This window comes from Hemiscyllium ocellatum, chromosome 11 (assembly GCF_020745735.1).
Source record: "Hemiscyllium ocellatum isolate sHemOce1 chromosome 11, sHemOce1.pat.X.cur, whole genome shotgun sequence".
In the NCBI taxonomy this organism is placed as follows: domain Eukaryota; kingdom Metazoa; phylum Chordata; class Chondrichthyes; order Orectolobiformes; family Hemiscylliidae; genus Hemiscyllium; species Hemiscyllium ocellatum.
The window spans coordinates 87,776,775-87,837,722 of record NC_083411.1 but is presented as its reverse complement, the minus strand read 5'-3'; the positions used below and the strand labels follow the sequence as shown (position 1 = coordinate 87,837,722).

General features: G+C 39.5%; 3 protein-coding genes across 6 annotated transcripts; 1 reads left to right on the top strand and 2 right to left on the bottom strand.

Moving 5' to 3' along the window:
* Positions 1-948: 948 nt before the first annotated feature.
* On the bottom strand, positions 949-16,951 carry brcc3 (BRCA1/BRCA2-containing complex, subunit 3). 2 transcript variants are annotated; one of them, XM_060832679.1, is made up of 8 exons: positions 16,723-16,951; positions 12,685-12,804; positions 9,273-9,360; positions 7,683-7,771; positions 6,763-6,818; positions 6,256-6,387; positions 3,439-3,482; positions 949-2,093 (listed from the first exon to the last, which is right to left on the bottom strand). In XM_060832679.1, the coding sequence occupies exons 1-8, from the start codon at positions 16,825-16,827 to the stop codon at positions 1,942-1,944; spliced, it is 786 nt and encodes a 261-aa protein (XP_060688662.1). In that variant the 5' UTR covers positions 16,828-16,951; the 3' UTR covers positions 949-1,941. The 2 variants fall into 2 exon arrangements, with proteins under 2 accessions (XP_060688662.1, XP_060688663.1); XM_060832680.1 differs by having other exon boundaries at positions 16,747-16,951.
* Positions 16,737-20,281, top strand: cmc4 (C-x(9)-C motif containing 4 homolog (S. cerevisiae)). Of its 3 annotated transcripts, none has more exons than XM_060832683.1 (3): positions 16,737-17,222; positions 18,543-18,610; positions 19,922-20,281. In XM_060832683.1, exons 2-3 carry the CDS (start codon positions 18,553-18,555, stop codon positions 20,068-20,070), a joined length of 207 nt encoding a protein of 68 aa, XP_060688666.1. In that variant the 5' UTR covers positions 16,737-17,222; positions 18,543-18,552; the 3' UTR covers positions 20,071-20,281. The 3 variants fall into 3 exon arrangements, with proteins under 3 accessions (XP_060688666.1, XP_060688665.1, XP_060688667.1); XM_060832682.1 differs by lacking the exon at positions 16,737-17,222 and adding an exon at positions 17,366-17,443; XM_060832684.1 differs by lacking the exon at positions 16,737-17,222 and adding an exon at positions 17,512-17,613.
* A 14,642-nt stretch (positions 20,282-34,923) lies between these two features.
* Positions 34,924-51,409, bottom strand: fundc2 (fun14 domain containing 2). Its single transcript, XM_060832681.1, has 5 exons — positions 51,367-51,409; positions 41,976-42,132; positions 39,570-39,645; positions 36,284-36,412; positions 34,924-35,927 (listed from the first exon to the last, which is right to left on the bottom strand). The coding sequence occupies exons 1-5, from the start codon at positions 51,380-51,382 to the stop codon at positions 35,850-35,852; spliced, it is 456 nt and encodes a 151-aa protein (XP_060688664.1). The 5' UTR covers positions 51,383-51,409; the 3' UTR covers positions 34,924-35,849.
* Between the last annotated feature and the right edge of the window lie 9,539 nt (positions 51,410-60,948).

Genomic DNA, 60,948 nt, shown 5'->3' with positions numbered 1-60,948 from the left:
ATTTCACAGAATATGTAATCGTTTGTAAATTTTGTAATTTTCATCATTATCATGTTTTGTTTCCGCTGTGATGAAGTTGAAGGCATGTACTGTACCTTTAAGGGAGAATGAAAGCTGAAAAGCTTGTAAGCATTTGTCATGTAACTGACTGCAAGTACAAAGTGTACTGGACAATTTGAAGACGTAACATGTGAGCTGTAACGTTGGTAGAGTTGTTTTCACAACAATTCAAATTTAGCCAATCAGTTTAAATTATGTATATGACAAAAGAGTGACATAAATTTTGTGTGAAGTGTGCACTTTTTTTTATATATGAGAGAGATCACAATGATTCTGTTATAGGCATTATTAGCAATTAACAACAAATTAAATTTTGATGTTTATAAAACCTCCATTAGAATTTTTAGAATTCAACAAACATGTACAATTGGAAAATACTTATAATTGAAAATGTTTTCATAACTAATTTCAGATCAGTAGAAATCAGATTTTATTCTTAATTCTGTATAATGACACTTTGAATGTAAACACCCAACTCAAACCGTATCTATGCTGATGACTACGAAGCTCCTTTGGTTTATCTGCAGAGGTCAATAAACTATACCAGAAATCACAAATGGGCGTTTAGAACACCATTAGTATACAGGTAAAAAAAGTTACTATCCTTGGAAACTACAATTTGACAAGTGAAACACCAGTCATTGTGGAATATGAATCAATTAATTTTACAAAGAATGCATTCAAACCCTATTGAGAACCTCACTGCATTGCAGATTGTATGTGGCAGTACCAGCCTAACAATCACCAAATGTATATGAATAAGGAATGTATTCCTATGCAAATCCAGATACCAATGCACAAACCTGAATGAAAATAGTTGTGCCAGACAAAAAAAAATCAAAGACACAATCAAGACTGTTTAAGTACTGGAAGTGATAACAAAACAGATTGTAAAGTGATGCTGTCACATTTATTCAGCCAATCTAGGTATCTTTGCAGGTTAATGGCTTCCCTTCTCATCTGTAACAACAATGGCTTGCGCAAAATTTGTTGATCCTCTTTCCACAGCTCCTATCATTCCTCTTTGTTTAGAGATGCCGAAATAAAACTGATCCTTCTCTCACTGAGGATTCAGTTATGTTGTTTGCCTAATTTAATGATACATACAATCAAAGATGCCATTGGAATAGTCCAAACTTTTGAATTAGTTAATGAAATGCAGATTGGTGATACAATAATGTCAAACCATCATAAATATACTGAAGTAAAGAAGAAAATTGTTAACAGAACTTTTCTACTCACTATTTTACTTTCACAGGGAACATAGTAAGAAATCAACAGTCTAACCTCTTTAGATTTAGCTGATATTTTGTGGCATTGAAAAGTATTTTCCAGTATTCACTTAAATTTTCCAACAGCTGGTGAATATAAAGTAATCAGAATATCTATTGGCTAAAGGCTACCCAAAATGCAGGCCACAAATAAAATTGTTGACAAATTTATCAAATAATCAACAACTTCCCTGGTTTCAAGAAATATCAGTTGAAGTAGCTTCTATTATCACACTGTATAACTGAAATAATGATTAGTTAAAACATCAACAGAAAATGTATCTATCCAACAACTTCATGTAAATGGAGCCACAAATTTCAGTACAGGACACCTGAAATATGGAATTTTGGATCCATAAAGGACTAGAATAATTCCCCTTTGACACAAAAGCTGATCAAAGCTATAATGTGTCCATTTCCATTTGTCTGGGCATAAGACTGGATTGATAAGCAAGTAAGATGAATAGCAACAAAAGGAGTTCTTAAACATGACCTAAAAGCTTTGTTACAGATCTTTGTTGCAATCCAATAGCGTCCTTGTCCATCAGTAACAGAAGAACAACTGGAATGCAATTTCCTGTCCCTCTTCCCAGAGGTCCCATGATTCCTTTCACTTTAAGGCCGCAAGTTCTTGGAGGAGCTGTTCCTTCTCCCGCTGAAGTTCCAGGATGTGCTGTTTGTTCTGATCAAGACGATCCTCCAGCCACTGTAGCAGAGGACCACTAATGGATGACATCTGGCTACACAGATTCTTTGTGAAAACTAGAGAAATGAAAATGAATATGCAGATATTGGTCAGTCAGGGTATTTTAAAATGTTTAAAACCACATTGGATATATTCTACATAAATGAATATTGCTGCGTCCAAAACATAAATATCAAATCGTAGAAACATGTGACTAATTCAGAGCAAATAAGTGCAAATGAAAATCTTAACTAAAATTTTCACAACCCAAATGTAGCCTGTCCTTATAAAAAGATGCAGAAATTACTCAATTTGTTTACATCTAGGGCGATGTTGAGCCAGTTTGCTCACATTTCTTATCATTTATTTTTGAACAAATAAATATTAAATGGGAATACTGGATAGGATATAAATTGTCTGCTTTTGCATAAGATACCTCTTCCCCTTCCCATTGCCCCCTTTTAATTCACCTATTGCAATTTATTTAATAATAGGCCTGCAAAACAATTTGTTGGAAAGCAGACAATAACAAAGTTAGCCAGATTTTGGAATTCCTGAACAGGTTTGTCAACTCTTCTTTCTGTTTTGAGCTAACGGAAAGCTAACCTCTGTAATACTGCCCTTTAAAATCAAATAAATTTACTGAATCAATTTGTTCGTGAGGAAAAAAAATCATCTGTTTCACAACACAGATTTTGCACGTTATGGTGCACAACCTCAGAACCTTCTCACATTCCACATCCATCACAAAATGCACCTATTTCAATCCTGGTAACATTTCTTCCTCTGTTCGTATCGCTCTGCTCAAATTGCCACTGAAATTCCTAACCACGTGTTTGTTACTTTTAGGTGTACCTTTTCTAATGCTGCACAAAATGAAATTCAACAAGAGTGGTATACAAGAAAAAAAAATAGAATTTCTTTACCTGTGCTAACCTCACTATTGGCATGTGCATTTCAGGGGGTGATGAGGAGCTGAGTCAGAAAGACAACATCCTGAAAAATTTTGAACTCCTGAAATTTCCTTCCCACTAATTATTCTTCTCTTGCACCTCGAAATATAATTCCTGTATTCCACACAGAAAGCTAGCATTTTCCACCTCCCCCAATACAAAGCTCAAAGGTCACCAATGGCAAGTGTTAAATGTCACATCTCTCTGCGCTTTCTCCTGTAATTCTGTCTTTTAAATCAGTGAAACACAGTTTTTTTTTTGCAAAAACCTTTTATAAACACAGAGGAATGAAAAAAACAGTTCATCTGTGAAATGGCTATCTTTGATTTCCACAGAGTTCCCTATAGCTTGTTCTTTAACTGTTTTACCAGCACTCATTAGGATCAAAAATGTGAGCTTTCAACTATACTCTTCTGGTATAGTGTGTATATTATTTTCTCCAAAAAGGAGACAGTGAGCCATAATCTACCTGATCCATTGTGAATCTTGGTTATAGGGTCCAGATGTGTAAGGCTGAAACAAAAGATAAAAGATCACAGATTTTGTTTATTTCAACCTTCTGTTGAATACAAGCAAACATTGTTAACAAGATGTGAACTAGATTAACAAATTTTATCCATACCAAAAACAGGGAAGATCACAGATGAATCTACTAAAACACTTGACAATGGTTATTCTGTTTCCAATAATAGGATTTTGAGTCAAAATCCTGGAACTCTCTCCCTACAGCAATTTGTTGGTACCTATACCAAATAGAGGGCTCAATAAAGGAGCTGCCAAGGGGCAACTAATATCATTTTAAATTTGTTTGTGGGATGTGGGTATTGCTAGCTAGGGCAGTAGTTATAGGTCATCGCTAATAGCCTAGAGGGAAGTTAAGAGTCAACCAATTGTTTTGGGTCGGAAGTCACATTTAGGCTAGACCAGGCACCAACGGCAGATTTGTTTCCATAAAGGACATTAACGAGCCAGATGTGTTTTACAACAATCAACAGTGATTAAACCAACTCTATTATCTCAGACATTTATTGAGTTCAAATTTCAACACCTGTCTTGGTGTGATTCAAACAAATATCCCTAGGAAATTAGCCTGGACTTCGAGGTTACTAGCCCAGTGACATTACCATAACGCCACTGCCTCCCATAAAAGGCTGAGCAATAAAGGCTGGCCAGGCAGTGAGACCCACACCCCATGAATGAATAAAAACACTGCAAAGTAAATTTAAATTGGGAATTTGAATAAGGAACAATAAATTAATTGAATTTTCTGCTCTCATGTGGAGGAATGACTCATACTTGTATGCATAAGAGATGATAAATAAAACTGTTGCTTGTGCCTGTTACAGCACTGTTACTGTATTTAAATCAGAGATATGTAGGTTCTTTATTAGTAAGGGGATTGAAGGTTACAGGGAGAAGGCAGGAGAATGATGGTCAGAAACATATCAGTCATGATCAAATGGCAGAGCAGACTTGAGAGTTGAATGACCCAATTCTACTCCTTTATCTCAAGGTCAAATGCCACTGTATGAGATCAAGAACACCATCCAAGTAATGGCTTCAACTAAAATATTCTGAGAAAAGCATAGGAATTTCATTATGAAAAATCCTTTGTTGATGTGGACAACAATGTGTTAGTTACAGCCTTGTAGTATTTCTTTGAAGTGTAGTGGTTTTGATTATATCATTTAAAATTAAAATGCTGCAAATAAACAAGAAGCGCAACATTGGTCATCATGAAGAACGAAAAGATTGGATGTAAAACTGGACTGTTGGCTGCTCTTTCACCTCTCCAAGGGATTCAAAGTTTAACCAGTCTGAGGTTCTTCAAAAGTCTTAAATAAATTGGGTTTGGCAAATTCAAGTTCATATGTGAGCATGAAGTTTGAGAAAAAATATTTACTTAGGTTCAGTCAAACAAATACAAAATCTGATGCAGATTTAGATTCAACTCCAGACTAATTTCAGTTTAAGGTAAATTATATAGATGAGTAGTCTGCGAAGATCGTTCTCTTTTAAGCCTTGGTTTGGCACACTGTTGGGGAAAAATATCTGACACATATTGTGCATATTTTTAAGTTCTTGATAGTGATGTCAGGTGCCAAAGGGAGTATTATTATTCTGGCATTATATTGTTTGCCTGTCAAATACAGTACTGTAAAAAGGAAAACAAAGAATTTTAAGTACAAATGTTTAGATTTTTTTAAAAATCAAATCAGCAGAACCAATTGATTAACAAAACCACTATACAAATCAATTTTACAGGGGTGGAAATACATTGATATCCTTCAGTCTACACTGTAATGGAGATTCTTTTACAGCTACGACCTCAGTATTTTCTCTCTATAATGATCATGTGTTCAAAGGATAAAATGGTAGCAACAAAATTACATGACTTCATTGACAACAGCACATGGATTTTACACCATATCCTTTAATGTTTCTGGCTAACAAAAATTGATCATACCCAGATTTACAATTAATATTCAATCGACCTGTGAGAATTGGTTGGCATAGTTAGCTAAATGTCAATGGTGCAGATTCATTTCCTCTAAGAGCTGTGGAAATTCATGACTCTGCCTCTTCACTTTACCCCATGTTTGATGCAGAGAGGTATCTTCAAGCTATATGATCAATTGTGTCTCTCTACCATAAAGAGATGGCTATGGTCCCCTGTGGACTACAGACAACTATTTTGATCTACCATTAATAGTAGTTGTATAATAGCATTTAGCAAATTTCTGTCACCCTTTGCATGAAGAAATGTTTGTTAATTTCAGACCTGACAGTTTTGATTCTAATTTTTGATTAATGCCCAGCTCAACATTCTCCAACTACCAGAATTTGTTTCTCTCAACTTACTCAATCTGGCCCTCTTACTATCTTGTAAAGTTCCATCAAATCAACATTTAACCTTCTAAATTCTGGAAACACAACCAGATTGTATAACATACCCTCATGATTTAACTTCTGCAGTTCCAGATATCATTCTAATAAGTTTATGTTGCAGTCCCTCCAAGGCTATTATATGTTCTTCCTAATGTGTTATGCTTAGAAATGTTTACAGTACTCCAAGTTCGATCCAACCAGAGCTTAGTTCCTTCATCCTCTTGATATAAAGACCTACATTTCAATAGCCTTTTTGATTACTTTCTGTATATGTTCATGACATTCTGATTTTGTGTACAGTTTGAAACCAAAGTTTCTTTGGACCTCCACTATTTCTACCAATTCACTAATTAATTAATGCCTCAAACACAAAAATGCATATCATTTCTTACTTTACCTGTGAATTCTTCTATAAGCATCCTGCTCCTCTTGACAAAGGATTTTTGGAAGTTCCACAGCAGACTCCAGACACACTTTACCAATAGTTTCATGGGGCACTACATGGATAGGGATTTCTATTCGTTCATACCTGGAACCAAGTTACCAAAAGGTTAATGACATTCAGATGACCTCCTAACCTATTATCTTAGTTTATGGTGTTTGTATGATCCCAGATTAAATTATAGGCCTATCCACTATTGATTAATTTTGAGCATAAATCTCTATCTTGAAGTTTTCTCCAATTAATTAACTCATACAAAGTTCAAACCATGGCAGAGATTGATAGCCATCAGATCCCAACCTATCATAAAAGTAATCAAACATGTGTAAGGATATATGCATGGATGGGGAAACTTTGCAAGCTTTCCATTCACTATTTCCCCATAATAACAAAATTCATCACTTCATATTAAAAAACCCTTTATATTGTTTTCACCAGAATAACAGGCTGCATTATACTTACTCAGAACCTTTCTGTGCCTGAATTGACTGAAAACAGGTATAGAGAACTCGGCCAGTCTGAAGAAAACATATAAAAAGGTAAAATGTATTTGTTTAATGGTGTCACCTAATTTTCTATTGATCTCTTAATATAACCAGCAAGCCCTTGAAACTGGGCTTTTATGATAGGAGCTACTGTGAAATCTGGGTGTAATTTATTAATTAACTATTCAAATAAGCATACTGTTTCTTAAAATTCTAATAGGTCTGCCAAGGAGCACTGAGACCTCAATTAGCCTTGCTCTGGAACTTTCCATAATATGAGTTAGAAAATCTCTCTCTCATTTTTTGGTTATGTAATTAAATCTAAGCCAGACTGAAGGGATAAATGTGATGTTTCCCTCTGACAGCTGTAAAATTGCAGGAACAAAATTAGCTTGGAGTGGTTTCAATCAATGTTCACAGCACAAAATTATTGATAAGTCATAGCAAATTGGCATTTACACACATCAAGGCAAAAAGGCAGCACTGTCTGGGAATTGAAAACATATCACTGGTGCAACAGATAGTAGTCTCTCTAGTTTGGATTTTTAAAAATTCATTCAAAGTATGTGGATAACCATGGCAAGGTCTGTATTTTGGCCGTTACTATATACCTAGACAATATGCTGGTGATTTGCCTTTTTAAAACAACCACAGTCAGGGCTGTTAGGTAGATGTTTTTAGTAATAGTGAAGGAATGGTAATATACTTCCATTTCAGGATGTCATTGACTCAGATTTATCAATTTGGCCTGTCCCACAAAAGTTGCACATAATTGTTAACTACTAATGGGGAAAATCAGCCCCAGAGATTTTCCCTCACCCCACTATGAGGAAGTATTAAACCACCATGAAATGCCATCAAAAGAATGAACACACAATAAAATAGAGAGGTACAGACCTTTGTGTTTTTGTCCTCAATGAAACAGGAGAAGATCAACCCTACAAAGCCTTGGTCCATCATCTGATACATGGCCTGAGTACGGACATCTGACAGACAAAAAAGCAGGTTTAGAATGGTATTGATCAAGCTTTGCTTCTTTGACAAACTACTCCATATTAACTGCACTAGCAAGGAAACTAAAATGGACTCTAAATTATTTCAATGAAGAGAGCTTAACATTGATGATCTGAAGTGGCACATTTGGACATAACTCAAATTTTAATGGCAAGGTGCATTCTTATTTTGTCCAAAAACCTAAGATCCCATCAGCCACCATAACAGGGAGGTGTATCTCCCATAGAAAATCATTGGAAAAGCCCAAGTAAAAATGTCTATCATACACACAGTGAACAGCAAACAATCTTGTTCCTTTTTAAACAGAATTAAACTAAACAACAGGTCACAGGTAGGTATGTTGCATGAAAATGCTCTCTTATGGCTTAGGGGTAGATGTAAATCATCCAAAATACTAAATACAAATGTGAAAGGCCTCTCAGTTTACAGAGCTCATAGCTCCCCTATTAAAATATCCAAATGTCTCTTTAATAATTTGACTCCTTTCTTCAGAGAGAATCTCTACAGTACGGAAATAGGCTATTTGGTCCAACAAATTCACACCGACCCTCCGAAGAGCAACCTGCCCAACCTATTCCCTTACCACTCTAAATTTACCCGACTAATGCACCGAACCCACACATCCCTGAACACGATGGGCAATTTAGCATGGCCAACTAACCTAGCCTGTACATCTTTGGATTGTGGGAGGAAACTGGAGCACCCAAAGGACACCTATGCAGACACAGGGAGAATGTGCCAACTCCACACAGACAGTGTAGAAAACGGACTCCAAAAGAATTTGAAATCACAAAACCAGGGAGGAAGGGTAATGTTAACAGCTCCAATCAGGGAACTCATTTTTTATGAGGTCCACCTGGCTGACCATGTTATAGTCACTACAACACCTGCCATGATCAACCAGTGAAAATACAACTGAGGTCAGGCATGATGCCTTCAACAGTCAAATGGCGGGCGGCATGGTGGCACAGTGGTTAGCACTGCTGCCTTAAGCGCCAGAGACCCGGGTTCAATTCCCACCTCAGGCAACTGTCTGTGTGGAGTTTGCACATTCTCCCTGTGTCTGCGTGGGTTTCCTCCGGGTGCTCTGGTTTCCTACCACAGTCCAAAAAGGTGAACTGGCCATGCTAAATTGTCCGTAGTGTTAGGTGAAGGGGTAAATGTAGGGGAATGAGTCTGGGTGGGTCCCTCTTCAGAGGGTCGATGTGGACTTATTGGGCTGAAGGGCCTGTTTCCACACTGTTAGTAATCTAATCATTAAAAAAAATGGTCTGAAAACACATGGGATAGTGTTAATAAAGTTAGCATTTTAAATTCATTACACACTGTTGATTTTTTTATCTTGTTTACTATCAGGAGCAAACAGGACAAAAGTCACTGCTCACAAGGGATTTCTACTCTTTTAAACTGCTCACATATGTTACATTAACTCCACTATTACTTGACACGCACCCAGTTCAGTCACACACTTACCTACATGTGAAGGCCATACAGTGATATGAGGGTGAGAATGATACCATCCTACCACTCTCATTGGGCGACCCGTTATTTCAGCTAACCTGTGCAAGTCGTCAAAGATTGTATGTAATTGAAATCTCTAGTACATAACCTTCAGGTGATGCATTTTTCCCAGAACACTGCAAACCCACAAAGCCAATGAATTGCAATCCTCACCAGAAACTTCTGACATCAAACCAACAAAATATGTGAACTTCTCCTAATCTAAATAATACAGAAAAATAACGTTGTGAAAGTATATTATGATTGTTTAAAAAAAAAATTCTTATCTTGTCCATGTACCTTTCAGTTGAATGGGCAAAGAAATGTTTAAATTTGCCTGTATCATATTTTGATACAGCAGCACAGAGGGAAATTTTACTTTTTGCCTCCTAGCAAATTTTATTTTGCATCTAACTTAAAAACGCATGTACAGAGTGAACATTGTTATGAGCTTATCTAGAACCATGAATTTCGGGGTCACAGTTAGATGGAGATGGAGTGGGATGTCAATTTGGAAGTAGATCACCTTCTTTGGTTTCCTGTTTATGAAGCAAATTCTCTAAAGACAATGTTTTTTATTTTCTAAAACAAAAACTAGTTCATGGGATGTGGGCATTGCTGGTTGAGCAAGCATTACTTGCCTATCCCTAATTACTCTTGTACTGAGTGGCCAGCTAGTGGACAGTTAAGAGCCAAGAACATTGCCAAGAATTGGAGTCATGTATAGGCCAGACCAGGTGGGGATGACAGTTGTCCCTCCCAAAAGGGCATTACTGAACGAAATGGGTATTTCTGATGCTTACATGCTTGCTAGCTTTTTAATTCCAGATTTGTTGTGAATTCAGATCGAACCATTGTTGCAGTGGGACTCAAACCGATGTAATTTTTATTTTATTCATTCACAAAATGGTCATATCTGGCAAGGGCAGCATTTATTGATCATGCCTAATTGCTCAGAGGGCAGTTAAGAGTCAATCACGTTGCTGTGGATCTGGAGTTGCATGTAGGCCAGACCATGGAAGGATGGCAGATTTCCATCCCTAAAGGACATTAGTGTACCAGATGTATTTTTCTTGACAATCAACATGGTCATCATGAGACTCTTGTTTCCAGATTTTTTTTATTGAATTCAAAATTCACCATCTGCTATGGTCAGATTCAAACTTGGGTCCCCAAAACATTACCTCAGTCCATGGATTAACAATCCAGCAATAGAACACTAGGCCATCACCTCCCCATAATCAGTATGTTAGGGTGTAGGCTATAGATTACTAGGAGAAAGTGAGGACTGCAGATGCTGAAGATCAGAGTCAAAAAGTGTGGCGCTGGAAAGCACAGCAGGTCAGGCAGCATCAGAGGAACAGGAGAGTTGACATTTCAGGCATAAGCCCTTCATCAGAAACGTGGGGGTAGCTGAGAGATGAATGGGGCTTGGGGGGGGGGGGGGGGGGGGGGATGGTAGCTGAGAAGGCGATAGGTAGATGGAGGTGGGGGGTGACAGTGATAGGTCGGAGGGGAGGGTGGACGGAATAGGTGGGAAGGAAGATGGATAGATAGGACAGTTCAAGAGGGCAGTGCCAAGTTGGTGGCTTGGATCTGGGATGAGGTGGGGGAACAGGAAATAAGGAAACTAGTGAAGTTGACTTTGATGCCGTGTGGTTGGGAGGTCCAGGCAGAAGATGAGGCGTTCTTCATCTAGTTGTCAGTGGCTTGGATTTGGCGGAGGAGGCCCGGATCTTGCATGTCCTTGGTGGAGTGGGAGGGGAAGTTGAAGTGGTCAGCCATAGGGCATTGGGGCTGTTTGGTGCATGTCCCAGAGATGTTCCCTGAAATGTAGAAGAGACATCGAGAGCAACGGACGCAGTAGATGAGGTGTTTGGATGTGCAAAAAAATCTCTGCCAGATCTGAAAAAATCCTTTGGGGTCTTGGATGGAAGTGAGGGGGATGTACGGACGCAGGTTTTACACCTCTTGTAGTGGCAAGGGAAGACGCCAGGATCAGAAGGTGTGTTGATGGAGAGCATGGATCTAATGAGGGAGTCATGGAGGGAATGGTCTCTGCAGAACACAGACAGGGATGGGAAGGGAATATATATCTCTGGTTGGGGGGGTCTGATTGTAGGTGGCGGAAATGGTGGAGGGTAATGATCTGTATACAGAGATTAGTGGAGTGGAAGGTGAGGATCAGGAGGCTTCTATTCTTGTTGTGGTTGGACGGCTGGGGTTCAAGGGCGGAAGTGCAGGAAGTGGAGATGTGCTGAAAGGCATTCTTGATCATGTAGGAGGGGAAATTGCAGTCCTTGAAATAGAAGGCCATCGGGGATGTCCTGGAGTGGAATTGTTCCTCCTTGGAGCAGATACAGCAGAGGCAGAGGAATTGGGAGTAAAGGATAGGGTTTTTTTACAGATAGCTGTGGGAATTCGTGGGTTTGAAGTAAGTGTCCGTGTTGAGTTGGTTGCCGGAGATGGGAAACGGAGAGGCCCAGAAGGGAAGAGAGGTGTCCGCGATGGTTCAAGTGAACTTAAGGTCAGGGTGGAAGGTGTTTGTGATGTTGATGAACAACATCACTCTCAGTTCAACAGTATGATTATACATCAGTGTCAGTTGGCAGGATGGCCAAATGACGATGCAGAGTGACGCCACTGTGGCTTCAATACCCATATCAGCTGAGGTTGCCATGGGTGGAGGTCCTGCCTGAGTTATGGTGACCTTCTGGTTAAACTCACCACCAGCTTTCTATCTCTGAAGTATAGACTATTGCAATTTTTTTTAAACAACATATTTTCAGCGACTACAATCATTATTGCACTGTTTCTCCCGCACTGGGATATTTAAATGACAATCTTCCTTGTCCAGACTTTTGATTCTGATAGTCTGAAATTCAGCAGAATAGATGCAGAAAAAAAAGTTTAACAACAGGAGTCAACACCAAAATCAAGTCACTGCATTATCACAACAATAATGGAGGTGAGTAATAAAATAATGAAAATGCACTATATGAAATGAAAATGAGGGACAATGTACTTGTGGATGTGTGAACCTACATGAAAGGGCAAATTTAGATCATTAGAAGCTTTGACATTTTAGCATTGAATTTGTGCAGAAGCCATGGATTTTTTTGGGTGGAAGTTGTCTGCTTTGTCACGAGCAGGTACAATGACACATGCTATTAAGTGGAATTGTATCACAAGCTGATGAGGGAGGGAGCTTTACTCTCCACTTAATATCCACTTTACTTTCCCATACATGGAAGCCTCATCTTGATAAAAGATGGAAACAATTATCTGCTAATTGTAACTAATGCAGCAGTTGTTTGCTAACAATAACATGATAGTTTATGGAAATCATATACAATCTCAATAAAAATCTCAACTGAAAGGATATCTCAGCTTCAGTTGATGCTGCAGAAAGTTGCTCTGGAGAAATTTCCACTCGATCCTTCCGCTTATCTGAACGGCGAAGAATGATGACAGAATGAATGTGAACAATTCTGCTTGTGTCAACCTAAAAAAAAATGAGAGGTTAATTGACTTTATTTCCTTCCTACAATGTCAAAATGAACTGATGGCATACTGAATTAGGTCATTAACCTTTATCCCTGGAGCCTGACAACATGGTGGCTCAATGGTTGGCACTCTGCCTCACAGTGTGAGGGACATGGGTTCAATTCCACACTAGGGAGATGCCTGTGTGGAGTTTACACTTTCTCCCTGTCTGCATGGGTTTCCTCCAGGTGCTTTGGTTTCCTCCCTTCGTCCAAGAATGTGTAGGTTAGGTGGATTAGCCATGGGGAATGCAAGATGGAGGAGGGGTTTGAGGTGGGATGCTCTTTGGAGAGTCATTATGGACTCAGTGGGCCAAATGGCCTGCTTCCACACTGTAAGGATTCTATACTCTCACATCCAGCTGGAGGGAACAGACGAATATCTCTCTTTACTGACTCTAGTGGGTCTTTAAAGTGAGCATCAAACAGAGTATAACTGTTTGGTAGTACAAAAGTTGTGTATTGTTGAAAAAAAATGTTGCTGAAGCTTTTCATCTTGTACTCACCAGGACAATATTTAAATGGAATTTGAGGAAGTGGCTGATTAGCTGGCTAGAGCACTCTGGTAACTTCTCTTCCAATCAGAGAAATCATCTTGGGAGTTAACTGCAGTAACTACACTAGAGCTTATGAGGACATACAAGGAAATTGCATTAAGGTCGGGCATAAATGGATATCACCTGAGGTCCTAAGCAGGCCATAAATGTGTGTTTGCAGTGAACTGTAAGGATCAAATCAACAAAATAGGTGACTGCCATTCCCTTGTTTATTTCTCAGGATAATGCGTTGATTAATCCAAGTTAACCTTCCGGGTCTAAACATTTAAACAAAGCTTGGCAATTATGTTCAATCATTAATAGGTGCCCTCTCCAAGGCAGTGTCTCTACCAGAGGCAATTTGTCAACCAAACAGTACTCTACATTTATACGATATAAATGTTGATTTCCCTTTACTTTGATCCTTCTTGTAAAATGCCCTGATGAGTACAAGATGAAATGCTCCAACACAACGTCCTTGCTCAGCAATACTCAAAAGGAGACCAATATGGAAATAAAAAAATTAGAGTGGGGCAATACAGTACGAGGTATATAGAGGTCAATTAATTGCAGGATAGAGAGACCTCTGTATCACATGCATTTTATACATGTTCTATCACAAAATGCTGACACTGAATAGCAAAATGGAAAGTGTTCAGTTTCCCTGCTGATAACACGATTCACCTTACTAAAAAAAATTTAATAGAAACATTATCAGATGGAAGGCATTTTGGTGTGTCTCCAGAAACCATTGTGCTTTAACCAACTTAATTAGTTTTTGTTTTAAAAACTGATGAGCAACTGTCTTGGAGCCTAAATATGAATAGAATTGCTAATGCAACCTAAAAAAAATAAAAACACTCATTAATTTTCTTCTTCTTCCAACAACCTCCAACCAACCCTAATCCTAAACTGTTTTTTTTTGTCATTAACACCGGAACTCATTTACTGCTGTACTGCAACAAATAACTGAGAATCCATTTCTCATCTTTAAAAGACACAGTTTTCACAGTCAGCTCTATATTTTCTTGTGAAATATCTGAATGCTGTCAAAACATGAAGCTATCAACACAAGTACAAAATTGCAAACTACCAAGGAAAAGCTGAGTCATTCCAGGTGATTCAAGAAGCAAAGAAGAGAACAGTGTGGTGGCTATTAGGTGACTGAGCTTGTTCTCCCTTCTCTCAGTTATGAACAATGATGGCTAACAGCTAGTTTCTGCAGTGAGTTACTCATTTGTTGAGTTCAGTCAGTAGTGAGGAAAAAACACACCCTGACATGTTGTTGAAATAATGGTAGCTCAAATCCGTTTGCTGGAAGTAATGCGAGACAAAATATTTGCTGGAACTATAATACTGAAGATCTACGCTATTTGCTTCAATATGCCTTGAGGTATATGAAGAAATTTCTTCTGAATTATTCAGGGGTTACTTTGGATTACACGTTTGGAGTTGGCAGCCTATTGTATTTTATTTGTACATTATTTCTGACAGTCATTAATGATGTTGTGATGTTGTCAATTAACTCACAATATGAAAGGGTCAGTAACAACATAGATGCAGAGTAATTTGAAACAAACAGTATTGGTTCATGGATGATTTTCAAACTGGAGAAAGGTTTAGAGGCAGAGTTTCATAGAACCCCAACATCATGGAATCAGGCCAGTCAGCCCAACAAGTCCTCACCAACTCTCCAAGAGCATCCCAACTGACTCATCCTCTTACCCTATCCCTGTAACCTTGCATTTCCCATAGCTCACCTACACATACGTAGACATAATGAGCAATTGAGCATGGCCAACCCACCTAATCTACACACCTTTGGACTGTGGGAGGAACCTGGAGTTCTCCAGGAGTTGATGTTAAGTGATTTAAAAATTTGTTGATGATACAAAACTTGAACATTTGTGAGGAGATTATAGAACTTCAACAGGACAAAACAAGTAGGTTGATGGTATAGGCAAACAATGACATTTCATGCAAAGGACTCTGATGTCATTCAGTGTGGTAGGAAGAAGTCAAAGAGACAATATAAAATGATGGATACAATTCTGAAATTATTGCTGGACCATGAAAAGAAGGTGGGATTTGGGGCTCATAAAATTGTTCCACTGGAGACCCAGCACTGTCACAGTGGGTTAAATCATCCTTCTGCACTGTAGCAACTCTGTGAATTACTTCATAGCATGATGTAAACAAAACCCAAGTGGTGCAGAGCTGGGGGATGCATAGATTCAATGATACTTTGTCTTCCAAAGCAACCTGCACTTGGCACATTCAGATAACCCATACACTGTATACCAACATTTCCTGAAAGTAACACTAATAAAATCCTATCTTCATGCTCGGGTACCCTATTGGAACTGAAGCAATAATTCTGCAGGGATTGGATTTATATCGAATTTTGAGATTTGCTCTATTGAGAGAACAATCGGCCCAGTGAGTAATCCGTGCACATTAACTGGACAGGACTAATTTGATGAGTTCTGTCAACGCCCCAGCAAAGGAAGGGGTAAGGCAAAGGGATAAAAAGTGAGGTCTGCAGATGCTGGAGATCACAGTTGAAAATGTGTTGCTGGTTAAAGCACAGAAGGTCAGGCAGCATCCAAGGAATAGGAAATTCGACGTTTCGGGCACAAGCCCTTCATCAGGAATAAGGAGAGGGTGCCAGGCATGCTAAGATAAAAGGTAGGGAGGAGGGACTTGGGGGAGGGGCGATGGAGATGTGATAGGTGGAAGGAGGTCAAGGTGAGGGTGATAGGCCGGAGTGGGGTGGGGGCGGAGAGGTCAGGAAGAAGATTGCAGGTTAGGAGGGCAGTGCTGAGTTGAGGGAACCGACTGAGACGAGGTGGGGGGAGGGGAAATGAGGAAACTGGAGAAATCTGAGTTCATCCCTTGTGGTTGGAGAGTTCCCAGGCGGAAGATGAGGCGTTCTTCCTCCAACCGTCGTGTTGTTATGTTTTGCCGGTGGAGGAGTCCAAGGACCTGCATGTCCTCGGTGGAGTGGGAGGGAGAGTTAAAGTGTTAAGGCAAAGGGACCTTTGCTGCGCTCCAGCAGCTTGTAGAGAGCATCGCCTTGCAGAAGTGATGAGTTAGTTCCAGTGGAACAGCAGACAGTACCAGCTGGGCCTGTGCTGGTGATAGGATTGACAGACCCAGACCCGAATCCTGAGGCAGTGCACCAATTCAGAGAAACAGAAGCTGAGGCTTCCTCATCAGGGGGGGGATGCTGAGACCTGGTTGCCGGGGGTAACGATGCCCAGCCCGTTGCTAAGGGGGGGGGGCGGGTTGTCAGGGTGACAGTCTCCCGCCCGGTTGCTAAGGGAAGGTTCGAGTGGGTACCTCTCCGATACACAGTCCCATCACCTCCTCCTTCTCGGTGGACAAGGCGTGGTTTAAACACACGAGGAACGCATCCGAGTCCAGGTGAACCCCGCACACCGCCATCGTCCGCCCAACGCTCGGGGGGAAGGCAAACCCTCAGCTCGCTTTAAACCGAACCGGATCCTCTCCCCCCCCCCTTTCCCGACAAACACGGGGGAGGGGACCGACCCGACAACCGGCGCCGGGCGGCAAGCGCGAGCCTCGCAACTCGGTTCCGGGAACATTCCCTCCCCCCCCCGAGTTAACGTGGGGGGGAGATAGATAGAGAGAAATAAAATCACGAGTGATCAACGCCAGTTTAAAATTTGAGGCAGAGGGAGTTGGCATTGTGCACACCGATTGTAACAGCGCCAGGCCGAAAAGATGTTGATATTTGATTTTCACTTGGGGGCTGAACACGAGCAATTTATGAGGTGACACTGGCTCTCCACAGCAGTTACAGGCCTGAGGCCAGACAGGTCAGTTGGATGAGAAAGTACACCCACATGGTTATTGTTATTATAGTTAGTGTTACAGCACTTTGGTCAGATTCCTGAAAAGGACGGATTAAGTTTGTCCCTTGAGCTTTCAGGAAGCTGCGTCTAAATAAGTCCCTCCTCCTCCCCTTACTAATGAAACAGAAACAAAGTACTCCTCTTGATTATTGCTGATCTGCAGCCTGTAGGATGCAGCAAAATGGGTATCTTTAAACCAAATGTTTTAGGAGTAGAATTTCATAGATGGAAGGGATTGACAAAACATTGAGAATTCAGGCCTATTATAGATATCCTTGCTTGTTCTTGGAAACTGCATTCAAGACAGAGTTGAAACTTTTTGGTACATTCAAAACTAATGGCGAGCAGGGAAAAGGTCACTATTTAGGATTTAATATTTTTGTATCTGAATTTTTTTCAATGTTTGAAGAATTGATGTCTGAATCGGCACATGACTCATACAAGTATTTTAAGAAATAAATTTGGGATACATTTGCATGTTTAGAATGTCTTCAAATTTTTTAGACAAGCTCTCAAAAAGAAGTTAAAAATCACACAACACAAGGAACTTATACTCCACAACTACCTAATGAAGCAGCAGCGCTCTGACATCTAGTGCTTCCAATTAAACCTGTTGAACTATAAGTGTTGCAAATGTGTTGCTGGTCAAAGCACAGCAGGTTAGGCAGCATCTCAGGAATAGATTGTCTGACTTTTAACTTTGTGCACCCCAGTCCAACACGGTATCTCTATATTTCAAAAAAGTTTTCCCAGCTTGAAAATGTAAGGTTATAATTAGCAGTTCTGTTTACACTGCTCAGCATGTTTGTTCCCACTTTGTCAGTACTAGTTAAAGTATTTAAATTAACTGCAGATAACTTTTTAAAAATGCCCCACAGCTTTGACTCTAGAGTTCTACTCCCATATAGCGTCAAAGTGCCTATTCTTCCCATGTAATTTCAGAATCAATTCATGTTTCACTTCTGAAATGATGTAAAGGCTTCCACATGACTGAAACAGACACTGAGAAGTTGCAGTATAAACGCACTTAGTTCCTTTTTAAATAGAAAATGGAAATTACTGAAACAACTGTTACATGAAACTCTGTTGTTTATAGTGTAAACAAGAAATCTGGCTTCAGTGCTGACAACCTTGTGACATTGAACAGTTAGAATGGAAATAAACTAATTTCTTCTCATCTCTTATATAGTTATTGTATCCCATGTCTTTTATTTTACATTTAGCCATTGAAAGAACTGTGTAAAAGTGCAAACAAAAATGCCAATCTACCAATTTCTTTTTCAGGTGCTTTGCTATGTCTACTAAAGACCCCTGTCAGAAACAAGCCTGTGAAATACAGAAGTGCTTACAAGGTGAAATTTAAGTTTTCATTTTCTCCTTCAGTGTGCTTAGTTTGAAGTGTCTGATACTCATCATTCGCCCTTTATCATTTATCCCAAATTAGTTAAATTTTATTGAGACACTAAAGTCATGCAAATTTATTTGTAATATTATTGAACAGCTTCATATGGTGTTTGACATTTTGTTATTACAATACATACATACATACATACATACATACATACATAGAAACAAGAAACAGTTATTTGGCCATTTGAACCTGCTCTGCCATTTGTTATGTTCATGGTTGATCCTTTATCTCATTGCCTTATTCCCACTTTCTCTTCATACCCCTCGACACCTTCAATATCTAAAAATACAAATGCCGGTTTAGCTTGTCCAACCCTTCCTCATAAGTTAACCCACCAATTCTAGATATTAGGAGAAATTGAGGACTGCAGATGCTGGAGATCAGTCGAGAGTGTGGTACTGGAAATGCACATCCAGTCAGGCAACATCCGAGGAGCAGGAGAATTGACATTTCGGGCAAGAGCCCTTTATCAGGAATCATGATCCTGATGAAGGCTCCTGCCCGAAACATCAGTTCTCCTGCTTCTTGGATGCAGTCTGACCTGCTGTGCTTTTCCAGCACCACACTCTCAATTCCAGATACTTGTCTAGCAACTCTGAACTATATCTTTTTTGCAATTACCTTCATTAAAAAAAAGAAGCAAAAAAGTTGACTGTCAGCTTCCAAAAAGGTTAACAGCATAACATACTTTTATACTTAACAATATAATTTTCTGTTTTTGAAAAAAAGAAGTTGCTAATGTGAATATTTGGAGTTGCTGATGTGAATAGCTAAATGTCATGTTTTCTAGGATTTTATCTGAATATTCCTTCATATTTTGGCCAATTCTTTTCTCTCTCTCTCTCTCTCTCACTCTCTCTCTCACTCTCTCTCTCACTCTCTCTCTCACTCTCTCTCTCACTCTCTCTCTCTCTCTCTCTCTCTCTTTCTGTCTCCCTTCTCTCCTATCCCTCCAAATCATGGCAGCAGCCTGTCACATAGTATCGAGACTGGCCACTTACACTTCTAAAACCTGAAGTCAGTAATTTCATAAGAATGGACTAAGAGAACACTTTTCACCTCCATCACATAGTTCAGTTCATTAATAGTATTTGAAAAATTAAATCCTAGAGGAAAGTGGTTATTCCTTTCCATTCTGTGCTGCCAAAAAGGACCAGCTTGGATCAATGGCAGATGTTCCTGTATGAAAGCTGAACTGGAATGACATCTATGGTCTTTGGATGATTCCTCATTTCTCATGTGTCCTTTACAGCTAATCATTATCAAGAAAGCAGATGCCAGCATGCAATTGAAGAAATGCACAAGTGCTGTAAGATATATGCAAAGACATCTGTTTGCTGTTCAGGGTTTTTGAAAGAAGAGGAAAAGAAAAGCTTACAGATATCCACTAATTGTCAGTGAATATAAATCCTTTAGTCATATATCACTTCCAAAGATTGCCAAAATATTGCACCAGACTTCGATTATGAGTTACATCACAACAAACCATGAGAATTTGGAATGATGATATAATGAGCACAGCAATGTCTTTAAATCTCCTCCCAGTCAAATGTGAAATCTGAAGTGTACAGAATGGCACAAAAATTGAATTAAATAATGTATTCTAAATTTATACTTGATGATTGTCTGGATATCAACTATATTTTTGGTAAACTGCCAGTTATTTAATCCTAGAATGTGAATATAGTTTTGAAATAGAATGGAAGTAGACTCTGTGTGTGGTATTTCAACTATTTAGTTGGTTATTTATAAAAGGTAGTCAGGGATGCAGTAAGTGCAGTAATCGCAATCATTACAAACCATCATAATGTACTAAAATATCAGAATTCTATTGACTGATTTTTTTTTTGTTAATTATCTATTTATAGATTGATTTTATGTAATTCTGAATTCTATTTAATCATGGTCATATTCTGCCAGAATGTTGTCACTCATTGTCTAGTTCACTTTCACTGTATTAAGATCTAATAAATAGAAATATATTACTTCAATCATTAAATGTTAGCAAAAATGAAAGTGGGACTATATATTGATTTTGGTCAAACACAGTGTGAGCTTTTAAGGGTGTAAGAGCAAAAAAACTGGAAACATATGTACACAAAATGTTGAACGCAGCAGAACCAGGTGAAAAAGTAGTTTATAAGACATACATGATCCTGGGCTTCATAACTGGAGACACAGAGTACAAAAGCAAGTAAGTTAGGGATGGGACAGTTAGGATTGAGAAATTTCTTCAGCTAGAGAATTGTGGGCCTGTGGAATTCTCTGCTACAAAAAGTGGTTAAGGCTAAAACATTGAATGTTTTCAAGGTGTTAGATACAGCTCTTAGGCATCAAAGGGTGACTGTGTTGAATGGTGGAGCAGTTTCACGGGGCCAAATGGCCTACTCCTGCTTCTATTTTCTTTATAATGGAGGATCCTTTGTAAATTATTGGTTTGGCCTCAACTGGAGAACTGTGACAAATTTTAAACACATTTCAGGAAATATTTGAAGGCATTCAAATCTGTTCACAAAAGATTCTCAAGGATGATTCCACTAATGACAGACTTCATTTGCAAGAATAGATTGGCAAAATTGGGATTGTTCCTATCATACTCTTCAATAAACAGACACCGAGAAGTTGCAGTTTAAATGCACTTTGTTTCTTTTTAGATTGAAAATGGAAATTACTACAACAATTTTCTTTTTAAATAGAAAATGGAAGTTACTAAAACAACTGTTACATGGAACTCCGTTGTTTATAGTGTAAACAAGAAATCTGGCTTCAATGCTGACAACCTTGTGACTTTAAACAGTTAGAATGGAAATAAACTAATTTCTTCTCACCTCTTATATAGTTATTGTACCCCGATTGCAATTTATTGCAATCATGCAATTTGCTGAGATGGAAAAAACATTTCTGTGCTATTTATGAATTGAAATGCAAATTGAGAGCATAAACATGAACTTACAAAATAGGAGCAGAAGTAGCTCATTTGACCCCTCAAGCCTGCTCTGCCAAACAATAAGATCATAGCTGAGCTGGTTGTGCTTCAAATTCCATATTCCTATTTGTCCTTGGTAACTTTGATCCCCCGCCTAACAAGAATCTATCCACCTGGTCTTAAGACCAACCTCTGTGGGATCTGGATTTGTTTTACTCACAACAATTATAACATCCCTGAATAGCTGTATAGTTTCACTGCAGCAGAAATGTAACAATCGTTCTTTACTGCCTGGCAGAAAATAAATCAGGAAAGGTAGCCCAACTGTGACTAACAAGGTAAATTAGAGGTAGTATTATACCCAAGGAGAGGACAAAAAAATTGGCCAAAAAAAAAGCAACAGACTTGAGGAGTAGAATCAATTTAGATTTCAGCAAAGGAGGACAAAGTGATTAAGAGAGAAGAAATAGAGTAGGAGAGTAAGTGGGTAATATACATACTGATTTTAAGAGCATATATAGATAAGGTTAGAAGTCACACAACACCAAGTTATAGTCCAAGAGGTTTATTTGAAACTATAAATTGAGTGAGTGGGCAAATGACAGATGAAGTATAATGTGGATAAATATGAGGTTATCCCTTTTGTTGGCAAATACACAGAGATTATTATTTGATTGGTGATATATTGGGAAAGTGGGAGATGCAACAATACCTGGATGTCCTTGGACACCAGTCACTGAAAGTGAGCATGCAGGTGCAGCAGACATGAAGGCTGCAAATGGTATGTTGGTTTTCATTGAGAGGTTTTAAATACAGGAGAAGGGATGTCTCACTACAGTTATACAGTGCCTCGGTGAGCTCATACTCATAGTATTGCAAGCAGTTTGGGTAGGCTTATCTGAGAAGGAAGTTCTGGCTATGGACTGAGGACAACAAAGGTTTACCAGACTTCGATTTAAGGGATGGCTGGATTGATGTATGAAGAGAGACTGGATTGGTTAGGATTATATTCACTGGGAGTTTAGAAGAATGAGAGGAAACTCATAGATACCCATAAAATTCTAACAGGACTGGGCAGGGTAAACACAGCAATAATGTTCACAATGACCAGGGAGTCAAGAACCAGGCGTCACAAATTAAGGAAATGGGTTAGTCTATTTAGGGCTTGGATAAGTAGAAATATGATCACCCAGTGAGTAGTGAGTCTGTGGGAGCTTCTGCCACAGAAGACAAAACATTGATCGCTTTTGAGGAGATATAGTTCTTAGCCCAAAAGGGATCAAAAGGTATAGGTTGAGAAATTAGCAACAGGGTACTGAGTTAGATGATCAAGCGTGATTCAATTGAATGGTGGAACAGGCTCAGAAGTGCAAATGGCCTATACTTATTTGCTACATTTCTAAGTCATCTTTCCCATAACAGACCTCAAGCTAACTGGCCTATAATTTCCTTTTCCATTCTGAAAGGGAGATTTATATTTGCTACTTTCCAGTTTGATTAAACTCTTGTGGGATCTAGGAATTTTGGAAAATTAATGCCAATGCATCTACTATCTCATTAACAACCTCTTAGGATCGAGTGATGAAGTCCATCCAGAGATAGAAACTTGTCAGCCTGGAGAAGGTTCACTCAGTTGATCTGGATACAGAGATATTTTGTTCTGAGGAAAGGCTGAGTAGGCTGGATCTGTACTTATTGAAGTTTAGAAGAATGAGAGACCATGTTATTGAAACATATGGTATTCTAAGGGGACTTGACAGGATCAATGCTGAGACGTTGTTTCCCTTGGTCGAAGAGTCTAGGACCAAAGAACATAATCTGAGTAAGAAGTCACCCATTCAAGGTAGAGATGAGGAAAAATTTCTTCTCTCAAAGGGGAGTGAATCTGTGGAATTCTTTACCGCAGAGAGCTGTCGAGGCCGGATTATTAAGTATATTCAAGGTTGAGATGGATTTCTAATCATTAAGGAAATCAAGGATTATGGGAGAAAAGGCAGGGAAGTGGAGTTGATGATTATCAGTTAGAGTCATAGAGATGTATAGCATGGAAACAGATCCTTCAGTCCAACCCATCCATGTTGACCAGATATCCCAACCCAATCTAGTCCCACCTGCCAGCACCCAGCCCATATCCCTCCAAACCCTTCCTATTCATATATGCATCCAGATGCCTTTTAAATATTGCAATTGTACCAGCCTCCACCCCTTCCTCTGGCAGCTCATTCCATACACGTACCACCCTCAGCGTGAAAACATTGCCCCTTAGGTCTCTTTTATATCTTTCCCCTCTCGACCTAAACCTATGCCCTATTGTTCTGCACTCCCTGACCCCAGGGAAAAGACCTTGTCTATTTACCCTATCCATGTCCCTTATGATTTTATAAACTGCTATAAGCTCATCCCTCAGCATCCGACGCTCCAGGGAAAACAGCCCTAGCCTATTCAACCTCTCCCTATAACTCAAATCCTCCAATCCAAGCAATTTCCTTGTAAATCGTTTCTGAATCCTTTCAAATTTCACAACATCCTTCCAATAGGAAGGAGACCAAAATTGCATGCAATATTACAAAGGTGGCCTGACCAACATCCTGTATAGCCGCAACATGACCTCCCAACTCCTATACTCAGTGGTCTGACCAATGAAAGAAAGCATACCAAACATCATCTTCATTATCTATCTATCTGCAACTCTACTTTCAAGGAGCTATGAACCTGCACTTCAAGGTCTCTTTGTTCGGCAACAGTCCCTTGGACATTACCATTTAGTGTCTAAGTCCTGCTAAGATTTGCTTTCCCACAATGCAATACCTCGCATTTATCTAAACTCCATCTGCCACTCCTCAGCCCATTGGCCCAACTAATGAAGATCCCGTTGTAATCTGAGGTAACCATCTTCGATGTCACTCCAATGTTGGTGTCATCTGCAAACTTACTAACTTTACCTCCTATGTTCACATCCAAATCATTTACATAAATGACGAAAAGTATCTTTGGGGTACTCCACTGGTCACAAGCCTCCAATCTGAAAAACAACCTTCTACCAATACCCTCTGACTTCTACCATTGAGCCAGTTCTGTATCCAAATGGCTAGTTCTCTCTGTATTCCATGAGATCTAAACTTGCTAACCAGTGTCCCATGGAGAACCTTGTCAAATGCCTTACTGAAGTCCATATAGATAAAGTCCAGTGCTCTGCCCTCATCAATCCTTTTTGTTACTTCTTCAAAAAACTCAATCAAGTTTATGAGACACAAATATCTCAGCAAGGTGCCCAGTAATCACTTCCCTAGCTTCCCACAGAGTTCTAGGGTACACGTGATCAGGTCCTGGGGATTTATCCACCTTTTATGCATTTTAAGATATCCAGCACTTCCTCCTCTGTAATACAGCCATTTTTCAAGATGTCACCATCTATTTCCCTGCATTCTATATCTTCCATGTCCTTCTCCACAATAAACATTGATTTAGTATCTCCCCCATCCCCTGCAGCTCCACACAAAGGCCACCTTGCTGACCTTTGAGAGGCCCTATTCTCTCCCTAGTTACCCTTTTGTCCATAATGTATTTGTAAAAACCCTTTGGATTCTTCTTAACCTTATTTGTCAAAGCTATCTAATGTCCCTTTTGCCCTTCTGATTTCATTCTTAAGTATACTCCTACTATCTTTATACTGTTGTAAGGATTCAGTCGATCCCTCCTGTCTACTGTATACATGACGTGCTTCCTTTTTCTTAAACAAAACCTCAATTTCTCTAGTCATCCAGCATTCTCCACACCTACCAATCTTTCCTTTCACCCGAACAGGAATATACTGTCTCTGGACTCTTGTTATCTCATTTCTGAAGGCTTCCCATTTTCCAGCCGACCCTTTACCTGAGAACATCTGCCCCCAATCAGCTTTTGAAAGTTCTTGCTTAATACCATCAAAGCTGGCCTTTCTCCAATTTAGAACTTCAACTTTTAGATCTGGTCTATCCTTTTCCATCATTATTTTAAAACTAATAGAATTATGGTCACTGGCCCCAAAGTACTCCTCCACTGGTATCTCAGTCACCTGCCCTGCCTTATTTCCCAAGAGTAGGTCAAGTTTTGCACCTTCTATAGTGGGTTCATCAACATACGGAATTAAATTTTTTTTTCCACACTTAACAAATTCCTCTCCATCCAAACCCTTTAACACTATGGCAGTCCCAGTCATTGTTTGGAAAGTTAAAATCCCCTACCATAACCACCCTATTATCCTTACAGATAAGTGAGATCTCCTTACAAATTTGCTTCTCAATTTCCTGCTATTAAGGGGGTCCATAACACAATCCCAATAAGGTGAATATCACTTTCTTATTTCTGAGTTCCACCCAAATAACTTCCCTGGACATATTTCCAGGAATATCCTCCCTAAGTACAGCCATAAAGCTATCCTTTGTCAAAAATGCCGCTCCCCCCTCCTCTCATCTCCCTTTCTATCCTTCCTGTAGCATTTGTATCATGGAACATTAAGCTATCTCGTTGAATGACGGAGTGCAATCAATAAACCAAATGATTTCTTCTACTCCTACGTCATAATGGTCTTACATTCACAGCTCTATCAGTATGCTTAGTACCACTTCCCTAGTGATTATAAATTCCTCTTTAAGTTCCTCTCTCTTCCACCCCCGATTTACAGCTATTACTAAAATGATTTTTATATTCTCTACCATGAAAACAGAATACTTTTACTTCGAGAATTGCTGAAATAATGTTTTGTCAAAACTTTTCATCTTGTACTTATCAGGACATTTCATGGGAGACATTGGTCAAGTGGTGTAATCCAGAAACCAGGTAATGTTCTGGAGACCGGGTTTGAATCCCACCAAGGCAGATGGTGAAGTTTGAATTAAGGGAGAATCTGGAATTAAAAGTCTAATGATGACCATATTGATTGTTTAGAAAAACCTATCTGGTTCACTAATGTTCTTCAGGGAAAGAATCTGCCATCCTGACCTGGTCTGGCTGACCTATGACTTCAGACCTACAGCAATGTGGTTGATTCTTAACAGTTCACTGGGCAATCAGGGCTGGGCAATACATGCAGCTCTAGCCAGTAATACCCACATCTTGTGAATGAATAACAAAATAAAACCATACTGCATGAGAGGAGAGTGCTGATTATTTTGCAGATAGACTGTGACTGGTAGAGGCATTGCCATGAGGTAGAACTTACATGATTTAGATTAGATTACTTACACTGTGGAAACAGGCCCTTCGGCCCAACAAGTCCACACCGACCCGCCGAAGTGCAACCCACCCAGACCCATTCCCCCTTTCACCTAACACTACGGGCAATTTATCATGGCCAATTCACCTAACCTGCACATTTTTGGGTTGTGGGAGGAAACCGGAGCACCAGGAGGAAATCCACGCGGACACGGGGAGAATGTGCAAACTCCACACAGTCAGTTGCCTGAGGCGGGAATTGAACATGAATACATGTTGAATTCTTGAGAATTGTCCTGATAAGTTCAATGCAAAAAAAAATGAACAAAATGTGTCACTTCGTCAGCTTCTATTTTCCAGTATTCTCCAACACCATCCTATCCAGTGTTCCTATCGGCCTTTGCTTCATTATAAGTATTTGTTTACCGATGACTTCCTGCCAGTTTGAGAATCTACTCATCATCCCAACTGGTCGTAGAGATGTATAGTATAGAAACAGACTCTACGGTCTAACCCATCCATGCTGACCAGATATCCCAAACCAATCTAGCCCCACCTGCCAGCACCCAGCCCATATCCCTCCAAACCCTTTCTATTCAAATACCCATCCAAATACCTTTTAAATGCTGCAATTGTACCAGCCTCCATCACATCCCCTGGCAGCTCATTCCATACACATAGCACCCTCTGCATGAAAATGTTGCCCTTTAGGTCTCTTTTATATCTTTCCCCTCTCACCCTAAACCTATGCTCTCTAGTTCTAGACTCCCCGACCCCAGAAAAAAACTTTGTCTATTTATCCTATCCATGCCCCTCATAATTTTGTAAACCTCTATAAGGTCACCATTCAGCCCCCGACGTTCCAGGGAATACAGCCCTAGCCTGTTCAGCCTATCCCTGTAGCTCAGATCCTCCAACCCTGGCAACATCCTTGTAAATCTTTTCTGAACCCTTTCAAGTTTCACAACATCTTTCCGATAGCAAGGAGTCCAGAATTGCATGCAATATTCCAACAGTGGCCTAACCAATGTCCTGAACAGCCGCAACATGACCTCCCAACTCCTGTACAATACTCAGATCAATAAAGGAAAGCATACCAAACGTCGTCTTCACTATCCTATCTACCTGCAACTCCACTTTCAAGGAGCTATGAACCTGCACTCCAAGGTCTCTTTGTTCAGCAACACTCCCTAGGACCTTACCATTAAGTGTATAAGTCCTGCTAAGATTTGCCTTCCCAAAATGCAGCACCTCGCATTTATCGGAATTAAACTCCATCTGCCACTTCTCAGCCCATTGGCCCATCTGGTCCAGGTCCTGCTGTAACCTTAGGTAACCCTCTTTGCTGTCCACTACACCTCCAATTTTGGTGTCATCTGCAAACTTACACCTCTTGTGCTAGCATCCAAACCATTTATGTATATGACAAAAAGTAGAGGGCCCAGCACAGATCCTTGTGGCACTCTACTGGTCACAGGCCTCCAGTCTGAAAAACAACCCTCCACCACTACCCTCTGTCTTCTACCTTTGAGCCAGTTCTATATCCAAATGGCTAGTTCTCCCTGTATTCCATGAGATGTAACCTTGCTAACCACATGGAAAGCATACCAAACACCTTCTTTACTATCCTATCTACCTGCGACTTGACTTTCAAGGAGCTACGAACACACACTCCAAGGTCTCTTTGCTCAGCAACACTCCCAAAGACCTTACCATTAATGGTATAAGTCGAGCTAAGATTTGCTTTCCCAAAATGCAGCAGATTATCTGAATTAATCTCCATCTGCCACTCCTCAGCCCATTGGCTCATCTGATCAAGATCCTGTCGTAATCTGAAGTAACCTTCTTCACGGTCCACTATACCTCCAATTTTGGTGTCATCTGCAAACTTACTAACTGGACCTCATGCTCACATCCAAAAAATGTATATAGATGATGAAAAGTAGTGGACCCAGCACCAATCCTTGAGGCACCCCACTGGTCACAGGCCTCCAGTCTGAAAAACAACCCTCCACCACCACCCTCTGTCTTCTACCTTTGAGCCAGTTCTGTATCCAAATAGCTATTCTCCCTGAATTCCATGAGATCTAACCTTGCTAACCATTCTCCCATGGGGAACCTTGTCAAACACCTTACTGAAGTCCATATAGATCACATCTACTGCTCTACCCTCATCAATCTTCTTTGTTACTTCTTCAAAAAACTCAATCAAGTTTGTGAGACATGATTTCCCATGCACAAAGCCATGTTGACTGTCCCGAATCAGTCCTTGCCTTTACAAATACTTGTACATCCTGTCCCTCAGGCTTCCCTCCAACAACTTGCCCACCACCGAGGTCAGGCTCACCGGTCTATAGTTCCCTGGCTTGTCTTCTCAAGCAGTGGCACCACGTTTGCCAACCTCCAGTCTTCCGGCACCTCACCTGTGACTATCGATGATAGAAATATCTCAGCAAGGGGCCCAGCAATCACTTCTCTAGCTTCCCACAGAGTTCTCGGGTACACCTGATCAGGTCCTGAGGATTTATCCACCTTTATGCGTTTCAAGACATCCAGCACTTCCTCCTCCGTAATCTGGACATTTTGCAAGATGTCACCATCTATTTCCCTACAGTCTATATCTTCCATATCCTTTTCCACATTAAATACTGATGCAAAATATTCATTTAGTATCTCCCCAATTTTCTGTGGCTCCACACAAAGGCCACCTTGCTGATCTTTGAGGGGCCCTATTCTCTCCCTAGTTACCCTTTTGTCCTTAATATATTTGTAAAAACCATTTAGATTCTCCTTAATTCTATTTGCCAAAGCTATCTCATGTGCCCGTTTTGCCCTCCTGATTTCCCTCTTAAGTATACTCCAACTTTATACGCTAAGGATTCGCTCTATCTATACCTGACATATGCTTCCTTCTTTTTCTCAACCAAACCTTCAATTTCTTTAGTCATCCAGCATTCCCTATACCTACCAGCCTTCCCTTTCACCCTGACAGAAATATACTTTCTCTGGATTCTTGTTCTTCCATCAAGTATTTACCCAATTAGTGGAATGGCTGAAGAGATTACTGGTACTTGGAGAGCAGTACCAAAGACAGTATAGATATGATCAGCTAAATGGCTACCTTCTGTGGTGTACCATTCTATAATTCTCCACCCCTCCCTACTGGAGGGAGGTATTAGTGTGTTTTTGCTGTAATTGCTCTCGACTTTATTTTACTACCATTCAAGAATTAGCTCCACTTACTGGCACTCCTTTTAGCTCACAGGGATCACCAATAAAAGGAGACAAAATAAGACTTCTAAGGGATTTGACACAAATTGGCAAAATACCATAGTTCCAAAACCTCACATAGAACTGCTACAATAACTTAGCTTGGTTATTGTCTAAATTAGCTGAGAGGTGGCACCTCAATAGATGCATAGCCACCATTGGTAAAATTGATACAGACTAGCAATGTTATGTGTTTACGAATGAACTTGAGATCTTGCCATGTTGAAATCACACCATCAATGAGGCTTAATGCAAAAGGAAATGAAATATGCAAGATTTGGTAAAACCTTTTTATGCAGCATTTCCTCCATACCAAGTTATCAGAGTAGTGCATTATTTTTCAATAAACTATACATTCACCTAAAGTACAAATCATAAAGTGAACATAATGTAATAGGAGGCACAAATTGGCGAAATATTCATTAAAGCCAATAACTGTACTAAACAAATGAAGTAACTGCATATTTAAATATAAATCTACATATACACATGAGAATTTAATTCAAATGATCAATTTTCTCAAATGCAGATCAGATTGCAGGCCTGTGTCTTGGTACACTTATAAATGCATTTAAATACAATACACAATTGCAACATATGATGAATGTCAGCTGCTTTCTTCAAATCAAAGACACAACAAAATTAATTTTTCCAGCCAAAAAACAGCCTTTAAAAATACTGCGTTTTGTCTAAAACAAGCAAATACTTGTTAAAAATAAAAAACAATTGTACTTCCACTGAATGAAAATACAAACTGCAATTCCACCAGTTTCCCTTCCCTCCCTCCCCTCCCCCCCTCTCCCTACCCCAAAACCAAATCAGATCCCATTATGTTTTCTGTGAATTGAGCAGGAACTTAAACTGTGATGGCAGGGTAGGAGAGGAAACAATATTACACAGATTTTCAACATCAATTTGAAAGACATTGCAATTTTTAGCATTGGTGATTGAAGTCTGGGACATATCTGTCCTTAGACAAAAGTGAGGACTGCAGATGCTGGAGATTAGAGTCAAGAGTGTGGTGCTGGAAAAGCACAGCAGGTCAGGCAACATCCGAGAAGCAGGAAAATTGACGTTTTGAGCAAAAGCCCTTCACTACACTCGACTCAAATCTGTCCTTACCCTTCTCAGAGTTTTAACCTGAAGAACCAGGAGCATAGGCACATCAATTTTAAAAGAAACAGATTTCCCATTTCAGATCATGTATCGTGGTGACTACATTGTGAGCATCTTAAAAAGTATTTTTGGTAAATGTTCTCATTCGATGTCCAGGAAATGTCCTCAACTCTCAAACTACAATAATAATAAGCAACTTTTGTTTGGTGGACAAGAGGGAGTTGCAGATATGGGTGTTCTGTGGTCTTACAGATTTAATTAAAGAAAACAGTGACACAGTGGTTAGCACTGCTGTCTCAGTGCCAGGGACCCAGGTTCAATTCCCGCGACTATCTGTGTGGAGTTGGCACATTCTCCCTGCGCAGGTGCTCTCTGGTTTCTTCCCACAATCCGAAGATGTGCAGGTCAAGTGAATTGGCCATGCTAAATTGCCCATGCAGTGTCAGGGGTAAGTGTAGGCAAATGGGTGGGTTACTCTTTGGAGGGTCAGTGTGGATTTGTTGGTGCTAAAATGGCCTTTTTGCATACTGTAGGGAAACTAATCATTAATTTCCTCATATTGAAGTAATAATTCCCAGACAAATACAAATAAGTAATCATGCATCCCAGGTCAGAACTTACATTTCAGTACAAGGTCTGAAAAGGATTGTGGCGAGCGTGGAGGACAAGGGGTCAAATAAGGACTATTCCCAAATACACTATTCCCACTATGATGAAAATGACTAAATTTTTGTCAATTAACAAACATGTAATACTAGAGAATTAGAGATATTCAGTAAAATAGATCTGAAAAATTTAAGTCAATTGAAAGTTAGGTTTGGAGTCCATTCTGAATAACAAAAAGGTAAAAACTCCCATCTGCATTAAATAGATAGTAGTATTTTTATATAAAAAAAAGCAAATTCACTACTTCATCCAAAAACTAGATGTGTAAATATGTAGTAGCACTACTAGTTTATAAGTATTCGCTAAAAATGACGTTCCTGTCCTACTTTCTATTTTTACAGGTAATGAGTGGAAATTTCAATTTAGCCTGCCCAGTGACTAGATAGCTCTTTTTTCAAATATACTATTTAAAATAAACTTGTATTTATATAGTACCTTTGATGTTGTCACATTTTGCAAAGGTCATATCTGAAGTATTTTTGAAAGGTAACTCTCAATAATAGACAGGTTTACACACATTAACCCCTTACCCACCAAAGACGAGTTAGCTTGTCTTTACCCAATTTGTCTTTTTCAGAGTGCGACGAGTAAACTCATCCAAAACATATAAACTCATCTGTGGTTGTTTTTGAAATTATATGTGAATTCTCGGCATTTCTGGGCCCTTCTCAACTAGAAACGAGTATACTCGGTGACTCATATGTCTGGTAGCTGTGTCTCTTCCGCTTCAGGCATTGCAAGAAGCGTCGATGCATCACTTTTGGGCACACAATGTCATTCGTTTTTTTTTCTGGTTTTTTTTTACAAATTATTCAAAGTTTGTGCGAAGATTTGTAGCTCGGGTGCTCGTTGTTGTGGTTCTGTTCGCCAAGCTGGAAGTTTTTGTTGCAAACGTTTCGTCCCCTGGCTAGGAGACATCATCAGTGCTTTGGAGCCTCCTGCGAAGCGCTTCTTTGATGTTTCTTCCGGTATTTATAGTAGTCTGTCCTTGCCGCTTCCGGTTGTCAGTTTCAGCTGTCCGCTGTGGTGGTTGGTATATTGGGTCCAGGTCGATGTGTTTGTTGATGGAGTTTGTGGATGAATGCCATGCCTCTAGGAATTCCCTGGCTGTTCTCTGTCTGGCTTGCCCTATGATAGTGTTGTCCCAGTCGAATTCATGTTGCTTGTTGTCGGAGTGTGTGGCTACTAGGGATAGCTGGTCGTGTCGTTTCGTGGCTAGTTGATGTTCATGTATGCGGATTGTTAGCTGTCTTCCTGTTTGTCCTGTATAGTGTTTTGTGCAGTCCTTGCATGGTATTTTGTACACTACATTAGTTTTGCTCATGTTGGGTATCGGGTCCTTCATTCTAGTTCTGAAACGCTCCTGATGTATGGTAGTGTGGCTAGTCCTTTTGGTTGTGGCATGTCCTCGTTCCGTGGTCTTTCTCTTAGGCATCTGTTGATGCCTAAGAGAAAGACCACGGAACGAGGACATGCCACAACCAAAAGGACTAGCCACACTACCATACATCAGGAGCGTTTCAGAACTGACAGCCAGACTACTGCGACCCTTAGGACTCATAACGGCACACAAACCAACAGCCACGCTCAGACAACAACTCACTAGAACGAAGGACCTGATACCCAACATGAGCAAAACTAATGTAGTGTCCAAAATCCCATGCAAGGACAAACAGGAAACATGAGCAAAACTAATGTAGTTTCCAAAATTCCATGCAAGGACTGCACAAAACACTATATAGGACAAACAGGAAGACAGCCTAACAATCCGCATACCTGAACATCAACTAGCCACGAAACGACACGACCAGCTATCCCTAGTAGCCACACACTCAGACAACAAGCAACATGAATTCGACTGGGACAACACTATCATAGGGCAAGCCAGACAGAGAACAGCCAGGGAATTCCTAGAGGCATGGCATTCATCCACAAACTCCATCAACAAACACATCGACCTGGACCCAATATACCAACCACTACAGCGGACAGCTGAAACTGACAACCGGAAGCGGCAAGGACAGACCACTATAAATACCGGAAGAAACATTTGCAACAAAAACTTCCAGCTCGGCGAACAGAACCTTTTACAAATTATGCCCAGATACCAAGCTCAGAAGACAACAATGAGTATGAACCTTCTATTAGAAGTTTGGATACATCAGATGAGAGGCAAGCGCGTCTGATAATGGCTATTCTCTCTCAAGTGAGGAGGAGGAGGAGGATGGATGAATTTGGTGTCGACATGTGGTGTCGGAAGAATGCATGCTTCCTCCACCACCACGCTTCCCATTCACTGGAAATCCTGGAATATCAATTGGTCAAGACACAGCTGATATGACTCCTTTGGATTTTTTTAGTCTTTTATGTGACAACAGAATTATTGATCGAGTTGTGGACGAAACTAATCACTTTGCTGAACAAACTGGAGAGAGAGATTGTATGTGGCGCCCTGTAACAAAGGCAGAAATTTGTGTATTTTTCGCCTTGAAAATGTTTGGGGGTATTGTGAAAATGCCAGATCAAGAAATGAACTGGTCGAAAGATGAACTACTTGAAAGACCAATTTTTTTTTGCCGAAAATGGTATCTTCAAAATAAAATTAAGTAAAATATTGGAAATAGATAAAAACAAAAGTTATTTCCATAATCAGCATTAAAATACTATTAAAAAAAGCAATAAAAAAATTCGTCTGAAAATGAAACGTTTTCTCCAAAAAAAGTCGCTGGGGAAGGGGTTAAAGTCTCAGTGACCAGACATCTGCTATCATAATTTCAGTCAAGGGTCAAATATGGGCTAGTACCAAACTCTCCTTTATGATTTGAAAACTATTACAGGATCAATTTGCACCTACAAGGAGGAATACAAGGTCCCAATTTTATACCTTATCCAAAAATCACCCCCTAGAGCAATGCAGCACTTTCTAATACTGCATTAGTATCAACCTGGATTTTATGCTGAATTCAAATGGAGTGGGATCTGAATTTATAATCTTCCAACGTAATCAGCAATATGCCATGCATAGCTACACAGTAAACATACAGAATACTTTTCTTTTTACTGGGACACCAGGGCTCTTGAGGTTCTAACATAAAGAATCTTTTATTGCCTACAGCTGAAGCCAAACAAGTTCGAACTCTTGGGTGTACTCCAGTAATTAACATGAAGTATTGGAAAGATATAATTCAGGCTTTGCTCATAAGCAACATGATCAGAGAATACTTATGGCAAAGTAATTAATAAGTTAGAAGACATCTGGGAGTAGCTTTTAAAGCTCAAAGATAAAAGGATGAAGCAAACCAGGAAAGAGTGCATATAAAAAGTCACCTGATCTCTTAAGATATTGTTTTAACTTTGAAAAGCACATCCAGTTTTTGTAATGCCATGTCACACTGAATTTGTCGCTATACCTGTGTCATTCAGGCAACTACAGTGTGTGTGATGCAACACAAACAAATCGCACAAGCTCCAGTCCATTTAAAGTGTCATTAAGGGGAGTGTCCAGCTTTCATAAAATCTTAATATTTAGAAATACATGTTGTAAGTGATGTGTAGCATATAGCCCCAAAAACATGCAAACATAGAAACAATGTCAATTCAGAAGTTCAATATGGTGGTAAAATGTACAAGATGTCAAGCATGAGAAGTCACAAGATGATGAGCATCTGTGATTGTACAATGAAGTTAAAATGTGAGGCCCACATCTCAATCAGTGCAGCCAACCACATTAAAACATTGTATCACCATTTTGAGTATCATCATAAACCGGGACAAGAGTCAATGTTGATAATATTCTTAACATGTGACTCAGATGATGGAGGTCACAGAGTCAACTCAATGATGCAAATCCCTTCTAGTAAAGTAAATTGAAGATACTAGCTCAGTACTGTCTGTGGGGCACGCAAACCCAACACAAAAGCACGTACAATCTATCAATGGTTTCAGGGGCGGGGAGAGAAGTATTAACGGATTGTAATTCATTAATTGTAGTAACATCTTCAACTAATCCTCATGAAGCAAGTCCAAGTAGGAATCCACCAACAAAACCTCCAGTAAGGACAATGTTCTTCTTCACAAACACAGTCACCTGATGGGGGAGAAGGATAGAATAATTAACATTTTCCATTTCACAGCAGTTGTGAAGAAACAAAGGATAACGTACCTAATGGAATTGTTTGTCATGTTTAAATTTTTACTAAACCAGAATTCACTATCAGCTTTATGGTTTGTATTATCTTAAGACATTCTGTCTAACGGTAAAAAAAATTCCAGTTTTTTGAAGTTCAGTTTTCTTTTGTCAGCAGTCATGTCTGGATTAAGAAATAAATCCCTCAAATTTCATGGAACAGAAAAACCATGCTAAGGTAATATTTTTTCACTACTGTGGCTTTTATTTGGCGAATAAAACTGTACTGTAATAACACAAGTTCACCATTTTCCTACCTCATCAATTGCACCGTGCACTTCTGGAGCAACCTTATTCTTGCCAATTTTCAACTGTTTCTTTGCCTTATTTACATCCCTTTCCACTCGCTTCCAGTCAATAGTGATGTATCCCGTATGATTGGCAATCTGAAAGAAAAATTAGAACATCACTCCATCCACCTGTTGAGAGTCACTACAATCATGACTTTTCACAGGATTCTGTATTAAGATTTTCAGTATCTTTTCCTAATGGATATGCACTGTTTGGTTATAAATCATGTGAAATGCAACTGTATGCTTGTTTCTTTACCATAATTATTGTCAAAATAGTTTTTCTCTTCCTTCCAATAATGAATGGAATTTTTTTTTTTAGGAAATTGATTATCACTATTCCCACAGTAGTAGCAAAAAATACAGCTGTTTTAACTTGCATTCTAGAAATTGGATTAACTTTTCTGTTCTTTCTTTTCCCTCAGGAGAAGAAACAGCACAGACAGTGTGCACAGTATACATATTTATGAATGCAGACATGCAAAATCACAGAACAATACCAATTTAATGCAACCTGGACCAAATCAACACTAATTCAGCAGCCACAAATGAACTTCGGAAGATGATGGTGAAGATGCCTTGAAGGAGACAGTTCAAGTATTTGGTTCAGTGATGAAGGAACATTTGTGATACATTTTGTCTCTTTTGGGCGGGGGAAACATGTAGGTGGTGGTGTTCCCATACTCTTCCTGTCAAAGTGGTAGAAGTTATGGGGCTGCAAGGTGCAAATCAAGAAACCTTGGCAAGTTATTGCAGTGCATCTTGTAGATAATACATACTGCAGCCACTGTGCACCAGTGTGGAGAGAGTAAATGTTTAAGGTAATGGATAGGATGTCAGTCAGGAGAGCTGCTTTGTCCCCTCCCACTCTGCCAAGGACATGGAGGTCCTGGGCCTCCTTCACCGCCGCTCCCTCACCACCAGACGCCTGGAGGAAGAACGCCTCATCTTCCACCTCGGAACACTTCAACCCCAGGGCATCAATGTGGACTTCAACAGTTTCCTCATTTCCCCTTCCCCCACCTCACCCTAGTTCCAAACTTCCAGCTCAGCACTGTCCCCATGACTTGTCTGGACTTGTCCTACCTGCCTATCTTTTCCACCTATCCACTCTACCCTTTCCTCCCTGACCTATCACCTTCATCCCCTCCCCCACTCACCCATTGTACTCTATGCTACTTTCTCCCCACCCCCACCCTCCTCTAGCTTATCTCTCCACGTTTCAGGCTCACTGCCTTTATTCCTGATGAAGGGCTTTTGCCCGAAACGTCGATTTCGCTGCACTTTGGATGCTGCCTGAACGGCTGTGCTCTTCCAGCACCACCAATCCAGAATCCATTGTCCTTGATGGTGTCAAGCTTCCAGAGTATGGTTAGAGCTGTACTAAGCTGAGAATGTTTCATATACATGGTGGAAAATTAATGGAGAGTCAGGAGGTGATCTAACTGACTTTTGTACCCCAGTTTCTCTTCAATGGTACAACTATCCTGCAAATCCCCCTCACAGGAGACTCCCAAGCACTGAGGATGTCACCTAGACAGGGGACGAAACATCTGCAACACAAATTCCCAGCTCGGCGAACAGAACCACAACAACGAGCACCCGAGCTACAAATCTTCTCCCAAACTTTGAAATCCCCCTTCTCCAATTTGAGATTCAGTGACGGTAATATCACTTAATATTGTTGGCGATGGTCACTGCTTGATAATTGTGTGGTAGAAATGATATTTGTCAATAATCAATCCAAGCCTGACAATATACAGATATGAATTATTTCAAAAATCGGAAAGATTGAAAATAGAACTAAACATTGTACAATCATCAGTGAACATTTCCTCTTGTGACGGAGGGGAGGTCATTGATGAAGCAGCTGAGGATTGGCTGGGCCTATGGTCTGATAAACTTCTGCAGCAAGGTCCTAGGGCTGCAATAATAGGTGTCCAACAATCTTCCTTTGTGCTTGGGCATGACACCTTCTAGCTAGTGGGAATATTCCCTGATTCCCATCAATTTATCAGAATTGTGTAATACCACATTCAAGTCAAATGCTATTTGATGTCAAAGGCAGTCAGGGAGTCAGATTTTTTTGGTCCACATTTGGACCAAAGCTGTTGACAGGTTTGGAAAAACCAGGATTATTCTCATTAAAACACAAACGATTAAGGGAGATCTTTAAGAGAGATTTTCAAAATTATGAAGTGTTTTAATAAATAGGGAGCATCTTTTCAAAGGCAGAATAGTCAGCAACCAGAAGACAAAGATTCAAGGTAAATGTAAAAAGAATCAAATGCAAGGTTAATACTTTTTTTGAAACAGTGAGTTGTCCTGATCACTCCCTGAAAGGGACAAAGGAAATTAGGTAAATATTTGGAAGGGGAAAATTTGGAGAAAAGCAAAATAGGAGACATGGAATTAAAACTCATTGGTTAATTCTTTGAACAGTTAATATAGGGTCTGTGGGCTCAGTGGCCTTCTGTGTGTATGAGACTGTTTTTTAGTTTGTTGGCCTGTTCATTTTCAGGTCCCTTGTATCATTTTTCTTCCTTCCTTCCTTCCCCACAAATACTACAGTATGAAAAACAAAGGTGCTTCGTGTGGTATTTCGAAAAAAAAGTACTGGGATAGCTGCTGCCAATGAAGAGCAATGAAATCAAAAAAGATCAAACACTCGAAATGAAACAGAATACAGACGCATGGAATAGTAATTATGAATTAAAGGACTTAGGAAAGGACAGTTGGGTGATAGTTTTAAACTCACCAATATTTTATAAGTGTCAATACAACCCCCTTTATATACTCTGACAGTAGGGACATAAATGAAATGCAAAAATGCTTGAAACTAATGAAATCAATAACTTGGATCATACTTTAGTAATTAATTAGACTAACTTAGTTATTCTATTCAGGCTGCACACTTGATTTAGCACTTTTCAAAGACAGCAATGAAACGAATGGCACACTTATCATCCACCACCAGCTAGGAATCAGCAAATGCATGTGTGATGCCCTCATTGGTGTGTTACATTTACATTTACTGAATATCAACTCAAATTCATATTAGACACACCCCAAAAAATTACTGTTTTTGTTTGCAGGATTAAACCCCAAAATATGCATGGGTGCAGAGATCATGATAGGTTACCATTGGTTTAAACATTGTCTCAGCCTTTCAGTCCCTGTCTATAGCTAAAAGCTCTTCCCTCACTCTACCATTCTGAAAAGACTTAATTTCCCAAATCAACAACTGACTCACCTGGAGCAGGAAGAAACCTCCACCAACTGCTGTTGCAGCTAATTTTCCAACCTTCTGAAACAAAAACCCTGCACACCTACAAAGAAAATGGCAGAAATTTAACGTTTAAAATTATGAGCAGATTGAGAAAACAGATTCACTCATCTCTCTCCAAAAGATTTGCCTTCTTGAGATTCAGTTGGAAATGGGACATGGATTCACGCACAAGTTATTTTGTAAAAACTTGAACGTCTATAAGTTACAGAACAACTAAGAAGTTCACCGATGAAATACAGGCCCGTGTATTGCGGAATACAGAATTAAAAGCAAACGTGGGAAATTGGTTGAGCAGCAGGTGACAGAAAGTAGAGATAATGGGCTGGTGCTCAAATTGGCAGGAAGTGACCAATGGTGTCCCACAAAGATCTGTGTCAGGGCCTCAATTATTTACATTATTTATTAACCACTTGGATAATGGCACAGAAAGTCATATATCCAAGTTTGCTGATGACACAAAAGTTAGGCAGAATTGCAAACAGTGTAGATGATAGCATAAAATTACAAGGGGATATTGGTAAACTGTGTGAATATGCAAAACTGTAGCTCATGGAGTTCAAATGTAAGTATGAGGTTACCCAGTTTTGGCCAAAAAAAAAGTGTTTCTAGATGGTGTGAAGTTATCTGTGGAGAGAGAAACAAAATTAGTGTTTCAGGTCTGATATCCAAAGAGACTTTGATTCAGGTTCATACATCTTTAAAAATGTGAAATGCAGAAAATAATCAAGAAAACCCTAATAGAATCTGGTCTTTATATCTAGAGGACTGAAGTACAACAATGCAGAAGTTATGCTGCAGTTATACAAAACCTTGGTTATATCTCACTTGAAGTACTGACAGCAGCTCTGGGCACCACACTTTAGAAAAGATACACTGGCCTTTAAGGGAGTACAACATAGGTTTATAATAAAACTCGATTTCAGAGGTTAGGTTATGAGAAGAAATCATACAAAGTAGGCATATTTTCTGTAGAATTTAGAAAATTGAGGCATGAACTGACAGAAGGAAAAAGCAGGGTAGATAATGATAAACTATTTCCATTGGTTGGGGATTCTAGAACTAGGGGACATAGTCTGAGAATTATGACCAGACCATTCAGGAGAGATGTTAGGAAGTACTTCTACACGCAAAGGATAGTAGGTATTTGGAATACTCTTCCACTGACAACAGTAAATGAAGGATCAGTTGTTAAAGTTTCAATCTGATATAGATAAATTTCAGTTAAGCAAAAGGTACTAAGGATATGGAATTAGAGAATGATCTCACTGAATGGTGGAACAGGCTAAAGGGGCTGAATAGCCTACTGCTGCTCCTATGAATGCAGCTTATACTAACAGTATGAAAGAAACAAACACAGAAAATGCTGGGGAAATTCATCAAGTTGAGTCAGATATGTATTTTCAGGATGATCACATCAGACCTGATACATTAATTTTGTTTATCGCTGCTAGATGTTGTCAGACCCGAGTTTCCCCCAACATGCAATTATTTTGCTTTAATATATTTTCAGAGAGTTACTTCACAGTTATAAGGACCCAGAGAGAAATGAATCAAGTAGAAACAACGTAGGCCCCAACGACCACATGAATCCACACCTACTATTCAAAGGTTCATAATAATTCAAAGGCTTATTCAGAGATGTTAAGGATGGCTGGTACAGAAGATAATTCAGGTTAGAACTCTCACATTATTGGGAACTTGAGGAACCTTCACGCTTACAGTAAACAAGTAACTGAAATCCCTCCTCTTTATCTGAAGATTTGGAATTTGTTCTGAAGATATTTTCTATTCAATCTGTACAGTTAAGTTATGACGCACCTCTAGAGTAAGTGAGCCATGACCTGGAGTCTCTGGGCTCAAAATATTGTTCTAAATACTTATGCTAATTAAATCATTGAGCACAAACCAAGCAGTTTAAAAGCAGTCAGGGACTCTCTGGGAATGTGTGGTCTCAGTTTTACTAAAATATCTCTTTCCTTTTTATTCATGTAGTCAATAGTGATTTGAAATACTTTGATCTTAGTGAACAACACCAGTTGAAACTATGAATGTTAAATTCTGAGTAGTTTCTTGAACCTTGTGTAGACTTAAAAAAATACACCACTACATTACACTAGCAATCTGTTCATTGGGATATTGTAATGGAAAACATTTCCAATTCAGTTCAACAGATTGAATTTGCATACACTCTCCCAATGTTTCTTAAAAATCAAGTAACTTTGGCAACAGTGATACATTTATAATTAGCTAATATGAATCAAACAACAGAGGATAGTTTTCTAAACATGATCTTCAATGTCACAAATTCTGTCCATTTTTATCAAAAGAAAGAAAAACTCTGCTGAAGGTGAATCAAAAGTTAAAGCTCACCACCCGCTGGCTCCTCCAATCATCAGCTGTGTTGCTACTGTGTATTTCTCAGCAATTGGTCCAGAATTTCTTCCAAAGAATCGGTTCCACCATCTTTGTCGTTTGGCATATTCAGCTAAATCCAACACCTCAAACTGGCTATTATCATTGGTTTTCTCTGGGAAGAAACAACAAGATCTCAATCATTTTGATATAGATTCAACATACTTCCAGGAAACTCTAGTTTCTTGGCTTATAAACTTACAAAATGCCTGTAAGAACATTATACCTAATGAATCTGACATCTTAGAACAGAACAAACAACACAGGACCTGTACAGTACTCTTGCTTTCTTCTCATCTAATAATAGCTTTCATTTTCGCTCCATCACGAAACATTTTACAAAGACATTTACATTCAAATCTAAAGGCACATTTGCTCCCGTATCCAAAAAGCATTTGGAACCTTTGAAAGTGAAACATCCAAATGCATAAATTTGAGAAGATACAATATTGAACATTTTTTAAAAAATTGCAACAATGCTAAAATAATTTATAATCGACTAACTTAATAATTGATTGGAGAAATATTTTCATAGCAGAATATGACTGAGTCATGGTTCCGTGCTCACTGAGACACCAGACAGAACCTAACTGTGTAAAAACAATGACTGCAGATGCTGGAAACCAGATTCTGGATTAGTGGTGCTGGAAGAGCACAGCCGTTCAGGCAGCATCCAAGGAGCAGCGAAAATCGACGTTTCGGGCAAAAGCCCTTCATCAGGAATAAAGGCAGTGAGCCCGAAGCGTGGAGAGATAAGCTAGAGGAGGGTGGGGAGAAAGTAGCACAGAGTACAATGGGTGAGTGGAGGAGGGGATGAAGGTGATAGGTCAGGGAGGAGAGGTTGGAGTGGATAGGTGGAAAAGGAGATAGGCAGGAAGGACAAGTCTGGACAAGTCATGGGACAGTGCTGAGCTGGAAGTTAGGAACTGGTGGCATTTATGGGGACAGTAAATTAGCCTCCTTTTTAAAAAAAACTATAAAAAGGTAAGATAACCAACAAACAACAAAACTCAAATCTTTGTGAGTACTCCAGCTCCAAACAATTTCTCCATTCTGGACTATAAATATTTTAAAATTGTATCACACACCACAATGATCAGAAGAGAGACACTGGTTAAAAGCAAATTACTGTGGATGCTGGAATCTGAAACCAAAAGAGAAAATGCTGGAAAATCTCAGCAGGTCTGGCAGCATCTGTAAGGAGAGAAAAGAGCTGATGTTGCGAGTCTAACTGACCCTTTGTCAAAGCTTTGACAAAGGGTCAGTTAGACTCGAAACGTCAGCTCTTTTCTCTCCTTACAGATGCTGCCAGACCTGCTGAGATTTTCCAGCATTTTCTCTTTTTGGAGGGACACTGGTAATTGAATCCAAGGTGGCACAGTAATTGGATGTAAGCAGAGATAATGTGAACCAGCCTAGCAGGTACACTTCAAAAGAATTTATTTTCAGATTCTATTTTTAACTCTGACCTTTTCAAAGTTGTCATAACAAGACACAAAATTATATCAATGCAGAAACAAGAGCCACAAAGGACAGCCCCTCGCTAGACGTTTTAGAGTACAGTTCAGAAATGCTGAGTGGTTTCCAGCTGGGATATATGTTACTTTTTTTACATTATTCTTGCAGTTTGAACACACCGACACCGCTGGGATGTCTCGACATGTTATTATTTCATTCTGCCACTGAACAGTAGGAAAACAAAAATGAACCAAAGTTGCAACCACAAGAGATGAGAATATTGTTATTCAGCAAAATGACTAAATAAGCAGAACAAAATAATGAGACAATTATATTTATTGATAATTTGCTAACATTTACATTTTACAGACGTGGATATTACTCCAACTGAGTGTGTCTAAGGTGCACAGACTCAATAGTCTGCTTGCAGTCCTTTCCAATTTTCAAGTTCACAAACAAAGTTGCTGTTAAACCATTTCAGCCTCATGAAGGAGTTATCATAAACTTGTCTCCAAGAGCTGATGATTCTGCTGGTTAATTTCAAACTCCCACATCAGCTGTCACTTTTCAGCATGCTCAAACCATGAATGGAATGCTTGCAAGATTTCAATCCAGCAGCTGTAAAGTGACAGACATTGGCAACTGCCTTTTGTGTATATACGCGAGAGGTAGTTCAGTGTGCCATCAAACATTGGAGATGGGTGAAGGGCGAGATGTAGTTGTAATATGCAGTATCTCCCCATGTGCCCATTTTTAAAGCTGAACAGGAAAACAAGCGTTTTTAATCAAGACAGCATGGTGATGCAAACCAGATCGAATCCTTTTTACACTTTATAGTACAGCTTATGCAAAATTCATCAAGGTCAGTAACCCTGGAAGCCTTTTCTCCTTAGACCAAAACAATAACAGGACTGTGGTCAGCCAAAATGAATGCTGAGCCAAATTTCAGACAAATTATGAAGGTGATCAAAACTTTGATGAAAAAAAGAGTCAAGCATTTAGGGAGAAATTGCATCCTGCACAGACTGCATAACTGGTACCACAGGTCGACAAGAGCTCAGAATTGGAGGAACACAGTTCAGGGAGGATGTGGAGTGTTGTACAACTGACAGAGACTACAGTGAAAGGGCAGAGGGGTGAGGCTATATCAGGATTTAAATAAAAGGAAGGGAATTTTAAATGAGACATTGGGGAAATAGGAGCCAATGTCAAAAAACAAGATCAGCAAAGGTGTGACCTGGTATGTGGTATGATATTGGCAACAGAGTTTTGGAATATACTGGAGTTTCAGAGTAGAAAGGATAACAGAGTAGCAGCACTGTCAATTGTGATAGTATTAGAAGCTCACCTCATTGTCTTAGAGATTCACTCTCATTCAAATCACGATCATGGTCAAGGAGGATGACAGAATCATTGGTAAAGATATGGAGTTTTACTAAAGGATTAGAATGTAGATATAGCTAAAACACCCATATGTAATCCATATTGTTATGAAAGCTTGTTCCAATTAGTGCACTGTTTGACTTGAAACGTCAGGGCTTCACAACTGTTCTGAGTAAGCCAATGAAGAACCAATCAACCTCCTGTAAAGTTAATTAAGGATAAAAATAAAGTCACCTTAGTCTTAGCAAACCATCGCGCCACTCTAATTAGAGATGCCTGGTGATGGTTTAACTTGAAGGTCACCATGCCTCAGATGAGGAAGAGAGGTTGAGAAGCAGAGTCCTTTATGGTAACCTCAGTCACTGCACGGTGAACCCACTCTGTTGGCATCACACTGCATCATAAACCAGCTGTTCCGCCAAGTCAGCTAATAAGCACCCAATCAAGAATATTGGCAGAACGCAAGGGAGTAAAGATACTTGAAACAAGAAAATGAAAAGCAAGCTGGATATACACAACAGATCATACACTTCTGGGAAGAATCAAAAGTCACGCAGTCAATGCATTGGGTCTAAAAATGGCTACACTCTGTAATACAGGGCTGTATTGTCATAAACTGGCTGAATATAACCAACATTATGCCTATAGGAGTGGTTATGCGGCATAGAGACTACACATAGTAAAATTACAATGTAGGCTTTTCCAACGGTTGGTTTATGTTATTTCAATAGCGATACATTTTCTGACCAAAGAACAATTCTTCTATGAACTGAATGGTAAACATCATTTAAGGGATCAAAACAGAAGGAGGGAAAGAGGGAAAGATGGAAGCAAAGAGACCGACAATCTCAGGACATTCCAAAGTACATCATAATGCAGTTACTGTTGTAATATAAGAAATGCAGAAACATATATAGCAAGCAATCTTCCATAATAACAATAAGGAAATGACCAGTTAAGCTATTTTCATGAAGTTAGTTGATTGGCCAGAACAGTGGGATGACTGTCCCGCACTTATTCAAAATAATGCTATGGGACCTTGGACATCCACCTGAGAGCACTGACTAGGCCTGGCTTTAATGTATCATCCAAACGATATACTTAACGATTAAACACTGTTGTCCAATGGAGTTCAGGTGCCATTATTGTATACCAAGATCTCTGATTAATAACCTGCACCATCGACACTAGTAGAACACATGATACATAATAATGATAACCATCTCATATTTAAATATTATGAATGTAAATACTATAACAATGTCAGTTGTATCAGGTGGTAGTGGTGTAGTAACCCAGAACCCTAAGTTAATGTTCTGGGCATTAGGGTTCAATACCCACCATGATAGGTGGTGAAATTAGAATTCAATACAAAAATCCGAACTTAAAACATCGCCTAACAAACAGCATGCAACCACTGTTGATTGTCAACATAAAAACATAGCTGATTCATAGCTTGTTCACTAATGACCAATACATTTACGATGAAGTCAATAAATAATATCAGTCTTTAGGAAAGGAAATCTGTTCTCCTTACATGGGCTCGCCTACAAGGAGAGAAAGATTTGAGGTTACTGACGACAATCAGCGATGAAGTAGAGTTCTTATAATGTACTGAGTTATTTAGGATCAAGGATGTGCCACTCTAAAGGGTAACAGAAGTGGATTCAATGGCAACAAATGAGAAAAAACAAATACTGGACAATGAGAAAAGAATAAGTGAATGGAACTAATTTTGGCACAGGCGCTATAGGTCAAATGACCTCCTTTTCTGCAATATCATTCTATCATCCACAATGCTTTGATAAGGTAATCAAACCTCAATTACCTTTACAAATTATGCTGGTTGTCATTTATCAACCCATATGTTTCTAAGGGACAATTCAGATTGTCCCAGATGGTTGGCCTGAAAAACTTCTCCATCACTGATGCTAGACTCAGTGACTTAGAGTTGTCAGGCTTATTCAAAAAGGGAGGGGAATAAGTTTTTGATGGAGTTTTTTGAGGATATAACCAACAAGTTTGATGAGGGCAGAGTAGTAGATGTTGTTTACATGGACTTTAGTAAAGCCTTTGACAAGGTTTCACATGGTAGGCTAATGAATAAAGTTAAATGTCATACGATTCAGGGAGAGCTTACCAACTGGATACAAAATTGGCTTTACGATAGGAGACAGAGGATGGTGGTAGAGGGTTGTTTTTGGACTGAAGGCCTGTGACCAGCGAAGTTCCGCAGGGATCGATGCTGGGTCCACTTTTGTTTGCAACTGATATAAACTATTTGGATGAGGATTTAGGAGGCATGGTTAGTAAGTTAGTGGATGACATCAAAATAGACTATATGAAGAAGGTTATTTACGATTACAAAGGGATCTTGATTGAGTGGGTCAACGAGGCGAGAATTGGCAGATAGATTTTAATTTGAATAAGGTAGTGCGTTTTGGTAAAACAAAGGAGGGCAGAACTTATACAGTTAACAGTAGGGGCCTGGGTGGTGTACAGACGTAGGAGTTCGGGTACATAATTCTTTGAAAGTTGTGTCATAGGTGGACAGGGTGATTATGAAGCATTTAGCACACTTGCCTTCATTGCTCAAACCATTCAGTCTTGGAGTTGGGACTTCATGTTGAGATTTTACAGGGCATTGGTGAGGCCACATTTGGAGTACTGTGTACAGTTCTGGACATACTGCTCTGCAAGGATATTATTAAATTGCAAACAGTTCAGAAAAGATTTACTAGGACGTTGCCAGGACTGTAGGGTTAGGCTGGTATTTTTTTCACTGGAGCTTATGACGTTGAGAAGGTGACCTTATAAAAGATTATAAAATCTTGGGGGCATATGCAAGGCGAGAGAAAGATTTAAAAGGGACCCAAGAGGCAATATTTTCAGAGGGTGGTTTGTGCGTGGAATAAACCACCAGAGGTAGTAGTAGATGCAGGTAGTTACAACATTTAAGAAATATTTCAACAGGCACATGAATAGGAAAGATTTTGAGGGATATAGGCCAAATACAGGCAAGTAGGACGAGTTTAGTTTGGGAAACTTTGTTGGCATGGATGAGTTGACCGAAGAGTCTGACAGTAAGAAGACAGACTGTGTGTGACTCTGGGCTCTCAACAACGTAGTTGACTTTTAAATGACCTCAGAAATGGCCTCACAAGCTATTCCATTTTATCAAACAGGTGCAAACTCTCAAAAGGAATGAAAACAGATGGACAACCTGGCATCACCTAGGCAGAAAGAATGACAACATCAACACTGCAAAGTCCTCCTAACCAAAACCTGGGTGCTTGTGCCAAAACGGGGAGAGCTATCTCACAGGCTAGTCAAGCAACAGTAAGGCATCACCACACTCACGGAATCATACCTTACCGACAAGTCCATGACCACCATCACTATCCTTGGGCACATCCTGTCCCACTACCAAGATAGATACACCAGAGGTGGCAACAGAATGGTTTTGGAGTCAGAAAGAGCTGCCCTAGGAGTCCTCAACATTGACTCCAGATCCCATGAAGTCTCTAGACATCAACTCAAATAGGGGAAAGGAAATTTCATGTTGGTTACAACTTACCACTCTTCCTCATCTGATAAAGCAGTACTCTCGACATTGAACATCACTTGAAAGAAGTAAAGGTAAAAGTAAAGTCGCCACAGTGTTACCAGATCACGTACTTGAATGGGGACTGTAAACATCCATCACCAAAGGTGGCTCAGTTGCACCAGCTGAGTGAATGGGACAAGTCCTAAAGAGTATAACTGCCAGATCGGTTCAGTGGCAAATTACAGGTGGAAGGTGGGACCTGGTCTTCATCAATCTGCCTATAACAGATGCACCTGTCCATGACAGTATCAGGAAGAGTAACCATCATATAGTCTTGGCCTCATATTGACAATATTCTCTATGATATTGTATGGGACTACAACCCATGTAAAATGGAATAAAGTTTAAACAGATCCAGTAACTCAAAACTGAGCATCCACGAGCTGTTATGGGCCACCAACAGAACTGTATTTAACCACAATTTGTAACTTTGTTGTCTGGCATATCCTCCACTTTACTCTTTTAAAACTTAAAGTAAAGCTACTTCTCCACTTTTTAAATGGAAGGTAATGGTAACAAAAATGGTAAAGATAGGCCCTGATGGGACACTGTTACAAAAATGCACATAATCCCACTCTACCATTAACATAAAGCTGGATGGTCAAAGCAGAGCTCAGCAAGTTATGGCTGTCACTGTCCATCAGTGGTGAAACAAGTGAATGTCGAAGATGATCGATGGGATGCGAATAGAATCATCTACTTTGTCTTGGGCAGTGTCAAGCTTCTCAAGTGTGGCCAGAGCTGCACATATCCAGGCACGTAGACAGCATTCCATCATACTCTTGACATTTGCCTGGGAGAAGGTGATCAGGCATCAGGCAGTCAAGAGGCAAGTTACTCACGATAGAGTTCCTAACTTCTGACCTGTCCTTGTAGCCACAGTATTTATACGACTATCTAATTCAGTTTCAGTGGTAACTCACAGGATATTAATGTGGGGTATCCAGCAATGGTAACGCCATTAGACATCAAGCTGCTATGTTTAGATACTGTCTTTTTAGAGATGATGAATGGCTGACCCATTTCTGGTGGGAATGTTGCTTGGCACTTATCAGCCCAAAACAGCATATCATCCAAGTCATTCTGAACTGCTTCAGTATCTGAAGAGTCACAAGGGGCATTGAGCACCACATGAAATCATCAGTGAACATCCTCACTTCTGATCTTAGAATGAGGAAAGGTACTAATGAAGCAGCTGAAGGTGTTTGAGCCAAAGCTGCTATCTTGAGAAACTCCTGCTTATATCCTTGAGCTGAGACAGGTGACCTCCAATAATCACAACCATCCTCTGATATACTACTAATGTACACTATTACTGTACTATGGTCACTGTAACATACATGGATATTATTGAACCATCTTTATACATTAATGCACATCACTGACACTTTTGCAGCATAGAGAATTAATGTACACTGACATTACTGTATAGTCTTCATATATTAATGCACACCACTGACCAGTATATCAGATATTATAAATCATAGAAATTTACAGTAGAGGAGGCTACTCAATTCATTGTGTCTGGACCAGTTCCCAAAAGAGCTACCCAGCTTGTCCCATTCTTCAGCCCTGTTTCTATGGGTCTCTACATTCAACACTTTCAAAAGTGAAACATCCAATGGATTACACCTCCACCATTCTTGCAGGCGGCACAGTCCAAATCCGAACAACTCTGTGTAAAGAGGTTTACATCTTATTTTTAGCTCTCTTGCTGTCAATCCTGAAATTACTACCCCTAAGTATTATCCTGGTCCTTGGATGCTGCCTGACCTGCTGTGTTTTTCCAGATCCACACTCTCGACCCTAATCTCCAGCATCTGCAGTCCTCACTTTCACTCAAAACCTAATTATTGACATACCAACTGGTGGAAACAGAATAATTTCTTCATCCTGTCAAAATTGTTCATAATTTGGAACACCTTAATAAGGTCACATCATAATTTTCTCTAAAATCCTTCATTCCTGGTATCATTTCAGTAAATTTCCTTTACTCACCAGGGCTTTATCATCCTTCCTTAAATAAGGTGCCCAAACTGATCACAATATTCCAAATGTGGTCTGACCAATGATTTACACAAGTGTAGCATAATTTTCTTGCTCTGATATTCTACATCTCTACTTATAAATCTAAGGATCCTGCAAGTTTTCTTAACAATTGTTTCAACTTGCCTGGTCACCAAAAATTATGCACATGAACTCTGAGGTCCCCTCAAAATTGTATATTGAGCCTGTATTGTTTCCCCATGTTTCTTCCACCTCACATTTCTCTGCATTGTAATTCACCTGCAAAGTGTCTGCTGTATAGTCTTTACTTAATATCAAAGAACCTTACTGATACCATTGCAGTATATCATGCAAAATAGTGAAATTGAGACAACCTTTATAAATTAATGAAGAAGATTACTGATCTGATTACAGTATATCATGCACTATAACATACATTACTGTAGTGTTTTATATTAATAAAGGATAATGGCATAATTATAGTACAGTAAACATTAATGTACATTAACATTACTCTAGTCTTTAGTAATAATGTACATCATTGACATAATTACAGCAGCAGACCCTAATTTAGACTTTATTGCACAGCCTTTTAATATTAATGTAAATCACTGATACTTATATGTCAAACACTGATGTACACTGACATTATTACAAGATATCAAACATTATAACGGATACTGACATGACTGTACAGTTTTCATCTATTAATAAACGACATCACTCAGCGATTAACACTGTAGTGGGCCCTCCCGCCCCATGTTAACGCTGACTTCACTCCCACCCTCCTTCCGCTCGGTCTTTACCCACCGCTGCCGCTGCCTAACTCTTCTCCCCAGGCTCTCACCCAAACTGCCCACCTAACAAACACTAATTCCCAGCACACTAACTCACCTTTCGCCTCCTCCATCCTGCTCTGCCCTCTCACCCGGAAACAATCCCTTCAAGCCAGCGGAAGTGATGTAACTGGGTGCACGTGCCCGGCCTGCTGTCAATCATTCAAGTGCTGAGTCCAGTCTGCAACCTACAGCAGGGTGACAGATGGCATTGTTTGTATATTGTTATTTGTGGTGTATTTTGATTAAAGAATAATATAATTTGTAAGTCTGTTTTGTTAATGAATTCTGTACTGGAAGATATACAATTTTATTGATGCAAATTAGGATCTGATGGTAGTTCTACATCGTTCGTGATATACATTAATATAGTGGGATTTATCAGGTAATGATGTGCTAGTAAACACATAACTAAAATTTTGACAGCACTAAAGCTGAACGGTCATTTTCCATGCCATGTGTTCTAAGAAATTAGTTTATTGTCCAGAAAAGAAGCAAGTCCACAGTAACTGTTCTAACTTAAAGGATGTGTCCAATGTATCCACTCTCCCTTTGACTGTAAATTGTTATTTTTTGCTATATAGCTGATCTCATTTTGGAAATAGACAGCACTCAACCAATCTGATGATTGGGCGGCACGGTGGCACAGTGGTTAGCACTGCTGACTCACAGCACCAGAGACCCGGGTTCAATTCCCGACTCAGGCGACTGACTGTGTGGAGTTTGCACGTTCTCCCCGTGTCTGCGTGGGTTTCCTCCGGGTGCTCCGGTTTCCTCCCACAGTCCAAAGATGTGCGGGTCAGGTGAATTGGCCATGCTAAATTGCCCATAGTGTTAGGTAAGGGGTAAATGTAGGGGTATGGGTGGGTTGCGCTTCGGCGGGTCGGTGTGGACTTGTTGGGCCAAAGGGCCTGTTTCCACACTGTAAGTAATCTAATCTAAGTCTCTGTCTGCCACTCTAACTATGTATCTTATCAAAAATGATCAGTTTCTTTGTGGCACAGTGGTAGTGTCCCACCCCCTGAACTGAGAGGACCAGGCTCAAGTCCCCCAACTGCTTTGGAGGTGTGCAATAACATCTTTGAACGGTTTGATTAGAACAAAAACATCATCATCTGCATTTAGCAACTACCACCTAATGTATTCAAGACCCCCTCAAGTACAAAAAAAGAAACAAAATGGACCTTTCTGTAGTGTTCCAACATTATAAACATTATAATGGAGAGGAAGCATTTAATGTTAATGTTCAAAATGGCTCAGTAGAACCAATACTAATTAAATCAGCTCAGTCTGCAGCAGGTGGTGGTGGGACCAATAAAAGAGAAAAAAGCCAATTGACCATCTTCAGTAAGTATTGAGTTGTATATTATTAGCTGGTCTTAAAGACAAAATATTCTTCATTTCGAGGACAAATGCCATAAAATTATATAGAATGACCACCATGCTAAATGAGATGGTTTCAGAACAGATCTAAAAGCATTAGGACCAAAAGAAGCAGAGATTTATATTTACCACAATCTTTCATACATGCCATATCCCTAATTTTTGCCATAAGCATTAAGCCAGGGAACAAATTTTTGATGAAGAAAGTCTGCTCAACAGCATACCATACATTTCAAAAAAAGGTGCCAACCTGCTGAAGTTAGAACCTTACAACACAGCAGAAGCAATATGCTAAAAAATAGGACTAAATGATTCCATATCCAACTGTTCAGATCCAAGTCCTACAGTATTGCCACTTGCAGTCATCAATGATGGTGAACAATTAGGAAGTGTCCACAACCGCTACAACCATTATGATCGCACAGTCCAGCATTCAACGAAAAAGACAAGGTTGGAATGTTTGCAACCATCTTCAACTATACATTTAAAGTAAATGGCCCAGAAAAGCCATCTCTTCAGGTACCCAGCATCACAGATACTAGAATTCAGATGAGTATATCCTTTCCATGTGATATCAAGAAATGGCTACATAAAACAAAGGTTGTGAGTACTGACAACATACAGACTTGTGCTCCAGATTCAATTGTGCTTCTAGCCAAGTTGCTCTAATATACTTGCAAGCATGGAATATACCAAAGTCAAAAACTGCCCAGGAATGCTCTGCCTATACAAAAATGTAGCATGTCTAGTCTGACCAATTAACACCTCATCAATCTATGTTCAGTCATGATCAAAGTGATGGGATGTGTCATCAATGAAAGTGCCAAGATGTACTTATTCATCAAAAACTACTTAACAGATGCTGGACCATTCAGCTCAAGAGAGCTTTACAGCTCTGGTTCACAAATAGCTGAAAGAACCAAATTCCAGAAGTGACACTGAAGTATAAAAAAACCCCAAAAACTGCAGATGTTGGAAATCGGGAACAAAATGAGAAATTGCTAGAACAATTCAGCAGGCCAGCATCTGTGTAGAGAAAACAGAGTTCTCATTTCAGGTTCAGTGACCTTTCTTCAGAACAATGTGATATTGAAGTGATTGTCTTCAAAAAGATTGACCAAATTTAGTGTCAATGAGTGTTGGTTAAATTGGGATGGACATAGAATGATGATGATGCAGCATTTTCCACTACCCTTTTTCATTTTGGGAATGTGGGTATTAGTGGCAAGGTACATCATGTATAGTCAAACAAAAGCGAAATACTGTGAATGCTTAAACAAAGGTTCTGCCCTCAGTTCTGAAGAACAGTCATACCAGGCTTATAATGTTAACTCTACTTCTCTCTTCACAATTGCTGACAGGTCTGTTGATTTTATCTGGTATTTTCTGTGTTTGTTTTATCTTTTCTAGCCCATTGCTAATTATTCTTGAGAAGATGGTGGTCTTTATGAAATGCTTCAGCCTCTGTGATGCTGGGTCAAAGTCCTGTAACTCCCTCCCTAACACTTCAGTTGTCCTAGTTCTTAGATAAGAAATCTTGACAACGTGTCATTTACTCTCTAGCTGGTAAATACTTTTTCCTGAATCGACATGCTAATCAAAACAGATTAACTGGCTATACTCAAATTATGAGCCTTCATATGTGAACATCAATTTCAGTACTCCTTATATCACAGTCAATACACAGCAGCCAGGAAAATTCTATGTAGCCTTGTTGTTGTTAATAACAGCATGTGCAGCATTTTGACACAAACAAAGAAATATATACTCAATGACAGTACTCTGGTGAAGGTACTACACTGGAGAAGGCGAACACAACAATGTTAGGCAGTAACTGGTGAATTTTGTTTGGAGGCAGCTGTTTGAGAGTAAATCCACATCAGACGTGGGAGTATTTCAAATGGCATTTGATAAGAGTTCAGAAGCAGCACATTCCATCGAGAGTGAAGAATAGATTTGGGAAGTTACATGAATTTTGGATGGCCAGGCATGTCACAACCCTCCTTTCCAAAAATAATCCTTCTGCCACTACCTTCTGTATCCTATGACTAAGCTAGTTCTGTATCCATCTTGCCAGCTCTCCCTGATTCCATGTGACTTCACTTTTATACCAGTCTGCCATGACGGGCCTTGTCAAAAGCCTTAACATCAACCATTTTCCCCATCAATCATCTTCATCAACTCCTCAAAAAACTCAATTACGTTAGTGAGGCACAACCTCCCCCTCACAAAACCATCCTGACTATAGCTAAGAAGTCCATTTGCTACTAAATGCATACAAATCGTGTCCCTGTGAATCTTTTCCGATATTGACCTTGGTCAAAAAGAAAAAGGAAGCATAGGTAATATCTAGGATGATGGGAAATGATGATGCCCTTGAAATATATAAGGGAAATAGGAAAGGACTTAAACAAGGAATTAGAAGGGCTGAAAGATGTCATGAACACTCATTAGCAAACAGAATTAAGGAGAATCCCAAAACTTTATATTCATATATAAAAAGCAAGAGGGCAGAAAGTGAAAGGGTTGGCCCACTCAAGGACAAAGAATGGAATCTATATGTAGAAACAGAAGAGGTAGTTAAGGTCCTAAACAAATACTTTGTGTCAGTGTTCACCAAAGAGAAGGAATTGGTGGAGGATGTTCTCAGGGAATGGAGTATCAAATTTCTCAGCCAAGCTGCTATTAAAAAATGGAGAGATGTTGTGTGTCCTAAAAATTATTAAGGTAAATAAGTCCCTGGGGCCTGATGGAATCTATTCCAGAATATTGAGGGAGGCAAGAGAGCAAATCATTGGAACATAGATAGATATCTTTGTATCCTATTTGGCCACAGATGAGGTCCAGAGAACTGCAGAATAGCCAATGTTGTCACATTGTTTAAGAAGGGTAGCAGGGATAATCCAGGAAATTACAGGCCTGTAAGCTTCACATTGGAGGTAGGGAAATTATTGGAAAAGATTGTCAGGGACAAAATCTATCTACGTTTAGAAGCAAATGGACTTATTAGCTATAGACAGTTGTGAGGGGGAGGTCGTGCCTCACTAATTGATTTGAGATTTTTGAGGAGGTGACGAAGATGATTGATGGGGGAAAGATGGTTGATGTTAAAGCTTTTGACAAGGCCCGTCATGGCAGACTGGTACAAAAGTTGAAGTCACATGATATCAAGGAGAGCTGGCAAGATGGATACAGAACTCGCTTAGTCATAGGAGACAGAGAGTAGCAGCGGAAGGATTATTTTTGGAAAGGAGGGTTGTGGTGAACCACAGGGATCAGTGTTGGGCCCTCTGCTGTTTGTGATCTGCATAAATTATTTAGAAGAAAATATGGCTTGTCTAATTATTAAGTTTGTAGATGATACAAGGACAAGTGCCTGGAATGGGCTGCTAGAGGAGGTGGTGGAAGCAGACACAATAGTAGCATTCAAGAAGTATCTGGATGAAAATATGATTAGAAGGGGAATAAAGGGATCCTGTAATTGAAGACAGTTTTAGAAGGGCAAAATGGGTCTTCACAAGCTTGGACGGTCAAAGGGCCTGTTCCTGTGCCGTATTGCTCTTTATGGTGCTGGGAAAGAGCAGCAGGCCAGGCAGCATCCGAGGAGCAAGAGAATCGACGTTTCGGGCTTATGCCCAAAACATTGATTCTCCTGCTCCTCGGATGCTGCCTGGCCTGCTGCGCTTTTCCAGCACCACACTTTTCAACTCTGGTCTCCAGCATCTGCAGTCCTCACTTTCTCCTGTATTGTTCTTTGTTCTATTCACTCCCTTCACCCCTGATAGAAAGAAGCAGCAGTGTGTATCATCTTCAAAATGGAGTTCAAAAATTCTCAGACTCCTTAAAGCATAGCTTCCATGCTCATGAGCACTACTATCTGGAAGGGAAAAGGCAACAGATACTTGGGACAACCACCACCAGCAAAATCACCTCTAAACCAATCACCATCCTGAGTTGGAAATATATTGATGTTCCTTCACTATTGCTGCACCAACATCCTAGAACCCCCTTCTTAACAACATTATGGGTGGACCACATTGCAGTGGTTCAAGAAAGTAGCTCACTATCATCTTCTGTTTCTGGTTATTAGATTAAGCTCGGGAGGTGGCTTGTTTCTGTCATCTCTTTACCTCTGGATTGGAACTCTCAGGAGTACCATTGAACATTGTAGGAACGTGCACACAGAAATAAATATATTTTATAAATCTTTACATATTTTCCAACAATGTTATAATTTTGCAGGTAACAAACACAAGTAAAAAACTTCAGAAGTCTTCTGATCCAGAATGAGCCCATGAATTCCATTGTGCCTGCACCAGCAAAAACTGCAAGAGCTATAGGGAAACAGAGGTAAAAACAAGGACTGCAGATGCTGGAAACCAGAGTCTAGATTATAGTGGTGCTGGAAAAGCACAGCAGGTCAGGCAGCATCCGAGGAGCAGGAAGCTCCTCGGATGCTGCCTGACCAGCTGTGCTTTTCCAGCACCACTATAATCTAGACTATAGGGAAACAGAGATTAATAGACAGATACAGAGACAAGAAATTTACACTGCACTGAAAGTGAAGAATTTTCAAAATTTATTCCAAATGAGATGAACATCACCAAGCATATACAGTTTCTAAGAATATTTATTAAGGAATATAGTTTTAAAATGCTTCTGAATATATTTCCTTACAAACTTTGCCTCCACCTCACCACTGAAATGTTTTCCTACCACGTTACACATGGACATTCTGATTTTATTAGCAAAAAATGATTGTTTGCATATATACTGTGGTGGCCCAGAATATAACTTTGTTATTAGGTAAATCTTACAACACATGAGTTTTAACTTATACTGTTTGTATATACAGGTGTGTCTATCGAATAATATCAAGTATCATAAGCCCAAGAATGTAGGCCACCCAACAACATGGAGAGTCATTCCATCAGAACTCAGGAGTAAGCACTGGGGAGGAATCAGATAAGTCTATCCAGGGAATACTCCCGAGGTCTAATGGCCATTACTGGGCTTACAAGGCAAAGATATTTATGCCCACAGTAACATTTATTATGTGATGTGTGGCATTTTAACCTACGTGCAGCACTGCAATAATGTATTAAGGGCAGCAATTAGAGAACTCTGTACGATATTGCAGCGACATAGTGAATATGTAGGTGTCAGAGAGCCTAGTGCTGAAATACAGCAACACAATAATGTTGTAGAGTAAAGAAAGATTGATGTTAGAATACAGTGATAATTATGTAGGTTTCGATTTTTGTTTAGAATTAAAGTGATACACGACTTTTGTTAATAGAAAGCTTGTCATCAGATGTGATGTGAAAGGGTTTAGAGACCTAAGTGCAAGATTGTGTGGCATTAGAAACACCATCAGTGTTACTGAGGTGTCAGTGCTGAATTGTATTGTATCAATAACACATTGCATTACTGAGGTCAGCACAGCACTGCCGGAACTGAGTCAATCATCTGCATTCCAACCTTACTGGTGTAATTCCAACATCAAACTATTTGCAGTCCTGTTTTTTGTGCCTTTATTATGAATAATACTTGGTATTGACTTATTTTGAAAGGTCCTCAGCTGATAGAAGACAAACTGAATATGTTTTATGAACTATATCTGTGAAATTATTGGCTGTCATGATGCCTCAGCATGAAGTAGATAACACTGAATGATCCAAATATATTCACTTGTCTTCACACTTCTGAAATATTTCTCATTCTGTCTTCATATGCTGCATCTCCTCCTTTCAATTTATTCTTACTTTTCCATTATATTAAAGTTCTACATATCTATGGTTTATTGTCTGCATTGATTAATTTGACCCATTAATGCCGTAACATTATCTGGTAGTTTGTTTACGATAACAAAAGCCTGCAATAATAGTGTGCATGGGATAAACAGAACCAACTGGTGTTTGGGCAGTATTGTTATACTATGAATGCCAGAATTGCAGTTAAATGCATTTACAAAACTTAGAACAGGATGACATTGCTGTTTGCCCAACAATCGTACAGTTGTGAAGTTTCTCTTATTCCTAATGAGCAATATTTGTAGTTTGATAATGTCATCAGAGACCCAGTAACCAGATGTAGCTGTAGAGATTATGAAACAGATCCTACACTAGCTACTGAGCAACTGATTGACATCTTTGATCCAACAGTTAGGAAGCGTCATGTTGTGGTTCCTGCAGAGCCAGGTAGGAGTTCCATTTTATCCTGTAATAGAATAAAACATACACAAGCTGCAATTACTATATTGTAAGAAATCAAAGCCCAGTAGCCAAATGAGGACATGTCAGACAAAATCTGACAGAAGTTGGAAGATGACGATCAAAGTAAGCCCTCAAATTGTCCGTGGGAGTAATTGTACATACAACATTAACTAGCCATTCAGGCTGTGACAGTTGAGTCCCTCTCCTCTTCTGGACAACAGAAAAGCACCAGGAACCGCCTGAGAAATTGACTTGATGAAGCAGCAGCGCTATGAAAGCTAGTGCTTCCAAATAAACCTGGTGGACTATAACCTGGTTTTGTGCGATTTTTAATTTTGTACACCCCAGTCCAACACCGGTCCTCCACTTTATGAGAAATTGAATATCTTGTTAGGTCCAAAATTCAAATGCAACAGTTCCTTTTCTCAGTTGATAGCTTTACTCATCATTTGCCCAATTTTCTGTTTTAACAAAACCCAGTAAATTCCAATGGGAAATAACACACATTAGTTCCTTCATTTATGCTTTGATTTATTTGCAGGAACTAATTTTATCACAGTGAATGCTGCAAAGGAAATTTTTGGGCGTAACTGCAATATTGGTAATGAGCTACTGCAAATCAAAAGCATATGACTTGCAAAGAAGGTGTCGTTTAAAGTGCCTAAAAAAATGAAAACAGGATGCACGTATTGGCTGGACTGACAGGTCCCTCACATGGATAATTTAGCCATGCTCAAAGAAAGTGATCAAAGTAAATGCGGGAGTGATTTTAACTCCACCAACCCAGATTGTTCAACCATCAAGATGACTTAACCAATGACTTTTGTTTTAACCAGTTTCCTAAGCGGGCCAAAAGGGGCTTACAGAGACTATCAGTGAATGTGCAGACCAGGATCTGATGATGTCATTGAGCTCCAAAGACAATTTAAACACCAGCCTTAGTCAGGAAACTGTTGTGAGTGTGTCATCGGACTGGAAAAGATCAAAGGTTTGTAGCTTTATATTTCTCGAACAGCTAGGAATAACATTTAGGCATTCCTTTTTATCTGCTACTTCCACCATCCCTCATCTTGCCCACCTGAAATCTCCACAGGGCAGTAAGTATTTTTCTGCTTGACATATCCTACTCTTCTAGGAATACCACAGCAAGATGAAAAATTTGATCTGAACCATGTGGGGGATTTTCATTGCCTTCATACTGCAATTAATGATTTGGATCCATTTTGGGAAACTGCTCTTCTGTGTAAATGTCTTCCAATAGACTACGCCAGTCTGTTGTAGAGGCACAGATGAAAAATGTTGCTCTAAGCTTGTTGCGTTGAGTTTCAGGCTGCTGTTACCACGGACAGGTTAACATTGCAATAAAGTAATATTTTCGTATATAAAAGAAACTCAGGAAAATAAAACCAGCACAAATATTTCTGTAAGATATAATTTAACACCTCTTTCTTTTAGAATACAGTGCATTTCAACATAAGACTAATGGAATTATTTCACTTAAAGGGAGGATTGTTGAAAGCAGTTGCTAGACAAAATATTTCACCAGGGTTTGGAATCTCACATATCACTTCCACCATTCCTTCAATAAATCTTATTATGTAGTAAAGCAATAATTGTGTGCACCATTAAAAAGCCTTATACTGATTTAAATAATATGGAACTCCAATTGGTGTGCATCTCAGGAAACATTTTAGCATTTTATTATCCTTTATTGGCCCAGTTTTGCTGATTAACTTCCATAGTCACAAAATATTATCATGATTAATGCACTGGAATTTCTCAATCAATGATGCAATTTCTATATTTTCTTAACTGTACAATTGCTATGTGCTTAACAAACAGAAGGAAATTGCATTTGCTTTGAAGAGACAGTGGATTGCACTCTAGTTACTTTGATACATGATTGCACAGCATCTCATTAACCAGGCATGAAGCAAGCCTGCTGAATGCTTTGTTTGTGTCAGCAGGTGTTGAGATGCTGTTTGTGGTTTATGTGGTCGTCTGAGGCAGACGTGTGATATAGTTTTTCATTGAAAATGCTT

Excerpts from the sequence above, each read along its gene's own strand:
- fundc2 (XM_060832681.1), bottom strand. Across the intron at positions 36,413-39,569 it reads GAGGTTTCTTCCTGCTCCAG|ATTGCCAATCATACGGGATA; the intron begins GTGAGTCAGTTG and ends TTTTTCTTTCAG. Across the intron at positions 35,928-36,283 it reads TGCACGGTGCAATTGATGAG|GTGACTGTGTTTGTGAAGAA; the intron begins GTAGGAAAATGG and ends CTCCCCCATCAG.
- cmc4 (XM_060832682.1), top strand. Across the intron at positions 18,611-19,921 it reads AATACAGAAGTGCTTACAAG|CTAATCATTATCAAGAAAGC; the intron begins GTGAAATTTAAG and ends TGTCCTTTACAG.
- brcc3 (XM_060832679.1), bottom strand. The coding sequence starts at position 16,827 with ATGGCGGTGTGCGGGGTTCACCTGGACTCGGATGCGTTCCTCGTGTGT. Across the intron at positions 9,361-12,684 it reads CAGCATCAACTGAAGCTGAG|AGGTTAGCTGAAATAACGGG; the intron begins ATATCCTTTCAG and ends GACGACTTGCAC. Across the intron at positions 6,819-7,682 it reads TTGAGGACAAAAACACAAAG|ACTGGCCGAGTTCTCTATAC; the intron begins GTCTGTACCTCT and ends TGTTTTCTTCAG.